The sequence below is a fragment of the Macaca mulatta genome, chromosome X (genome assembly GCF_049350105.2).
Source record: "Macaca mulatta isolate MMU2019108-1 chromosome X, T2T-MMU8v2.0, whole genome shotgun sequence".
In the NCBI taxonomy this organism is placed as follows: domain Eukaryota; kingdom Metazoa; phylum Chordata; class Mammalia; order Primates; family Cercopithecidae; genus Macaca; species Macaca mulatta.
Genome location: NC_133426.1, coordinates 144414778 through 144486866, shown reverse-complemented (window position 1 = coordinate 144486866; position 72089 = coordinate 144414778).

Sequence of the window (72089 nt, the reverse complement as noted above, 5' to 3'; positions counted from 1 at the left end):
AGACATGGCCAGGTGATCATATAACAAACCACAGGTTTGGCTGGGGTCTCTAAAGGCTGTTGGTTCCCATGGTGCTTCCAGACTATGTGTGGAGGTTCAATTAGGTGAAAATTGATTAAAGAACTCTGAAATGAAATTTCATCTTGGGAAGCTCAGAATAACTTTTTGCTATTTGTTTACTAGAAAATCAAGAAATAAAGTGGTGTCTGCAAGATGCATAGTCATATGAGCTAATTTTTGAAGTGGTCTTGGGAGCTCATGAGGGTTTGCCAGAGGGGATGCTTTCATCACTTAGAAGAATGCTTCCAGTTTTGACTTCAGTTCAGAGTGAACATAGAGAAACCACATAGAATGTATTCAGGATGACTATGTATTTCAATAGTTCCTTTTTTCATTTGTGTATTCATTCATTCAACAAATATCTATAACTTTTATTTAGTAATACAATAAAGGTGTATTGACTGAACAGCTACTACACCCCAGGCGTTGTGCTAAGCACTAAACAATCATTGGTAAACAAAAGTTCCCATGAAGGTTATAATCTTGTGGAGAAGACAGATTTTAATTTACAAATTAGGCCAGGCACTGTGGCTCATGCCTGTAATCCCAGCACTTTGATAGACCGAGGCAGGTGGATCACCTGAGGTCAAGAGTTGGAGACCAGCCTGACCAACATGGTGAAACCCCGTTTCTACTGAAAAAATACAAAACATTAGCCGGTGTGGTAGCGGGTGCCTGTAATCCCAGCTATTCTGGAGGCTGAGGCAGGAGAATCTCTTGAACCTGGGAAGTGGAGGTTGCAGTGAGCCGAGATAGCATCATTGCACTCCAGCCTGGGCAACAGATAGAGACTCCATTTCAAAACATAAAAATAAATATATAAACCAGTAATTACTAAATTATAATTGTTTTAAGTGCTACAAGTTCAAGATGCTAACAGAGAATATAACAGGGAGATTTGACATAGTACGTAAAGGAAATAGAAATTTCCCCTGAGGAAGTGACATTTGTAGTTAGATCTCAAAGGTAAATAGGAAATAACCCGGTAAAGAGAAAGAAGCTTTTATGAATACCTAGAAGAATGTTTAGGTTGCCAAGAGCTGGAGAGTGGAGCAACAATGGGAGTGGCTGTTAACACATAAAGAGGTTCTTTTTGGGTTAATGAAAATATTCTAAAAGTAGATTGTGGTGATGATTGCACAACTTTGTGAATATATTAATATACTTTATTATATCTCAATAAAACTGTTTCAAAACATCAATATTGCTCAATCACAGAAATGCAAAAGTAGGAGCAAAATGATTCTGCAGAGGTTCCCTGGGACAATCACCCAGGAATGGGTAGGTGAAGGATTTTGATCTTTACCTTAAAAATATTCTGGATTGTTGCTTAAAAGGTAGATTTTAGGTGATCTTACGACAAACAAAAAATGAGTAATTATGTGAGATGATGGATATGTTAATTTGTTTGACTATAGTAACCACTTCACTAAGTATATACTAAATATCATGTATGTATATACAAGAAAATATCATGTTGTACACCTTAAATATATAAAAAAAATAAAATTTAAAACAAAAGAGAATAATCGTCAATACAGACAAAGGTTATACAGAAATTCATCTTACCATTTTTGCAACTTGTCTGGGATTTTATGATATTTTTAAAAATTCTCCAAAATAAAATATTTAAAAAGTAAAGTAACTGGAAAAGCAATGAAAAATTTAAGCTGGGAAATTTATGATCCAATTTACATTTTCTTTTATCTTTATTTAATTTTTTTCAATATACATTTAGGGGATATAAGGGCAGATTTCTTACATGCATATATTATGTAGTGGCTAAGTTCACCAAAATGGTAAACACTGGTACCCAATGTACCCAACGGGTCATTTTTAAACCCCCACTCCCTCCCAGCCTCCAACCTTTTGTAATCTCCAATGCTTATCAGTCTACTCTGTATGCCTATGTGGACCCATTGTTTAGCTCCTACTTACAGGTGAGAATATGCAATATTTCACTTTCTGTTTCTATTATTTCACTGAGGATAATGGCCTCCAGTTCCATCCATGATGCTACAAAAGATATAGTTTCATTCATTTTTATTGCTGAGTAGCATTCTGTGGTGTACATATGCCACATTTTCCTTATCCATTCGTCCACTGATGGACATTTAGGTTGATTCCACATCTTTGCTATGGTGAATAGTGCTGCAATATACATGTTAGTGCAGGTCTCTTTAACATACTGATTTATTTTCCTTTGTATAAATACTCAGTAGTGGGACTGATGGGTTGAATGATAGTTCTCTTTGTAATTATTTGAGAAATCTCCATACTGTTTTCCGTAAAGGTTGTACTAATTTACATTCCCACAAACAGTGCATAACTGCCCCTCTTTTCTTTGCATCTTCACCAAAATCTCTTGTTTTTAGACATTTTTTTATCATGTAAAACTAATATTTTTTAAAACGCTAAATAGTGGCATTTTCATTCCCCTTAACTTTTTTTTTCTTTTTTATTATACTTTAAGTTCTAGGGTACATGTACACAATGGGCAGGTTTGTTACATATATATACATGTGCCATGTTGGTGTGCTGCACCCATTAACTTGTCATTTACCCTAGATATATCTCCTAATGCTATTCTTCCCCCATCCCCCCACCCCACCACAGGCCCTGGTGTGTGATGTTTCCTGCCCTGTGTCCGAGTGTTCTCATTGTTCAGTTCCCACCTATGAGTGAGAACACGCGGTGTTTGGTTTTCTGTCCTTGTGATAGTTTGCTCAGAATGATGGTTTCTAGCTTCATCCATGTCCCTACAAAGGACATGAACTCATCCTTTTTTATGGCTGCATAGTATTCCATGGTGTATATGTGCCACATTTTCTTAATCTGGTCTATCATTGATGGACATTTGGGTTGGTTCCAAGTCTTTGCTATTGTGAATAGTGCTGCAATAAACATATGTGTGCATGTGTCTTTATAGCAGCATGATTTATAGTCCTTTGGGTATATGTCCAGTAATGGGATGGCTGGGTCAAATGGTATTTCTAGTTCTAGATCCTTGAGGAATCGGCACACTGTCTTCCACAATGGTTGAACTAGTTTACACTCCCACCAACAGTGTAAAAGCGTTCCTTTGCTGCGCAGAACCTCTTAGTTTACTTAGATCTCATTTGTCAATTTTGGCTTTTGTTGCCATTGCTTTTGGTGTTTTAATCATGAAGTCCTTGCCCATGCCTATGGCCTGAATGGCATTGCCTAGGTTTTCTTCTGGGGTTTTTTATGGTTTTAGGTCTAACATTTAAGTCTTTAATCCATCTTGAATTAATTTTTGTAAAAGGTGTAAGGAAGGGATCCAGTTTCAGCTTTCTACATATGGCTAGCCAGTTTTCCTAGTACCATTTATTAAATAGGGAATACTTTCCCCATTTCTTGTTTTTGTCAGGTTTGTTAAAGATCAGATGGTTGTAGATGTGTGGTATTATTTCCAGGGGCTGTATTCTGTTCCATTGGTCTATATCTCTGTTTTGGTACCAGTACTGTGCTGTTTTGGTTACTGTAGCCTTGTAGTATAGATTGAAGTCAGGTAGCGTGATGCCTCCAGCTTTGATCTTTTAGCTTAGGATTGTTTTGGCAATGCGGGGTCTTTTTTGGTTCCATATGAACTTTAAAGCAGTTTTTTCCAAATCTGTGAAGAAAGTCATTGGTCACTTGATGGGGATGGCATTGAATCTATAAATTACCTTGGGCAATATGACCATTTTCACAATATTGATTCTTCCTATCCACGAGCATGGAATGTTCTTCCATTTGTTTGTGTCCTCTTTTATTTCGTTGAGCAGTGGTTTGTAGCTCTCCTTGAAGAGGTCCTTCACACCCCTTGTAAGCTGGATTCCTAGGTATTTTATTCTCTTTGAGGCAACTGTGAATGGGAGTTCACTCATGATTTGGCTGTTTCTCTGTTATTGGTGTATAGGAATGCTTGTGATTTTTGCGCATGGATTTTGTATCCTGAGACTTTGCTGAAGTTGCTTATCAGCTTAAGGAGATTTTGGGCTGAGACAATGGGGTTTTCTAAATATACAATCATGTCATCTGCAAACAGGGACAATTTAACTTCCTCTTTTCCTAATTGATTACCCTTTATTTCTTTCTCTTGCCTGATTGCCCTGGCCAGAACTTCCAACACTATGTTGAATAGGAGTGGTGAGAGAGGGCACCCCTGTCTTGTGCCAGTTTTCAAAGGGAATGCTTCCAGTTTTTGCCCATTCAGTATGGTATTGGCTGTGGGTTTGTCATAAATAGCTCTTAGTATTTTGAGATATGTCCCATCAATACCTAGTTTATTGAGAGTTTTTAGCATGAAGGGCTGTTGAATTGTTTTGAAGGCCTTTTCTGTATCTATTGAGATAATCATGTGGTTTTTGTCTTTGGTTCTATTTATATGATGGATTATGTTTATTGATTTGCGTATGCTGAACCAGTCTTGCAACCCAGGGATGAAGCCAACTTGATCATGGTGTATAAGCTTTTTGATGTGCTGCTGGATTCAGTTTGCCAGTATTTTATTGAGGATTTTTGCATCAATGCTCATCAGGGATATTGGTCTAAAATTCTCTGTTCTATGTTGTGTCTCTGCCAGGCTTTGGTATCAGGATGATGCTGGCCTCATAAAATGAATTAGGGAGGATTCCCTCTTTTTCTATTGATTGGAATAGTTTCAGAAGGAATGGAACCAGCTCCTCTTTTTACCTCCGGTAGAATTCAGCTGTGAGTCTGTTTGAACCTGGATTTTTTTTGATTGATAGGTTATTAATTACTGCCTCAATTTCAGAGCCTGTTATTGGTCTTTTCAGGGATGCACCTTCTTCCTGGTTTAGTCTTGGGTGGGTGTATGTGTCCAGAAATTTATCCATTTCTTCTAGATTTTCCAGTTTATTTGCATAGAGGTGTTTATAGTATTCTCTGATGGTAGTTTGTATTTCTGTGGGATTGGTGGTGATATCCCCTTTATCATTTTTGCGCCACCACCCCCAGCTAATTTTATACTTTTAGTAGAGACGGGGGTTTCTCCATGTTGGCCATGCTGGTCTCGAACTCCTGACCTCAGGTGATCCACCCGCCTCAGCCTCCCAAAGTGTTGGGATTACAGGCATGAGCCATCACGCATGGCCAATTTCTAGTTTTATTCCACTGTGGTCTGAGGAAATACTTGATATAATTTCAGTTTTTAAAAATTTGTTGAGACTTGTTTTGTAACCTAACATACAATCTATCCTGGAAAATGTTCCATGTGCTGATGAAAAGAATATATAATCCGCAATGTTGGATAAAATGTTTTATAAATGTTTGTTAGGTTCATTTGGTCTGAAGTCCAGCATAAACTAATGTCTCTTTGTTGATTTTCTGTCTAGATTATCTGTCTAATGCTGCATTTGGGGTGATGAAGTTCCCTACTATCATTGTATTAGAGTCTCTCTCTCTCTCTCTCTCTCTCTCTGTCTCTTTATATGTAGTAATATTTGCTTGATGAATCTGGGTGCTCCAGTTTTGGATGCAAATATATTCAGAAATGTTATATCCTCTCGCTGGATTGAGCTCATTATTATTATATAGTGATCTTTGTCTTTTTTTTTTTTTTTTACTAGTTTTGATTTAAAGTTTGTTTTATCTAAGTGTAGCTATTTATGTTCACTTTTGGTTTCATTTATGTGGAATATCTGTTTTCTATTCATATTCTTTCCATTTATACGTGTATTTACAGGTACAGTGCATATCTTGTACACAGCATATCATTGGATCATGTTTTTTTTCAATCCACTCAGCCAGTATATATCTTTTAAGTGGAGAACTTAATCAATTTACATTCAAGGTTATTATTGATATGCAAGATTTTGTGTCTGTCATTTTTTTGATTGTCTTTTTGGTTACTTTATATATTCCTTGTTCCTTTCTTTTTTTCTTATTGTTTGTCATTGCAATTTGGTGATCTTCTGTACTGGTACCATTTGAATCATTTTTCTTCCTCATTTGTGTGTCTGCTTTACCAGTGAGTTTTATAGTTTCATGTGTTTTCATGATGATAAATGTCCTTTTGCTTCCTTGTTTAACATCCTCTTGAGCATTTTTTTTGGAGGGTCAGTATAGTAGTAATGAATTTCCTCAACTTTTGCTTGTTTGGGAAAGACTTTATTTCTCCTTCATTTATGAAGAATAATTTCACTGGGTATAGTATCCTTGACTGGCAGAGTTCTTTTTCTTTCATCACTTAGAACATATTATCTCATTTTCTTCTAGTCTGTAAGGTTTCTGATGAAAAACCTGCTGTTAGTCTGATGGGGGTTCTCTATGAATACATGATTTTCTCTTGATATTTTTAGAACTCTCTCCTTGTGTTTGACTTTAGACAGTTTTACAATTATGTGCCATTGAGAACACCTTTTTGCATTGTATCTGTTAGGGAGTCTCAGAAACTCCTGCATCTGGATGTCTAAATCTCTTGCTCAACTTGGTAAGTTTTCATCTCTGACTTTGTTAAATAGGTTTTCTAATACTTTCATGCTCTCTTTGTATTCTGGGTCCTTGATAATACAAGCATTTGGTCACTTTACAGGGTTCTATAATTCAAAAAGGCTTTGCTCATTCTTTTTAATTTTTTTTTGTCTGACTGTATTATTTCCAAGACCTTTCTTCAAGTTCTGAGATTTTTCTACTTGTTCTAGACTATCGTTGAAGCTTTCAAATGTCTTTTGTATTTCAGTCAATGAATTATTTATTCCAGAATATATGTTTGATTCCTTTTATTATGTATATTATGTATTATATGTAATACTTATATATAATATATTTTATTATGAGAACAGCATGGAGGTAACTGTCCCCATGATTCAATTACTGGGTAATTATACATATATAAAAAATATTATATAATATATAATATATTATAATATATATTATAGATAAATATTATATATTAGATATAACATATCATGTATAACATATATCATATATTATATTATATATGATATATCATATATTATATTATATATAATGTATATAATATATATCTTTGGTACATTTGTGATTTATATTCTTGCTTTTTCTGATTTTTTGTTTTTTTTTCAGAATTTTCTTGTATCTCATTGAGTTAAGTAAGAATAAATAATAATTAAAATTCCTTTTTAAAGATTTCACAAATTTATTTTTGATTAGGATCTGTTGCTGATGCATTGTTGTATTCCTTGGGAGGTGGCATATTTCCTTGCTTTTTCATGTTTCTTGTGTCCTTACATTGATATATGTGCATTTAATATAATAGTCACTTAAATGGTAGCTTCTAAAAAATAAAAAATAAAAAAAATAGTCACTTGTTCCAATTTTTTGAACTTCCTTTTTTAGGGGAGAACTTTTTCCTGAAAATGTACCTATGGTGTTGGTTGGGTAGAGCGCTTTCACTGTAATCCTGAATGCATACAATAGTGTAGTCTACGTATGATTTCTTCAGCTGTAAACTGCATCAGTGGTATTTCTTATTTCCTCCATGGCTTAAGGTGTAGTTATTAGTAGAGGCTGGGATATGGTTTTCTGTGGCCCACCCAAATCTCATCTTGAATTGCAGCTCCCGTATCCCCACATGTTGTGGGAGGGACCCAGTAATTGAATCATGGGGGCAGTTACCTCCATGCTGTTCTCATAATAGTGAGTGCATTCTCATGAAATCTGATGGTTTTAAAAGGGGATTTTCCTGCCCTTCGCTCTGCACATCTCCTTGCTGCCGCCATGTGAAGAACGATGTGTTTGCTTCCCCTTTTACTTTCATTGTGTGTTTCCTGAGACCTCCCCAGCCATGCTGAACTGTGAGTACATTAAACCTTTTTTTTTTTTTAATAAATTACCCAGTCTCGGGTATGTCTTTATTAGCAGCATATGAACAGACTAATACAGGCTGTGATGAAGTTTTGCTGGAGACTGGGACGCCAAGTGAGCCAGTCTTCAAGCCTCAGTGGTAGTAGTGGTGGCTTGAATATGCCTGTCCCTAGGCCCCAGGACAGCATATGCTGGTATTGTTATTAGTGGGTCCAAGCAGGCCAATTATTGGGCCTCCAAGTGGCTTACTCAAATGCCGGTAGTGACAATGGTGGGCTAGGTAGATGGGTGGGTTAGTGGATCCCTTGACAGCTGATGTAATTTGGGCAATGGCAATGGCAGTGGGAGGTCAACCCTCTGGTTCCCAAGTGGTGCATGCTGGTGATGGTGGTGGCTGCAATTGGCTAAGCAGGCCAATCTCCAGGCCCATAGATGGTGTGTGCAAGTAGATGCCAACTGAAGTAGTAACAACTGAGTGAGTAGGCCCACCTTCAGATCCTGGAAGGAGTGTTCATGTGCCAATGATGATGGACTGGGTTGGACCATTCCCTGATTCTCAGACTGTGTGCTTGGACCCAGGGGTGGTGAAGCCAGCCCAGGAAGGCTTGTCCTTAGGCCCCTCAATGGTATTTGCAGGTACTAGCCATGGTGGGCAGGGGCAGGGTGATCCCCAGGCTAAACACTGGAATGCTTAGATGGGATCCAGCAGCCAACATGCTGCTGCCCTGCCACTGGGGAGGCCAGGGCTGCCAGTGGGTGGGGAATGTTAGCACAACTCATGCCTCAGTCCTGGCAATACTTGCACCTCAGCCCCTGCTGTGATAGCTGATGCCACATTCATGGTTCAGCCCTTATGGCAGTAGTCTGTGCCTCAGTCACACCTCAGCCCTAGGGACAACAATCTGTGTGTCTCTTATGCCTAAGCCCTAGTGCTGCTGAGCTCCAGGACAGAGCAGTCTGTTGGGGGTGGAGCTATAAAATGGCACCCTTCTCTACGTGCTTAGGTCTCAAGGAATATGTGAGCTCCTTTCTGGAGTAGTGCTGTTGCACAATCCACCAGCAGCTCTTTATGTTGGTTTCAGGGCCTGTGAGGGTCAATGTGCTGTCCCCTGGCTAGGTTTGCTGGAGTCCATGGTGGGAATGTGGACCACTGAGGTTCTCTCACTTACCCTTTCCCCATATTAAGGAGTCTTTCGCAGCTCCCAGCCAATCCTAACCAAGCAGGCTGCTTCAGTTCCTTCTTCTTTAGTTTAGGTATTTCCTGTCACTTTTCTGTTGAGTTCCAGTGTTCTCTCTTGGATGATCTATTCAAAGTGTGATTATCTAACCATTATTTTGTTTCTTACAGGAAGAAGTGGGTACAAAATACCTCTAGTCAGCCTCTTGAAGCCCCTCCATCTGATTTTCTTTTTCATAAAACTTGAGCAGTTTATGAGTTCCAGAGACCCAATTTAGTAGCTTCAGGGATTTTATAAACACTTAATCAGATTAAAATTTCTAGGAAATGCCACAGTTTTGCAAACTGAGTAAGGCAATATCAGTCTAATTCTGCTTTATCATGGAAACACCCTGGTGGAATCATGCTCAGAATCTTCTGGTAGAGCCTAGTTTCTGAGAATTATGACCAAACTCCTTAGCCTGCCAGAACGATCTTCATCATCAAAACTCAACATTCCTTTCTTCCTCCTAACAAGGCCTTCTCCTATTGCTATGTTCTAGCCCCATGGAACTTCTCATAACTTTCTTAAAACAATGCTCTTTCATGACTGAATGTCTTTGCATATACTATTTTCTACCCCTAAAATGGTCTTTACTTCCTTTGTCATGTAATAAACTCCTTATTTCTTCTCTGACAAAAAGTCACCCACTCTGGGAATATCTGCCTAACCCCCCATTCAGGAAGACTTGGTTGTGTGGACTCCACTGCTTTCTGTAAATCTCTCCAATAGAACACTGATCACAAAACTGTAATTGGTAATTCTCACTTTATGTGTCAATTTCTCATACACTGGATTCCTCAAGGAAACAAGTAGTCACATTTATAGCCATATTATCTAGAAGAAAACTTAACATTTTGAAATTAATTGTACAATACCTGTCTTCCTTTTTAAACCATAGATTCTATGAGAAGAATGTTGCTTGCCATCCTTTTCATTGTTGTATTCCTAGTGCCTAGCACAGAAAGTATGAGTTAATATCATTTTAGAAGGAAGAAGATAGTACCAGGAACGCATAATTAACAATAATTGGCAACCAATTCAAGGTGAGAGATGAGAGAGGAGAGGTCAAGAATAATATTTAGTTTTCTGATATAGGCTCTTGGGTACATGATGGCTTCATTCACTGAAATGGTGATCACTGGAGGAAGGCAAGAGTGAAGGGGAATGGAAGGGTGAAGATTTGTATTTTATTCATTTAATGCAGGTATTATTTACTAGGCATCAGCTACTGTTTCAAGTGCTTTACAAATATTAACCCATTTGACCATCCTAGAAATGGTAGGCTGTGGTAGGCACTTGTGTAATCCCCCTTTAACAGATATAGAACCATAGATACTTTCAGAAATATTCCCAAGGCCACTCAGATATTAAGTGATGAGGGTAAAATTAGAACTCAGTGAGTTCATTTCTAGAATTTATGTTCTTCACTACTATATATACCATTGAGTTTGTTTTTCCATATGTTAAATTTTGGACAAATTCAATTTTGAACACATTGTATCTGAGATGCCCATGGAGAAACTCATTGACTGTTAGATATCTGCATGTTTAATCACAATAGATCTTGATAAGGGAAGGCGTGTGGCTCAGCCTCTGCAGGAATTGGGATTTAAAGAATCATTATATAATAGCCAAAACTAATTTATTCGCATTTCTTGAAACATTTCAGAGGATATCCCAGTATGCAATCTACAGCAATCCTTATTTAAACCCTCTTTTCCCTCTAATCAATTATCTTTACCCCACAAGGCCCCTAAGGCTCTAATCTCTTGCAAACCTAAGGCAAAGGAACAGTTCGTCTTACCCCAGCTTTCTCAGCTTTCTGTCTCTTTTCTCTTCTCCAACCCCTAAATTTTATTACATATAAATAGCCTCTCTTCCAGTAATAAATGATTGCTTCTTTTCAGGATATGAGGAGGGAAAATAAATTAGATGGCAATTATAAGATTATTTTTGGAGGACTGATGAATGAGAGGAGTCTGTAAATACTATCACATTCAAACATTTTATTCTGCCATACATGGATCTGGAGCTCAAGAAAGAAGTCTGTACAATTGATGTTGGGAATCATTTGCATACATGTAAAAATGAAACTGCATGAATAAGATCAGTCAGAGAGAGTATGTACATGTAGAAGAAAAACGAGCTAAAGATTAACCTCAGACAAACCAGTATAACCAGACAGTAAAGACTCTATGAAGTAGGTATCAAATAAGCAGTCTGAAACTTTAAACCAGTGGAAGTGGGAGAGAGTGGTATTTTAGAAATCAAGGAAACACAGTTTTTAAAAAGGAGTAGTGTGGCCAGTAGCCTTGAACACTGCAGAAAGATCAAGTAAAATAAGGTCTCAAGAATGTCCTGTTGGTGTTTGCAATATAAAGTTCAGTTGGTTCTTGGCCACATTATGTTCAGTGTAGTGGTAAGCTCCAAAATTATAGTGGATTGATGAATATCTGAAAATGACAGAGGTAGAAAGAGTGAGTACAGGCTTACTTCATTTTATTGGGCTTCGCTTTATTGTGCTTTGCATAGTTTATCTTTTTTAAAAAATCTGAGATATAATCCACATACCATAAACTCACTATTTTAAGTATACAGTTCAAATGGTTGTTCTATTTTCAGTTATAAAGACTTGAAGAAATCTTTATACTGTTTCTGTACATCATTTGGATGACGGATACACTAAATCCCCAGACTTCTCCACTGCACAATATATCCATGTAACAAATTTACATTTACATCCCTTGCATTTATACAAATAACAAAATAAAATATATGGTTCAGTAGCTTTTAGCGTATTCACAAGGTTATATCAACATCAACACTATCTAATTGCAGAATATTTATTACCACAGAAAGAAACCCTATATATATTAGCAGTTTTTCACCATTTCCCATTCCCTTCTTCCCTTTGATTCTAGCAGCCACTAATATACTTTTTTCCTTTCCTTCATAACTGTTCCTATATAGGACAATTCATATGAGTGAAATAATATAAAATGTGGTTTTTTGTGTCTGACTTATTTCACTTAGCATAATGTTTTCAAAATTCATTCATGTTGTAGTACATATCAGCACTGCATTTCATTGTGGCTAAATAGGACTCCATTGAACAGATATAGCACACTTTATTTGATCATTCATCAGTTCATGAACATTTGTACTTTTTTCACTTTTTGTCTGTTATGAATAAAGGCTGCTACTGTAAAAGTTTTTGTGTAAACATATGTTTTCAAATTTCTTGTGTATATACCTAGGAGTGAAATGTTTGGGTTGTATAACTCTAACATTTTGAAGAAAAACAAGACTATTTGCCAAAGTGGCAGCACCATTTTATTTTATTTTATTTTATTTTATTACTTTATTTTCATAGGTTATTGAGGAACGGATGGTATTTGGTTACCTGAGCACGTTCTTTAGTGCTGATTTGTGAGATTTGGGTGCACACATCACCCGAGCAGTACACACTGCACCCAATCTGTGGTATTTTATCCCCCACCCCCTTCCCACCCTTTCACCCTGAGTCCCCAGAGTTCATTGTGTCATTCTTATGCCTTTGCATCCTCACAGCTTAGCTCCCAATTATGAGTAAGAACATACGAGATTTGCTTTTCCATTCCTGAGTTACTTCACTTAGAATAATAGTCTCCAATCTAATCCAGGTCTCTTGTGACCTGGATCTAATCCAATCCACTTGTTGATTGATGGGCATTTGGGTTGGTTCCATGATTTTGCAATTGTGAATTGTGTTGCTATAAACATGAGTGTGCAAGTATTTTTTTCTAATAATGACTTCTTTTCCTCTAGGTAGATATGCAGTAGTGAGATTGCTGGAAAAAAAAAAAAATGGTAGTTCTATTTTTAGTTTTTTAAAGAATCTCCACACTGTTTTCCATAGTGGCTGCACTAGTTTACATTCCCACTAACAGTGTGGAAGTGCTGCCTGTTCTCCACATCCATGCCAACTTTTATTAGTTTTTGATTTTTTTATTATAGCCATTCTAGCAGGAGTAAGGTGGTATTGCATTGTGGTTTTGATTTGCATTTCCCTAATAATTAGTGATGTTGAACATTTTGTCATATGTTTATTGGACATTTGTATATCTTGTTTTGAGAATTGTCTATTCATGTCCTAAGCCCAATTTTTGATGGGATTTTTTTTCTTGATAATTTGTTTGAGTTCATTGTAGATTCTAGATATTAGTCCTTTGTCATATGTATAGATTGTGAAGATTTTCTCCCACTTTGTGAGTTGTCTGTTTGCTCTGTTGACTGTTCCTTTCGCCATGCTAAAGCTCTTTAGTTTCATTAAGTCCCAGCTATTTATCTTTGTTTTTATTGCATTTGCTTTTGGCTTCTTGATCATGAAATCCTTGCCTAAGCCAATGTCTAGAAGGGTTTTTCCAATATTATCTTCCAGAATTTTTATAGTTTCAGGTCTTAGATTTAAGTCCTTGATCCATCTTGAGTTGATTTTCATATAAGATGAGAGACGAGGATCCAGTTTCATTTTCCTGCATGTGGCTTGCCAATTATCCCAACACCATTTGTTGAATAGGGTGTCCTTTCTCTATTTTATGTTTTTGTTTGCTTTGTCAAAGATAAGTTAGCTGTAAGTATTTGGGTTTATTTCTGGGTTCTCTATTTCATTCCATTGGTCTATGTGCCTATTTTTATACCAGTACCATGCTGTTTTGATGACTATGGCCTTATAGTCTAGTTTGAAATCAGGTAATGTGATGCCTCCAGATTTGTTCTTCTTAATCTTGCTTTGGCTATATAGGCTCTTTTTTGGATTGACTTTTAGGATCGTTATTTCTAATTCTGTGAAAAATGATGGTGGTATTTTGATGGGAATTGCATTGAATTTGTAGATTGCGGGCAGTATGGTCATTTTCACAATATTGATTGATTCTACCCATCCATGAGCACAGATGTGCTTCTATTCATTTGTGCCATCTGTGATTTCTTTCAGCTATGTTTTGTAGTTTTCCTTGTAGCGGTCTTTCAGATCCTTGGTTAGGTATATTCCTACATACTTAATTTTTTTGCAGCTATTGAAAAGGGGGTTGAGCTCTTGACTTGACTCTCAGCTTGATCACTGTTGTTTATAGCAGAGCTACTGATTTATGTATATTAATTTTGTATCCTGAAACTTTGCTGAATTCATGTACTAGTTCTAGGAGCTTTTTGGAAGAGTCATTAGGATTTAGTATATGATCATATCATCAGCCAATAGTGACAGTATGACTTCCTCTTTATCAATTTGGATGCCCTTCATTTCTTTCTCTTGTCTGATTGTTCTGCCTAGGGCTTCCAGTACTATGTTGAATAGAAGTGGTGAGATTGGGCATGCTTGTCTTGTTCCAGTTCTGAAGGTGGACTCTTTCAACTTTTCCCCATTCAGTATAATATTGGTCATGGGTTTGTCATAGACAGGTTTTATAACCTTAAGATATGTCCCTTGTATGCTGATTTTGTTGAGGGTTTTAATCATAAAGGGATGCTGGATTTTGTCAAATGCTTTTTCTGTGCATATTGAGATGATCATGTGATTTTTTAAAATTCTGTTTATGTGGTGTATCACATTTATTGACTTACCTATGTTAAACCATCCCTGCATCCCTGGTATGAAACCCACTTGATCATGGTGGATTATCTTTTTGATATGCTGTTGGATTTCGTTTACTAGTATTTTGTTAAGAATTTTAGCATCTATGTTCATCAGGGATATTGGTCTGTAGTTTTCCTTTTTTTAAATGTCCTTTCCTGGTTTGGGTATTAGGGTGATGCTGGCTTCATAGAACAATTTAGGGAGGGTTTCTTCTTTCTCTATCTTGTGGAATAGTGTCAACAGGATTGGAACCAAATCTTCTTTTAATGTCTGGTAGAATTCTGCTGTGAATCCGTCTGTCCTGCAATTTTTTTGTTGGTAATTTTTGATTACCATTTCAATCTCACTGCTTGTTATTGGTCTGTTCAGGGTATCTAATTCTTTCCGATTTAAGCTAGGAGGATTGTATCTTTTCAGGAATTTATCCATCTCCTCTAGGTTTTCTAGTTTATGCCCACAAAGGTGTTCATCGTAGCCTTGAATGATCCTTTGTGTTTCTGTGGTGTCAGTTGCAATATCTCCTGTTTCGTATCTAATTGAGCTTATTTGGATATCCTCTCTTCTTTTTTTGGTTAACCTTGCTAATGATCTATCAATTTTATTTATCTTTTCAAAGAACCAGATTTTTGTTTTATTTATCTTTTGTATCGTTTTTTGTTTGTTTCAATTTCACTTAGTTCTGCTCTGATCTTGGTTATTTCATTTCTTCTGCCGGGTTTGGGTTTGGTTTCTTTTTGTTTCTCTAGTTTTTTCAGGTGTGACCTTAGATTGTCTGTTTGTGCTCTTTCAGACTTTTTGATGTAGGCATTTAGGGTTATGAACTTTCCTCTTAGCAGCACCTTTGCTGTATCCCACAGGTTTTGTTAGGTTTTGTCACTGTTGTTGTTCATTTCAAAGAATTTTTTAATTTCCATCTTGAATGCATTTTTGACCCAATGATCATTCAGGAGCAAGTTGTTTAATTTCCATGTATTTGCATGGTTTTGAAGGTTCCTTTTGGAATGATTTCCAGTTTCATTTCACTGTGGTCTGAGGCAGTGCTTGATAAAATTTCAGTTTATTTTAAATTTATTGAGGCTTGTTTTGTGGCCTATTATATGGTCTATCTTGAAGAAAGTTACACGCGCTGTTGAATAGAATGTATATTCTGCAGTTGTTGGGTAGAATGTTCTGTATATATACGTTAAGCCCATTTGTTCCAGGATATAATTTAAATCCTTTTTTTGTTGTTGTTGTTGTTGACTTTCTGTCTTGATGACCTGTCTAGTGCTGTCAGCGGAGTATTGAAGTCCCCACTATTATTGAGTTGCCATCTATCTCATTTCTTAGGTCTATTAGTAATTTTTTTGTTAATTTGGGAGCTCCAGTGTTAGGTGCATATACATTTAGGATTGTGTTATTTTCCTGTTGGACTAGTCCTTTTATCATTATATAATGTCCCTCTTTGTCTTTTTAAACTGCTGTTGCTTTAAAGTTTGTTTTGTTTGATACAAGAATAGCTACTCCTGATTGCTTTTTTGTGTTCATTTGCATGGAATGTCTTTTTCCACCCCTTTACCTTAAGTTTATGTCAGTCCTTATGCATTAGGTGAGTCTCTTGTGGCAGCATATAGTTGGTTGGTGACTTCTTATTCATTCAGCAATTCTGTATCTTTTAAGTGGAGCATTTAGACCATTTATATCCAACGTTAGTATTGAGATGTAAGGTACCATACAATTCATCATGCTATTTGTTGCCTGTATATCTTGTTTTTGTGTGTGTGTGTTTTGTATTTTTGTTTTATAGATCTTTTGATATTTATCCTTTAAGGAGGTTCTGTTTTGATGTGTTTCCAGGATTTGTTTCAATATTTAGAGCTCCTTTTAGCAGTTCTTGTAGTGCTGACTTGGTAGTGGCAAATTCTCTCAGCATTCGTTTGTCTGAAAAAGACTGTATCTTTCCTTCATTTATGAAGCTTAGTTTCTCTGGATACAAAATTCTTGGCTGATAGTTGTTTTGTTTGAAGAGGCTGAAGATAGAGCCCCAATCCCTTCTAGCTTGTAGGGTTTCTGCTCAGAAATCTGCGTTAATCTGACAGGTTTTCCTTTATAGGTTACCTCGCGCTTTTGCCTCACAGCTCTTAAGATTCTTTCCTTCGTCTTAACTTTAAATAACCTGATGACAATGTTCCTAGGTAATGATCCTTTTGTGATGACTCTTCCAGGTGTTCTTTGAGCTTCCTGTACTTGGATGTCTAGGTCTCTAGCAAGGCCAAGGAAGTTTTCCTTGATTATTCCCCCAAATATATTTTCCAAACTTTTAAATTTCTCTTCTTCCTCAGGAATGCCAATTATTCTTAGGTTTGGCCTTTTAATGTAATCCCAGATTTCTTGGAGACATTGTTCATATTTTCTTATTTTTGTGTGTGTATGTGTGTGTTTGTTGGATTGGGTTAATTCAAAGACCTTGTCTTCAAGCTCTGAAGTTCTTTCTTCTGCTTGTTTGAGTCTATTGTTGACAGTTTCTAGAGCATTTTGCATTTCTATAAGGGCATCTGTTGTTTCTTGAACTTTTGATTATTTTTTTATTTATGCTATCTATGTCATTGAATATTTCTCCCTTCATTTATTGTATCTTTTTTTTTTTTTTTTAATTTCCTTAGATTGGGCTTCGCCTTTCTCTAGTATCTCCCTGATTAGCTTAATAACTAACCTTCCGAATTCTTTTTCAGGTAAATCAGGAATTTCTTCTTGGTTTGGATCCATTGCTGGTAAGCTAGTGTGATTTTTGAGGGGACGTTAAAGGACCTTGTTTTGTCATATTACCAGAGTTGGTTTTCTGGTTCCTTCTCATTTGAGTAGGCTCTGTCAGAGGGAAGGTCTAGGGCTCAAGGGTGTTGTTCAGATTTTTTTGTCCCATGGGGTATTCCCTTGATGTAGTACTCCCCCTGTTTTCCTAGGAATGTGGTGAGCTGTAGTGATTGTTACCTCTCTTCTGGATCTAGCCACCCAGCAAGTCCACCAGGCTCCAGGCTGGTACTGGGGGTTGTCTGCGCAGAATCCTGTGATGTGAACCATCTGTGGGTCTCTCAGTCATGGATACCAGCACAGTATTTGGGGTGTCTCCCAGGAGCAATCTGCTTCCTTCAGAGGGTCTGTGGGTTCTCTCGGCTTTCCTAATGTATTCCTGCAGTTTTTCTGGAGCAAAAGTTCATGATGCGAGCCTCCACATGCTGCTCTGTCTGTCCGAGGGGGAGCTGCAATCTAGTCCTGCATCCCATCTGCCATGATCCCCCTGACAGCAGCACCATTTTATATTCTGCCAGGAATGTATATTTCTCTACATCCTGTCCAACACTTGTTATTATCTATCTTTTTATTATGCCCATCCTAGTGTGGGAGAAGAGGTATCCAACTATGATTTTGATTTGCATTTACTTCATATGGCTAATGATGTTGAGCATTTTTGCTGTGCTTAGCTTCCATTTGTATATTTTCTTTGGAGAAATGTTTATTCAAATTGTTTGCCCATTTTTAAGCTGGGTTTTCTCTTATTGTGCAGTTATCAAGAGTTCTTTATATATTCCTGATGAGAGATACTTGTCAGATATATAATTTGGAAATAACTGCTAACATTCTGCAAGATATCTTATCACTTTGTTTATAGTAACCTTGGGTCCACAAAAAAATGTAATTTTGATGAAATTCAGTTGATCTATTTTTTCCTTTAGTTTCTTTTGCTTTAGGCATCATGTCTGTGAAACTGTTGCCTAATTCTAGGTCATAAATATTTACACTTATGTTTTATCCTAAGAGTTTTATAGCATTAGTTCTTGCATTTGAAACTTTGATATAATTTGTGTTGATTTTGGTAGAGGGTGTGAGGTAGAGGGCTAAGTTCATTCTTTTAAATATGCTTATGTAGTTGTCCCAGCACCTTTCCTTTTTTCTCTCCCTCCCTCCCTCCCTCCCTTCCTTCCTTCCTTTCTTTCTTTCTTTCTCTACATTCTTGGCCGGGCACAGTGGCTCATGCCTATAATCCCAGCGCTTTGGGATGCTGAAGTGGGTGGATCATGAGGTCAGGAGATCAAGAACATCCTGGTCAACATGGTGAAACCCCGTTTCTACTAAAAATACAAAAATTAGCAGGGCGTGGTGGCGCATGCATGTAATCCCAGCTACTCCGGAGGCTGAGGCAGGAGAATTTTTTGACGAGGGAGTCAGAGGTTGCAGTGGGCCGAGATGACACCACTGCACTCTAGCCTGGAAACAGAGCGAGACTCCATCTAAAAAAAATACTATATTCTCTCATTATTAAATTTTCTTGGTACCTTTGTCAAGAATGAATTGACCATAGGGTTTATGTCTGAACTATCTATTCTATTATATATATATATCCTTAGGCCAATACCACACTATTTTGATTTTTGGTTTTTGTAGTAAGTTTTGAAATTGGAAAGTGTAATCTTCAAATTCTTTTGAAGATTATTTTGTTATTCTAATTTCCTTGAATTTTCATATAAATTTTTTAATCAGCTCGCCCATTTCTGCAAGCTAACACTTTTCAAAGTCCCCTAAGGTCATCTAATTCCTCAGCTTTTCCTTTTTAAGTTTTTAATTAGCTTATTATTTACCCCAGCTGTATCCACCACCTCAAGTTGCTATGATGCTAAACAATTGCTGCTGATTATTTTTGACAAATACTTTTGGTAAAAGTCAATTTGCACTAGGCAAGTGCAGGCATGTAAAAACAAACAGTGTGAATTGGGTCTTCCAGAGAACCACTAAACAAATTGAATAAAGACAATTCTCTAAGAAAGGGTTGCAACTCCATTCTCCCTCCCACTGCCACAATCTCCCAGTTGCTGACAAGTTGTTGTTTACCTGCAGAGCTGGGAAAAGGGAAATGGAAAAAGGCAAATTAAAATGCCATGAAACTCACTGATCTTACTGTGTTTCAGCCATTTTTCTTGAATGTATACTTCCTGGATTGATGCAAATCTTTGGTTAACTTTCAGAGTTATGAAAAAGGAGATTCTGACAATTTTTTCCAGTATCTGCATTGTTTTTATAAAGGGGAGGATTTTCGCTGGTCCTTACTCTGCCATTCCCTGTATTTTACTAGATGCTGAGATTGCAATCTCTACACCCTGCTGCATCTTCACATCATTTCTTTGATGTCAATCCAGCATCAAACAAGGTTGACTTGCCTGATTAGTGTAGTTAATCAGCTTTTTAGCATCTTGGAGACAGTTTTAAGAAATAAAAGTCAAAGGAATGATGACAACCTTGGAATGATCTTAACTCTTGAATAAAGTTGGAAATAAGCTAAAAACTGCTGAAATTTATGTGTCCCAACTTTTAAGAAAGTTAAGAAGCCAAGGATAGATATTCTAAGCACAGAAAAAAAGTGGGTGCTTCAATATTTCATGAATTTAACAGAGAGCAGAAAAAAATGCCACAGATTTTCATATTCCACCAATATTTCTATCTTAAAGAAATTAAACTAACTGTAACAACCATCATCATACTTCATACTCTGCTTTCTACTACACTGTACTGAAATCGCAGTGCTGTCCCTCACTCAAAATTTATCAGATTAATACTGTTAGTTACATTCACTTATAATTTAATTACAAATAATTACCAATAATGAGTTTCTCATTGAAATTATTTTTATCAAAATGGAAAAACTTCATCACAAAGAGGCTTCTGGCCATGTCCAAGTCAAATATATGTGATCGTTCTGTTGTCTGTCATTATCATTAACCACTTTCTCTTTTCGGAGATTTCCTACTCCTTTGTCTTCTTTACAGTATCCTCTTTTAATTAACCATCTATCTCCCAAACCTTCCTTTCTCTACCTCATTGTGAAGCTTCTCTTCCTCCTTCTTAAACCTCAGTATTTCCCAGGGCTCCATTCTCAACCCTATTATTCTCACCCTATATGTTGTCATAATTGATGTTATCTTCTTCCACACTTCAGTTGCCATCTATGAAATTGTGAATCTCAGATCTGTATTTTCAGCTATAGTCTGTCTCCTAAACTATACATGCAGAATATCCAGCTATTCACTGGTTTGTTGTTTCTAATTTTTCTACAGGTACCTAAATTGCAACATGTCAAGAACTGAATTGATCATTTCCCTTACCCCAAACATTGGACACAATCTGATGGATTAATAGGTCCATACCATCAGAACATTCCATGGAATTAACCCCAAGTAAACAAATTCTAATGACCAAAAACAATAAGGGGAAAAAACTCTTTCAAAAGTCATATGCAGATGATCAACCAACATCCTAAGGCTGAAATAATGGTTAACACTACTGTGTGTTTGAGTAAGACCAAGCACATGGTTTGGAGTCTTTGGTGACAGAATAAATAAACCTTTTGGAAATTATGAAGACATAAATCCTCAGGCAGAAGACTTGAGAGAACAAGTTCTATGTGACCAGGTCAGCACAATGATAGTTTAAAGAAATTTTGGAATAGTTCTCAGGGACATGGCTCACTTGGGGTTTACTTCGGATTACTCTTAAGGAAAGAGTCATACTTTAAGCAAGGAATAAAAAAAAAATCTAGGATCCTGAATTCAAAGACTTTGCTTCTTCTGTGATAACAGGATTGGAAAAAAAAATTGAAAAGACTGGATGATTCAATAGGTTAAACTATGAGTGTTAGCTAATCTATAAGTGAAACAAAGAGGACTTGGGTGGGACCAGCAATGCTTTAAGGCAAGCTAAGCTCAATAGAAGAATGTGTGATTATGTACTTGCAATTTACCAGGATTGTAGTGAATACTATATTGTGGGAAAACTGTAAAGATCTCATAATAATATCATTTGAACATGAGACACAGAAAGGACAAGAAACACATTCAGAGTCACAGTTATGGAATGACAACGATAGACAAAGTTCATTGGTAGAAAAGCATCTCTAAGATTCCTAATTTTGGTGTGATGCTACTTCTACTACATCATATTTGTTTGCTCTGTGATAAAATTGTTATTTTATGCAATGACTGTGTATGAGTCACACTGCAGTGAACACTGAGGGGGCAGTATACCACAAGAAATGTAAAAGGGGCATTTACCTACTATCCCAAGGGTTCAGTCTTTGAAGAAAAAATTGCTCCAATCCTTTGGTAGGCAGAAGCAGAAAAATGTCTAAGCTAAGCAGAACCCAGCCAAGAAGTGCTGGGGTGGAGATGTTTACTTACTCATTTGGTTGTAAATATATTTTTATTGCAAGCTATTGCATAAAAATCTTTAAACTAATTTGGGCAGCAAATGGGTTAAAGCTCTTTAAAAACCTAGAAAAATATATGCCATTAAAAGTCAGCCTGTGCATCATTTGCCGTGTCAGCTGCTGTGTTTGTGCAGACACCAGCAACCTCAGGCTGCGTCGTCCCTGCAGAGAGAAGGAGCTGCTATGCAGAGAATTACTTGTTTTTAGCCAAGGCCATTTCATCATTTTGAGTTCTTCAGGGCAGAAAAATGCTTACAAAGCAAAAGGCAGTGAAATAATTAGGTGTAAGGTTATGGCTGAGCAGTTCATTTAATCTATTTATGTAATTCCTAATGTGTTGCACTTTGGGGTTTCCCTGAAATAAGACACAGCAACAATGTGTCCCAGAATTACTAGGGCTTGATGCACCCACCAGCTGACAGCATGCCAGGGGAGAGAGCAGCAAGCAAAGGGAGTCTATGGGGCTTAAACTTATCAATGCTGAATTCTCCCTGAAGCCATCTGCATACTGGGCCTGCTACTCATAGGGTGCAGCATTTTTCTAGGAGCTGCACACAAATCTAGGTGAAAAAGGAAATAGTGGGGATTCCCAAGATTCCTCTCTGAGATTCTGAAAAGGAAAGACCTCTTCAAAAACATCATTTCACCCCCTCATCTCCCCATCCCAACCCCTACACCTCCTGCAAAGAGTCTATTCCCACCACCTGCAGAGCAATGCACTGAGCAGAGGACGAAAGCTAAATTAGCAAAGAACAGCACATGTGCCTTTTTGAGTCAAGTACTTACAGGCATTTCTCATCTGATCCTCAAAACAACCCTAATAAGTAGGAAATTAATATCTCTATTTTGCAGAAGAGGAAAAGAAGGCTCCAAGAAATGCACTGACCTACCCATAGTCATGCAGCTGGATCAAGGAAAGGTAGGATTTTAACCCACGTAGTCTAGCTTCAATGCCCATGTTCTTTCTGTTAAACTATGTCAATCTGTTTCTCAAATAAGGTAGCTCCGATGTTACCTCTTCTATGCACCCCTTCCCATCACCATCTAGTGCTTTTTCTTATGCCCTCAAAGTTTTCTAATGGCATTGTTAATCTGCCTCATAATATATTAGAGGTGTGCGTGTGTGAATGTGTGTGCATCTCTGTGTGTGTGTGTTTGCGTGTGTTTCCTTGGGACCCCTTGGAAAGCAGGGTCTGTTTCCAATACAAATCATAGGTTCGCAGTTGTCTATCACAGGGCTCCTACAGAAAAGGTTCTTATTAATATTGATTGGACTGAGGTGAAATTTTACTTTTTAAAAATGTTTTATTAGAGTAAAATTCATGTAACATGAAACTATTTTAAACTGTACAATTCAGTGGCAGTTAGTATCTTCATAATATTGTGCAATCATCACCTCTGTCTAATTCAGAAGCATTTTTTGTCATACTAAAAGAAAACTTCCTGCCCATTAAGTAGTCACTCCCCCTTCCCCACTCACAGAGCCCTTGACAAGGAGCATTCTGCTGTCTATCTCTATGGGTTTACCTATTCTGGATATTTCATATAAATGGACTAATACAATATGTGACCTTTGGTGTCTGGCTTCTTTGACTTACGTTTTTGAGATTCATCCATGTTGTAGCATGTATCAGTACTTTGATCACTTTTATAACTAAACAATATTTCATTGTATGGATACAACCAATTTTGTTTATTCATTTATCATTTGATGGACACTTGGGTTGTTCCCATCTTTTGGCTTTTCCGAATAATGCTACTATGAACTTTTCTGTACAAGGATATATTTAAATTTCTGAGTGCTTTTAAGAAAAGGAGCTTCTGAGTTGTATGTTAGCTCTATCTTTAACATTTAATGAAGCATAAAACTGTTTTCCAAAGTGGCTGCACTATTTTACATCCATACCAGGAAAGTATAAGGGTTCTAATTTCTCTATGTGCTTGCCAACATGATATTTTCCTTTGTTAAAAAAAATCATAGTCATCCTATTGGGCATGAAGTGATATTTCATTGTGGTTTTGATTTTCATTTCCCTAATAAGTGATGATGTTGAGCATCTTTCATGTGTTTATCGGTCACTTATATATCTTCTTGGGAGAAATACATTCTATTTAAGTCATTTGCCCTTTTTTTTGTCTTTTTGTTATTATGTTGTAGGAGTTTTTCTATATTCTGGATGTTAAGCTTTTATCAAAATCATTATTTGCAAATATTTCCTCCCATTTTTTAAGTTGTCTTTTCACTTCATCGATAATGTCTTTTGAGGCCCAAAGTTTTAGTTTTGATAAAATACAACCTATTTTTCCTTTTGTTACTCATGCTTTTGATATCATATCTACACAATCTATTGCCAAATCCAAGAGCATGAAGATTTGTAAAATGCTCTTACCTTGTTGAGGAAGCTTCCTCTGTTTCTAATTTAAGTGTTTTTATATTGTAAGGGTGCTGGATTTGGTCCAATGTTTTTTTTTTCTGTGTCAACTGAGAAGATTGTGGTGCTTTTAAAGTTTTATTTACATGATTTATTGCATGACTTGATTATTTTTATGTTGAACCTTGAATTCCTAGGAGGAAACCCACTTGACCATGGTGTACAGTTCTTTTAATATGTTGCTAAATTCTTTTTCCAAGCATATTGTTGAGGATTTTTGCATTATTTTCATAAGGAATATTGGTCTGTACTCCTGTTGGTCCTTTATTGTGATGTGTTTGTCTGGTTTGGTTATCTTAGTAAATGTGAACTCATAGAATGAGTTAGAAAGTGGTTCTTCTGTATTTCTTGGAAGAACTTGAGAGGATTTGAGTTAATTATTCTTTAAATTATTGGTAGAATTAACTAGTGAAGCCATCTGATCCAAAACTTTTCTTTGGTGGGAGGTTTTCAGTTGACTGATTTAATCTCTTTACTTCCTATACATTTGTTGAGATTTTCTATTTCATCTTGAGTCAGCTTTGTTCATTTCAGTGTTTCTAGGGATTTGCCCATTTTATTTAGGTTATCTAGTTTGTTGGCAAACAATTGGTCATAGCATTCTTTTATAATACTTCTTAATTCTGTGAAGTCAGTAGGAATGCTCCTACTTTCATTTCTGATTTTAGTTATTTGCATTTCTTTATTCTTTATCAGTCTAGCTAAAGGTTTAGCAATTTTGTTGATTTTTTTAAACAACCAAACTTAGATTTTATTGATTCTCTCTGGTTATTTCTTCTCTATTTCATTTATCTCTGCTCTAATATTTATTATTTAATTCCTACCAAGGCTTTGTGCTTAATGTGTTCTTCTTTCTCTAATTTCAATTTTTTTATTATTATTTTACTTTAAGTTCTAAGGTACATGTGCACAACGTGCAGGTTTGTTACATATGTATACATGTGCCATGTTGGTGTGCTGCACCCGTTACCTAATGCGATCCCTCCTCCCTCCACCCACCCCACAACAGGCCCCGGTGTGTGATGTTCCCCTTCCTGTGTCCAAGGGTTCTCATCATTCAATTCCCACCTATGAGTGAGAACATGAGGTGTTTGGTTTTCTGTCCTTGCGATAATTTGCTCAGAATGATGGTTTCCAGCTTCATCCATGTCCCTAAAAAGGACATGAACTCAATCATTTTTATGGCTGCATAGTATTCCATGGTGTATATGTGCCACATTTTCTTAATCCAGTCTGTCATTGATAGACATTTGGGTTGATTCCAAGTCTTTGCTATTGTGAATAGTGCCGCAATAAACATACATGTGGGTGTCTCTTTATAGCAGCATGATTTATAATCCTTTGGATATATGCCCAGTAATGGGATGGCTGGGTCAAAAGGTATTTCTAGTTCTAGATCCTTAAGGAATCGCCACACTGTCTTCCACAATGGTTGAACTAGTTTACAGTCCCACCAACAGTGTAGAAGCGTTCCTATTTCTCCACATCCTCTCCAGCACCTGTTGTTTCCTGACTTTTTAATGATCACCATTCTAACTGGTGTGAGATGATATCTCATTGTAGTTTTGATTTGCATTTCTCTGATGACCAGTGATGATGAGCATTTTTTCATGTGTCTGTTGGCTGCATAAATGTCTTCTTTTGAGAAGTGTCTGTTCATATTCTTTGCCCACTTTTTGATGGGGTTGATTTTTTTCTTGTAAATTTGTTTAAGTTCTTTGTAATTTCTGAATATTAGCCCTTTGTCACATGAGTAGATTGCAAAAATTTTCTCCCATTCTGTAGGTTGCCTGTTCATGCTGATGGTAGTTTCTTTTGCTGTGCAGAAGCTCTTTAGTTTAATTAGATCCCATTTGTGAATTTTGGCTTTTGTTGCCATTGCTTTTGGTGTTTTAGTCATGAAGTCCTTGCCCATGCCTATGGCCTGAATGGTATTGTCTCGGTTTTCTTCTAGGGTTTTTGTGGCTTTAGGTCTAACATTTAAGTCTTTAATCCATCTTGAATTAATTTTTGTATAAGGTGTAAGAAAGCAATTTTCAGCTTTCTACATATGGCTAGCCAGTTTTCCCAGCACCATTTATTAAATAGGGAATCCTTTCCCCATTTCTTGTTTTTGTCAGGTTTGTCAAAGATCAGATGGTTGTAGATGTGTGGTATTATTTCCAGGGGCTGTATTCTGTTCCATTGGTCTATATCTCTGTTTTGGTACTAGTAACATACTGTTTTGGTTACTGTAGCCTTGTAGTATAGTTTGAACTCAGGTAGTGTGATGCCTCCAGCTTTGTTTCTTTGGCTTAGGATTGTCTTGGCAATGTGGGCTCTTTTTTGGTTCCATATGAGCTTTAAAGTAGTTTTTTCCAATTCTGTGAAGAAAGTCATTGGTAGCTTGATGGGGATGGCAATGAATCTATAAATTACCTTGGGCAATATGACCGTTTTCACAATATTGATTCTTCCTATCCATGAGCATGGAATGTTCTTCCTCTTTGTGTCCTCTTTTATTTTGTTGAGCAGTGGTTTGTAGTTCTCCTTGAAGAGATCCTTCACACCCCTTGTAAATTGGATTCCTAGGTATTTTATTCTCTTTGAAGAAATTGTGAATGGGAGTTCACTCACGATTTGGCTCTCTGTTTATCTCTTATTGGTGTATAGGAATGCTTGTGATTTTTGCACATTGATTTTGTATCCTGAGACTTTGCTGCAGTTGCTTATCAGCTTAAGGAGATTTTGGGCTGAGACAATGGGGTTTTCTAAATATACAATCATGTCATCTGCAAACAGGGACAATTTGACTTCCTCTTTTCCTAACTGAATACCCTTTATTTCTTTCTCTTGCCTGATTGCCCTGGCCAGAACTTCCAACACTATGTTGAATAGGAGTGGTGAGAGAGGGCACCCCTGTCTTGTGCCAGTTTTCAAAGTGAATGCTTCCAGTTTTTGTCCATTCAGTATGGTATTGGCTGTGGGTTTGTCATAAATAGATCTTAGTATTTTGAGATATGTCCCATTGATACCCAGTTTATTGAGAGTTTTTAGCATGAACCGCTGTTGAATTTTGTCGAAGGCCTTTTCTGCATCTATTGAGATAATCATGTGGTTTTTGTCTTTTGTTCTGTTTATACGATGGATTACATTTATTGATTTTTGTATGTTGAACCAGCCTTGTATCCCAGGGATGAAGGTATCTTGATTGTGGTGGATAAACTTTTTGATGTGCTGCTGGATTCGGTTTGCCAGTATTTCATTGAGGATTTTTGCATTGATGTTCATCAGGGATACTGGTCTAAAATTCTCTGTTCTTTGTTGTGTCTCTGCCAGGCTTTGGTATCAGTATGATTTTGGCCTCATAAAATGAATTAAGGAGGATTCCCTGTTTTTCTATTGATTGGAATAGTTTCAGAAGGAATGGTACCAGCTCCTCTTTGTACCTCTGGTAGAATTCAGCTATGAATCTGTCTGGTCCTGGATTTTTTTGACTGGTAGGTTATTAATTATTGCCTCAATTTCAGAACTTGTTATTGGTCTATTCAGGGATTCAACTTCTTCCTGGTTTAGTCTTGGGAGGGTGTATGTGTCCAGGAATTTATCCATTTCTTCTAGATTTTCTAGTTTATTTGCATAGAGATGTTTATGGTATTCTCTGATGGTAGTTTGTATTTCTGTGGGATCGGTGCTGCTATCCCCTTTATCATTTTTTATTGCATCTATTTGATTCTTCTCTATTTTCTTCCTTATTAGTCTTGTTAGTGGTCTCTCGATTTTGTTGATCTTTTCAAAAAACGAGCTCCTGAATTCATCAATTTTTTGAAGAGTTTTTTGTGTCTTTGTCTCCTTCAGTTCTGCTCTGACCTTAGTTATTTCTTGCCTTCTGCTAGCTTTGGAATGTGTTTGCTCTTACTTCTCTAGTTCTTTTAATTGTGAGGTTAGGGTGTCAATTTTATATCTTTCCTGCTTTCTCTAGTGGTCATTTAGTGCTATAAATTTCCCTCTACACTCTGCTTTAACTGTGTCCCAGAGATTCTGGGATGTTGTATCTTTGTTCTCATTGGTTTCAAAGAACATCTTTATTTCTGCCTTCATTTTGTTATGTACCCAGTAGTCATTCAGGAGCAGGTTGTTCAGTTTCCAGGTAGTTGAGCAGTTTTGAGTGAGGTTCTTAATCCTGAGTTCTAGTTTGATTGCACTGTGGTCTGAGAGTCAGTTTGTTAAAATTTCTGTTATTTTACACTCGCTGAGGAGTGCTTTACTTCCAACTATGTGATCAATTTTGGAATAAGTGTGATGTGGTGTTGAGAAGAATGTATATTCTGTTGATTTGGGGTGGAGAGTTCTATAGATGTCTGTTAGGTCTGCTTGGTGCAGAGCTGAGTTCAATTCCTGGATATCCTTGTTAACTGTCTGTCTCGTTGATCTGTCTAATGTTGACAGTGGGGTGTTAAAGTCTCCCATTATTATTGTGTGGGAGTCTAAGTCTCTTTGTAGGTCTTTAGGGACTTCCTTTATGAATCTAGGTGCTCCTGTATTGGGTTCATATATATTTAGTATAGTTAGCTCTTCTTGTTGAATTGATCCCTTTACCATTATGTAATGGCCTTCTTTGTCTCTTTTGATCTTTGTTTGTTTAAAGTCTGCTTTACCAGAGACTAGGATTGCAACCCCTGCTTTTTTTTGTTTTCCATTTGCTTGGTAGATCTTCCTCCATCCCCTTATTTTGAGCCTATGTGTGTCTCTGCACATGAGATGGGTCTCCTGAATACAGCACACCGATGGGTCTTGACTCTTTATCCAATTTGCCTGTCTGTGTCTTTCAACTGGAGATTTGAGCCCATTTACATTTAAGGTTAATATTGTTATGTGTGAAGTTGATCCTGTCATTATGATGATAGCTGGTTATTTTGCTTATTAGTTGATGCAGTTTCTTCCTAGCATTGATGGTCTTTACAATTTGGCATGTTTTTGCAGTGGCTGGTACCTGTTGTTCCTTTCCATGTTTGGTGCTTCTTTCAAGAGCTCTTGTAAGGCAGGCCTGATGGTGACAAAATCTCTCAGCATGTGTTTGTAAAGGAATTTATTTCTCCTACACTTATGAATATTAATTTGGTTGAATATAAAATTCTGGGTTGAAAATTCTTTTCTTTAAGAATGTTGAATATTGGCCCCCACTCTCTTCTGGCTTGTAGACTTTCTGCCGAGAGATCCGCTGTTAGTCTGATGGACTTCCCTTTGTGGGTAACCTGACCTTTCTCTCTGGCTGCCCTTAACATTTTTTTCCTTCATTTCAACTTTGGTGAATCTGACAAATATGTGTCTTGGAGTTGCTCTTATCGAAGAGTATCTTTGTGGCATCCTCCCTATATCCTGAATTTGAATGTTGGCCTGCCTTGCTAGGATGGGGAAGTTTTCCTGGATGATATCCTGCAGAGTGTTTTCCAGCTTGGTTCCATTCTGCCTATCACTTTCAGGTACACCAATCAGACATAGATTTGGTCTTTTCACATAGTCCCATATTTCTTGGAGGCTTTGTTCATTTCTTGTTACTCTTTTTTCTCTAAACTTTTCTTCTCACTTCATTTCATTCATTTGATCTTCTATCACTGATATCCTTTCTTCCACCTGATCAAATCTGCTACTGAAGCTTGTGCATGCATCACGTAGTTCTTATGCCATGGTTTTTGGCTCCATCAGGTCATTTAAGGACTTCTCTACACTGTTTATTCTAGTTAGCCACTTGTCTAGTCTTTTTTCAAAGTTTTTAGCTTCTTCATGATGGGTTCAAACATCCTCCTTTAGCTTGGAAAAGTTTGTTATTACCAATCGTCTGAAGCCTTCCTCTCTCAACTCATCAAAGTCATTCTCCGTCCAGCTTTGTTCCATTGCTGGCAAGGAGCTGCATTCCTTAGGAGGAGAAGAGGTGCTCTGATTTTAGAATTTTCAGCTTTTCTGCTCTGGTTTCTCCCCATCTTTGTGCTTTTATCTGCCTTTGCTCTTTGATGATGGTGACATACAGATGGGGTTTTGGTGTGGATGTCCCTTCTGTTTCTTAGTTTTCCTTCTAACAGTCAGGACCCTCAGCTGCAGGTCTGTTGGGGTTTTCTGGAGATCCACTCCAGACCCTGTTTACCTGGGTATCACCAGCAGAGGCTGCAGAACAGCAAATATTGCAGAACGGCAAATGTTGCTGTCTGATCGTTCTTCTGGAAGCTTCGTCTCAGAGGGGCACCTGGCTGTATGAGGTGTCAGTCGGCCCCTACTGGAAGGTGTCTTCAAGTTAGTCTACTCAGGGGTCAGGTACCCACTTGAGGAAGCAGTCTGTCTGTTCTCAGATCTCAAACTCCATGCTGGGAGAACCACTACTCTCTTCAAAGCTGTCAGACAGGGACGTTTAAGTCTGTGGAAGTTTCTGCTGCCTTTTGTTTAGCTATGCCCTGCCCCCAGAGGTCGAGTCTACAGAGGCAGGCAGGCCTCCTTGAGCTGTAGTTGGCTCCCCCTAGTTCGAGCTTCCTGGCCATTTTGTTTACCTCCTCAAGCCTCGGCAATGGCAGACGCCACTCCCCCAGCCTTGCTGCCATCTTGAAGTTCGATATCAGACTGCTGTGTTAGCAGTGAGTGAGGCTCCATGGGTGTGGGACCCTCCAACCCAGGCATGGGATATAATCTCCTGGTGTGCCATTTGCTAAGGCCATTGAAAAAGTGCAGTATTAGGGTGGCAGTTTCCCGATTTTGCAGGTACCGTCTGTCATGGCTTCCCTTTGCTGGGAAAGGGAATTCTGTGACCCCTTTCATTTCCCGGGTGAGGCGATGCCCCGCCCTGCTCTGTGGGCTGCACCCACTGTCTGACAAGCCCCAGTGAGATGAACCCGGTACCTCAGTTGGAAATGCAGAAAGCACCCATCTTCTGCATCACTCACACTGGTAGCTGCAGACTGGAGCTGTTCCTATTCAACCATCTTGGAACCTCCAGACTCTTTCTTTAATTTCTCGAAGTACAAATTTTGATTATTGATTTGAGACCTTTCTTCTCTTTCAATGTAGGTTTTTACAGTTTTTAACTGATCTTGGCAAAATCTGCCTGGGAAGCCACCCTATCCCTGGGAATGCTCCAAGTCAGATGAAATAAAGGCAAGGCCTTTCACAGGTCCATAAGGGAGCCACTGGACAAATCAAAATCCACAACAACAATTCTTTGAGAACAAAATCCGTGTTGCTCTTTCTTGCACTAGGAACCTGTACCAGGAATGCAATGTGTTGTCCTAGTAGCTGCCGTAGATCTGGGATCTGGGTGATGGCTGTTGGGCAGTTTAAAATGTCACAGCGTTTTCTTACTGTAGCAACTTGTTTCTTCGCCAAGCTTTCACCTGATTGCTGTGTTTTTAACTAGACTCCAGAGTTCTGTAAAAGTTTATTTTGACAGGTTTTACTAGCTTATTAGTTGTTTTGATGAAAGGAAAGCACCCTGGAATTTTCTTTTCTACTATTTTTAGTGACATCACCCTAAAATTTTATTCCTTTTTGTTTGTTTGTTTGTTTACCAACTCCATTTCTCTTCCTGATCAACAAAAGCCTTGATTTTGTTCAGGGAACTATCCATCCACCAGCACCAACCCTTCATAGTCTGCACATTCCAGGAAAGCTCCATGCTAAAATCCTTTCTCTTTCTTTCACTGAATACAACTTTTCTGTCCTCTATTTTATGTTCTCAGTACCTAGCTAGATGGCAGGGTCTATTCTAATGACCTCACTTGATTCTCTTTTTTCTTAAATTTGAATCATTTTCATCAATCTTTCTTTAAATTCACTATTTCTGTGTTATCGCTAATCCTTTCTTAATACCATTCAGTTAAATTTTTACTTCAGAAATTGAATTTTCTATTTGTAGAATTTCCAGTTGGTTATTCTAGTTTTAATTTTTCTGCCTGGGTTTCTTATTTATTTTTCATTATGAGGATATTTCCCTTTGGTGTATTTAGCATCATTAAAATAGCTGCTTTAACATTTTTCTCTTCTAATGCCAACATCTGGGTAAACTCAAGGTTACTGTGCATTGCCTGGCCTTTCTCCTGAGTAGTAATAAAATTATCTTGTTTATTCATATGTCTAATAATTTTATATTTTTCTATACATTATTAATGATATATTATAGATATTCTCAATTTTGCTCCTCTTAAAAATATTTTTATTTTAGCAGATAGTTAACTTGACTAGACTCAAACTAAAGACTCCTGGTTTCTTGCAAAGGAATGGGGCTAAAAACTCTTTTCAATTGCTTTAGCTTTATTGCGACTATTTGGAGTCTGCACTGCACGTATGTGTTTCAGATAGTCAGTTAGAGATTTGGGCAGGGTTTATACTCTGAGTTTATACTCAGATTCCTCTTTGCTGGCTTAATTGTTTTTGGGATTCCCTCCCCTCACCTTTCAGTTTCTCCAGATATTCCATACTCTAATCTCTAGTTCAGGGGTTGTCAAAATAAGATCCCTGGGCCAAATCCAATCCATTACCTATTTTTGTAAAGCTTATTCACTAAGAATGTTTTTATTTTTTGTGGGTTTTTTTTTTAAACATTTTAAAGGATTGTAAAACAAACAAAAAAACTATGCAACAGAGACAATATGTGGCTCAAAAGCCTAAAATATTTACTCTGTGGTCCTTTACCAAAAGAATATTAGGACCACAGTTTTAGGTCTTCAATATGGTAAGATGGTGTATTTCTATCTATATGAACTTTAGCTTCTTTGTGTGCCCAACTGGTTCTTGTCCTGAAGTGAAGGGACATAATACTGGGAAACCCATTTAGGGCCACTGCCTTTTTCTGAGGATATAACTCTCCATTCCAGCTACTGTCTATTTTTAGTCACTCTTCAGTGTTTTTAAGTAATATATGTTAGTATTTTCGTCTAGAATATATCATTGTTTTGTGGGAAGGTTGTTCTGCCAAAAGTTACTCCATCATTATCCATTTCAACCCATTCTAATCCATTAAATTCAAGTAAAATAATACTTCCTAGAGCCTTTTCTGGGCTATGTGCTATGCTAGTCTTCTGGAGGATGCAAAGGTGAATTACGAGACCACTACTTGTCATGTTACAGTGCAGTGAAATATGAAAAGTATAAAAATAACTCAGAAGGAAAGGACCTGGTGCCACAGACATAAGTGGGAAAAAAACAAAAGTGGATGAGTAGATAACAAAGGAAAAGCTAATGAATGAGATGTCCATAGGGGACTTTGAAAAATTCCAGAAAACTTTAAAATCTGGGAGGCTATGCACATGTCTAGGTTTGTATGTATTCTCAGGAATGATCTTAGATAGATGGCTGTAGGTTCTCATGCCAGGCAAACCTTGAAGTTCTATACAGTCAGAATGGTAAGAATAAGGCAGATTTGTAAACCCTCTGAATGCGTGTTCAAAACATGCTCCAGTACATACACAGAGCCTCTCAGCAAAGAAGGGGAGAATATTGGTTCCAGGCAGTTAAAGAAATCTCTGTAGAAGTATTAGATGACTGCTAGATTAAACATAGATTAAGTCAAACATGACAAAGAATACAGACTTCAAGGAACTAGACCAAGAATGTCACTAAACAGCAACAAACAGCAGCAAATCCCAGGAATGGGTAAAATTGAACATTCAAAGTTCCCTAATTTATTACTTAAAATGTACAGTTTTCAACAAAAGAATTAGGAGACATGCAAATAAATAAGGAGGTACACCTCATATACAGAAAAAAAAGCAAACAATAAAAACTGACCCTTAGAAAGCCCAGATGTTGAATTTAGTTGATGAAAAATTTAAATCAGTTATTTTAATATATTTTAAAAACTAAAGATCACATTGTTTAAAAACTAAAGAAAAATATGAAAATGATGCTTCACCAAATTCAGAATATTAATAAGACATAGAATTTATTTTAGAAAGAACTGAATAGAAATTCTTTAGTAGAACAGTATAAAGACTGAAATAAAAAATTCACCAACGAAGCTCAACAGCAGATTTGAACAGACAAAAGAAAGAATGAGTGACATTGAAGATAAGCCAACTGAGATTATGTAGTCTAAGAAACAGAAAAAAAAAAATTAAGAAAAAGAAACAGTTCCTTGGAGATCTGTACAAACTGTACCATTGTGTCCATACTGGAAGTTCCAGAATGAAAGGAAAGGGGGGAGAGAAGCAAAATAAAAAAGTGAAAAGGTAATGGTCAAAACCTTTCCACATTTGATAAAAAATAATAATAATCTACACATCCAAGAACCTCAAAAAACTCCAAGTGAGATCAACTCAAAGAGATCTGTATCCAGACACATCATAATCAAACTATCCATTCTCAAAGACAAAGTGAAAACCTTGGAAACAGCAAGAGAGAAGTGACTCACCACATACAAGTACTTTTCAGTAAAATTAAAAACTGATTGTCCAACATAAACCATGGAGACCAGAAGACAGTGGGATGACATATTTGAAGGACTGGGAAAAAAGCCTGCTATCCAAAAATTCTATATAGGGTAAAACTGTCCTTCAAAAATGAAGGATAAATTGAGAAATTCCCAGATAAACAAAAATAGAGAATTCACTTCTAGCAGATCTGCCCTATTAGAAGTACTAAAGAGAGTCTTCTGGTTAAAATGAAAGAGCCCTACACAGTAACTTGAATCTACATGAAAAATGAAAGAGCACCAGTTAAGGTAACTATGCAATTATAATAAAAGATAGTACACATGTATATTTTATTTGTAACTATTTCTCCTATATCATTGAGACAACAATTGCATAGGGCAATAATGAAAATTTTTTCTACTACAGTGAGATATCATCTCATCCTAGTTAAAATGACTTTTATCCAAAAAGCAGGCAATAATGAATTCTGGCAAGGACATGGCAAAAGGGGAACCCTCATACCCTGTTGGTGAGAATGTAAATTTGTACCATCACCACAGAGAACAAAGTTAAAGTTCCTCAAAAAACTAAAAATATAACCACGGTATGATTCAGCAATCCCACAGCTGGGTGTATATCCAAAAGAAAGGAAATCCATGTATCAAAGAGCTATGTGCACTCCCATGTTTTTTGCTGCATTATTCACAGTAGCCGAGATATGGAATCAACCTAAGTGTCCATCATCCATCAACAGATGAATGGATAAAGAAAATGTGGTGCATATGCACAAGGGAGTATTGTTCAGCCATAAAGAAAGAATGAGATCCTCTCATTTGCAACAACATGGATGGAACTGAAAGACAATATGTTAAGTGAAATAAACCAAGCATGGGAAGACAAACATTGTGTGTTCTCACTTATTCGTGTGATCTAAAAGACAAAATTGATCTCATGAAGATAGACAGTGGAATAATGGTTACCAGAAGCAGGGAAAGGTATTGAAGAAGGGGAGATAAAATGGAGTTGGTTAATGGGTACGAAAATGCACACTATGGGGTATTTTTGGATAGCAGGCTTTTTTTCCCCAGTACTCTAGTTGGGTAATTAGATAGAATAAATAAGATCTAGTATTTTGTAGCATAATAGAGTGACTACAGTTTAAAATAATTTATTATATATTTTTAAATAACTAAAAGTGTGAAATTGGCATGTTCTTAACATAAAGAAATGATAAATTCTTAAAATGATGGATACCTCAATTACCCTGTTTTGATCATTACCAATTGTATGCTTATATAAAACATAATATGTAACCCATAGATTCATACAACTATTATATACTCATAATAAAAAATGAAAATTTTTAAAAGTCGCGGCACACAATGTGTAAAGTCGTGATCTATATAACAATAACAGCAGAAAGAATGGGGGAGAGAATAGAGCTATATTAACAAAATTTTTATACGGTACTAAAATTAAGCGGTGGTAATCCAAACAAGATTGTTATAAATTAGCATGTTAATTATAGTACCAAGAATAACTCTTTAGAAAATAACTTTAAAATGTATAGTATAATTGCAAACAGGCCTTCAAACAGATACTCATACAACACTGTTTATAGCAGAATTCTTCACAATAGCCAAAAGGTGGAAACTACCACTTTAGCTTCAACTGGATCATCCCTGATGTGTCTATTTCATATAGTGCAGTTTGAGTTAAGATTTCGATTTAAAAACTAGAAGATGTACGATTTTTAAAAATTATCCCTTCCTGGTCACTTACACATGTTACTCTCTTGGCCTAGAGACCTCTTCCCAGTGTCTTGTCTGGCTGACACCTTCTTAGTGTCTCCACTGAATTACCACTTCCTCAAAGATACTCAGCCTAGTTCAGATTCTCTTGCATGCAATTGTCCTCTTTTCAGTTCTTTGCCTCTTGGAAATTGTGTAGTTATTTATCATAATCCCTTAGTCAATATCCACCTTTCCCACTAGATTGTAAGTACCCAAAGGGCAGCAATTATGCCTGTGTGGCTTGCTATGCTGTACATAGCACATTTCCTGGCCCAATATCTAGAGTAAAATACTCCAGAGCCTAGCAGTCTCAGACTAATTCAAAATCATGCACCAGGCAAAGCCAGCTGTGGGAACACAACATGATACTTTATTCCAGCAACTTCTAGGAGGCTATCCTTTGTGGCAGCAAGGAAAAAGGGAGGACTAGTCTACAGGATAATAGCCATGAGTGTGACTCTGTTAAGTACTCATTACAACGACCCTTTTGAAGATTCTTCTCCACCCTGCTCTTTTCATCTGTAACTGAGGGAGACACTAAGGGCACCCTGAGAAACCTGTCACTTGGTCCAAGCTCAGCCTGGAGCTTAAAGAAATCAGAGAGCTTTCCAAGAAAGTGACTAAGAGATTCCTGACATTTTCTTCCTTTCCTGACTTTGCTCAGCAATTCCTAAAGGGAGCCCGTAAGTAGGGATGAAGAAGAAGTGCAGTGCTGAGCGGAGAGCACTGATGTGGAGTCAGAGAGGCTTGGATTGCATTTGCAACTCTGCTCTTTACAGGGAAATGTTGGGTATGTCAACTCCATGCCCAACAACTCCAAAACTCCAAAATTAAAAGTGAGTTTTAATTTTCTCATCCACAACATGGAGTTGACTCTGTTTCTTAGCATTTTTGTGTGTATTTGAAGTGTCTAACAAGGTGCATGGGTACATACAAACTACTCAACAAATGTTTATTGCTATCCTGCTCCACAGATCCAGCTTTTTAAGCAAGTAAAGGCCTTAACAGAGATGAAGGCAGCACCTATAACTCCTTCCCTCACATGTAGTTGCTCAAACGCTGCAGCTATACTGGGGATTCATTTTACATTTCTGCCATTCTTTTTTACTTTCTCACCATCCCCTGCTTTCTCAATGCTCTGTCAAGCAACCACTTCCTTATGCATGTGCCCCAAAGGGCAAAATCCGGAAGAAAAAAAAAAAAGAAAAGAAAAGAAAACCACTGGAAGTGATTTTCACATTCTCTAAGTTGAATTTTACATCAAATATAGAAATCACCTCTTGCCTCTGCTTCAATGCCTCTGGTGATGGGCAGCTCACTTCCCATTGAAGCAGTTCTTCCCATCTTGGAGTAGCTTCAGCTTTGCACAGTCCTTCTAAATAAGAAACTCAGATATTAGCAGATTTGGTCTAACTGCTGACAATCGGCTGGCCTCACATGGACTGACAATGGAACTGAATCTTTGAAATTGGCATAGTCAGGGAAAATCCAGAAAATCCGGTTAACAAGGAATTGGAAGTTCCATGCAAAAGGGAGACACAATAGAGGACACAACCTCATATAAAAATGGAAAATGACAGAAAAACCTGCTAGAGCTCTGTGGACCTCAGCTGAAAGAGAATGGGAGTGGAAGAGAAGTATGTGTGTACACACATACACATTGTTACCCTATAACAGTGGTGTAGAAAAGGCAATAGAAGTTTCCCACAGATGGTTCAGAGTTTTACCTTTGAGCTGCCTTATTAGATCCTGTACTATGCCTGGCAGGCCTACTAGCTTCCCAGTACTGACCTTGCTCAAATGCTCTGCCTCCTGACCCCAAGGTCCATGTGATTTCTGCTCCAAACCCAGTGGCATGACTATGGCACTTGGAACACACCAAGATGATATGTGCTGGAAAGCTCAGCCATCTCCAGTCTTGTAGATTGCTTAAAGACCACATCTGTCCTATACATGATCTGAGGCTTTAGCTATCTCTACAATATACTTCATTCTGTCTGAAGGGGGAGCTGCCCAGAATGATGGAGCTGGGAATAGGAACTATTAGCATTGGTGTTCTTCAATCTGACCTTCTCTCTTCTCCTGGTTAATGTCCTTAGGAGCCATCCATAACCACTACTGCCCTAAAGATAACTGATTCCATCTTTATTTGGTGACAGCCTTGCCAATATTGGAATTTGGTTTCCCACACATTCTTTTGCTGTATCAAAACTATCCCCAAAGAAGTGTTTGTTGGAGCAGCCTGAACTTTTCTCTGGAAACACTGCGAGCATAAACACTATATGAACCACATGTGGTTTAAAAGTGCTTATGATAGCATTCTCCAGTTTTAAAAAAGTCAATAAACTTGCATTAAACATTGATTTCAAACTGTTTCCTGCTACTCTGCGTGTAACCAAGCTTCTGAAAAGACTATATATTATCTGCTGTTGTTGTTTAAAGTCAAGGTAACAACCGAACGCTATAAATATGCTCATATAAACACTTGAGTCTAATGCAGGTATGTTTGTGCTTTGTATACTTGCATAGGGTGAGCTCTCAACTGCTTCACCAAGATGGACATAATCTCCTGAAAAGCAATTACCACTTGGCTATGGGCATTGCTTTCTAAGGTTCAGAGCTTCAATGAACTGCATTGGAATTCTATCCCAATTATAACTCTTTATCACAAATTCTGAAACTTTAAGATCAGTTTTGTAAGTTCTGATAAAATAAAATACTGATTCGGTTGTCACTTTAAAAAAACAACACCCTTTTTCTTCTTTTAGGGTTATTATTCTAGCAGAAATCACATCTCTGTGGGTCATTTTCCATTCTCCTTTGTAAAAGAGTTTCTGTCCCAGGTATTAACACTTAAGTCCCAGCTCTGTTCTTATTAGCTGTCTGACACTAACAAAACCATTCCACCTTTCCGTGAGAACTCAGTTTCTTTTGTAAGAAATGTAAGAAATGGGGGAAACACCACCTATACTTTAGAGTCATCAAAAAAAAAAAAAAAAAACCAAAGCAAATGGGATGTAATTTGCAAAGAATCTAGCATAGAGCACCTGGAACACATAGTAGGTGATCAATACAGTAATATTAGTTATTTTTATTTCTATGCAGTTTACAAGTTGTGATTTATTAAATGTCAAGTCACAATTCAGTATGGCCACTGCCTTAAAGCACTGATATAAACTGAAACAGGTCATTGTGATTTCTATATATTTTGTCTTCTTGTTCTAAAGGATCTATTTTTAGTCGAATCATATCCACATGGACCCAGAAATTCCTTTGATTGAGAGTTGTTTGTTTTCTACTGATCTATATCTGATGCAGTTTGTTTTTGGAACTTACTCTTAAACATCATTATCATTCTATTTTGTTTCTTTTTGTTTTAGCTTTCAAGACAAAGGAATAAGATTCTTGTATATTTAAGGAGCTGGGTTTTTAAATGTTACTGAGATGTATTATGAGCCTTTTATATATTTTTGGTGAATTTAGAGCCTAATATTAAAGCTACAAAATAAACCTATGGACTCACATCTAACTTTTCCTTCACATGCACAGAAGAGAAGGGAACCAAGGCAAAGGTGAAGGTGATGGTAGCAGTGCTATTTAGATGACAAGGCGATCAAGGAGAGAGAACTGAACTACATCCCGCCAGGGAGGAGAAATTCAGTGTGGGTGAAGAGTGTGAGATGCCCTTCGGTAGAACCTGGAAGCCTAGAAAGGAAGGAGTTTGATAAAGTAGACCATTGTTAAGAAATTTCAGTCCCAGTATTCTTCTGGAAGTGTAATCAACACCATTTCCACCCGCATCACTGGAGGATGCTAAAAGGAAGCAGTGGACACTAGCTAGCCAAGGGCTTGGTTTTCATCCATGTGCTATATACAGACAACTCAAAGAGAACCCAAGATGAGAAGTCAGAAGGTCTGGGTTCTGTTCTTAATTCTGTCACTCACTAGCTTTGGGACATAAGCAAGTCCTTTGTCTTCTGTGGTTTCTGTTGGCTTAACCATAAAATGAGAAGTTTGAATGACATCATCTTTTGGGAGACTTCCAACTTTATCACCATCCTGTATTTTTCATATCAGAAGTTAAAAACACTAAGATGTGAAAGCAGACTTTTTGTTGTTATTATTTGTTTCTAACCACCTTTTCAGGGTAAACATCAAGTCCTTTCTATATAAGAAACTTGGTCAAACACTGTTCATGTAGAATTTAGTAAACAACTAAATTCAAATCTTTCCCACCACTACTTTGGTTTCTCTGTAAACTATGACCTTGATATGATATCATAGGCCTGAATAACTTTGGGTTCCTTAGGCTTGGCCAAAACAAGTTTAAGTCCTTGAGCTTGAAATGTTTTAGTCTTTACGTAACCCTAAAGAAAGAGAGGTGTTTTAACTGCACTTTGTTTTGAAAGAATTGTCTTGGGCAGTATTTTGTGCTGCACAACTGCAGCGCCTGAGCTTGGCCATGATTGCAATCACAGAGGTGCTAAAGACCCTCCCACTGATTTCAGCACTTCCCTGAAGAGCTGGGCAAATGTTCAAGTGTGAATGTTCCCATCGAATCCTGATCTTTTTAGCGACATCGTGTTTTCAAAGCAAGCTCAAGACCACAGGGGTTGCTGGGCTTAGTGTGAACAATCAAATTCTAAGTAAACAGCCTCATCTTCCACCCTTCATCTCTCCTCCTTCCTCTGAATTTTGCTATCCGTTTGGAAACTTCTTTTTCATTTGGCTTGGGGGACCCCCTTTTGAGCCAGAGCCCTTTGTTTTAGTCAGAGTGTGCTCTGGAGTTGTCAGAGCCTGCATTAACTTCACTGTTTGTCATTGTCAAGGTGTTGTTTGAAGTTGCTAACTTGCCCTTTGGTGGCTATGCTAAATGCAGATGGAATGAAAAGACTATCATTCCCTCCTAATTCTCCCACTAGGCCAACCCAAAGCTATAGACTTCCTTTGGAGTAACAGAAGGTGACAAGCAGCAGCTGCAGCAGCATTCATGTAACTAAACTCTTCTCTGGCCTTGGGCCTGGTCGTCCAGTTTATACCCTACCATGAAAATTCTGAAATTCTATCATTTACTGAGGGAAGACCATGAATCCTGGAAATTTTAGAAGAATCCTCTTTTCAAGTGTCTGCCCACTCATACTTGTGTGTTGATTTGGGATTTGAAAAAGTGGTTTCTGTATTCACTTTGTCAGAGGTGGGACTGAGGTTCTCAGTGAGAACACTGTTTAAACTTTGGACAATACGAAAAAATTGGGTCATAAATACTTTAAATTGAAATAATTATTTTTCCCCTTTGTGGTACACATTCGTAAACTTGGGTACAGATAAGTAGAAGGTCAGTAGATGAGTTTATTTCTCTGTAGCCAAATCACCTTTCTAGGCAGTCAAATGAAGATGGGAAAAATTTTCAGACTGTCTTCATACAGTATTGCCCTTTGACATTGAAGCTTGAGACATAGAATGTCAGAGGTACAAGGAGCCTTGGGCATCTTCCCACTGTCACCTTTTACATATAAAGACACTGAGGCCTAAAAGAGGAAGTAACTTGCCCAAGGTCAAAAACCAAGTCAGAGGTTGATCTGGGGCCCAAATGCACACCTCCTAAATATTAAATAGAACCTGTTAATATTTACTAGACAAAAGAGACAAAGTCAAAAAGATAAAGGAAACGTAGGAATATGAGCTAAGGAAAAACTTGAGGTTTAGAAATCATCTAAGGCAGAAAGACTGCCCTGTCTTAAAGAACTGTTACCATTAGTAGCAGCTAAAGAAAGCTAAGCACAGAGCTATGTGCCCAGAGAAGATGAGACAAATTCAGTACGTGGACAGCACAGTAATTCTGTTCCAGGAAACTGATGAGAAACCTGAGAAAGAGATTTGTTTTCCTAGACACTAACGATGCTAAAAGGAATTATTCTGCCTCTGGACTGAACCATGGCAAGAAAGCTCGACTGACCCTGAAGATGAGGTTAAAAGAGGGGTCAACCAGTCCAAAGGGAAAATGGGGAGGGCTTGGAGGAGCAAAAGTAAAGTTTAAGACTGAGTCACTAACGTGGAACATTTCTGTTTAGAAGACCTGAGAGTCTACTTAGGATATACGATCTCTTCAGGCAGCAGCTCCTAGACTGCCCACTGCATTACAAGAGGAGGTTATGTAGTATAGTGAATGGGTGGCAGGTCTGGAGTCCAACAGACTTGAATCTATATCCTGGCCCTGCTTTACCTCTTTTGTGACCATAGACTAGCTGTTTACCTTCTCTGGACCTAATGTTTCTTTAAATTCAAGAAACCCCAAAGGATTATTTGTAGGATTCAGTAAAATAATACTTATTAGAATGTTTGGAATATAGCATGCATTCATATATGCCAGATATTATTAATAACAACCAGCTGAAAGTGAAAAGATCCACAGAATTCAAACACAAAGTGACTGGCTCATTAATATGTTTGCTTTTCCTTGATGAATGTGTCAGAGCACTTCTGGTCTCTGAGCTACAATTTCCTAGTTTATCAAAATGAATATTGTATTTATAATAATGTCTTAGGGTTGTTATGACAGTTCATCGAGATATGGTGTGTACAGCATCTGTTCCGCTAGGGTGGTTATAATTATTGAATTGGGGTCAGATATTCCACGGATGAGGAGAAAAAGGGCCAAATCCAAGAGGTCTGATTGTCTAGAGATGGTGGTAGTGCAATGATACCAATGCAAGTAAGTACAGAAACAAGGCAAGGGCTTTCCCGTTGGGAGCTTATCTTAGCTGACTTATGCCAGAAACTTCAAAAAAATAAATGCAAATGCCCCCTCTCTCTTTGGTTCACTTAGAATTGACAGCATGTCAGCAGAATCACTGGCTTGTCTTGGATGCCTCCCTGGAAATCCAAGGCTTCTCATGACAAAGTCACATCTAGGGTGGTCCCAACAACACTTAGCCTGTGGTCCTATTCATCATGTTAATGGTGGTGACATTAATCACTTCCTGAGGTTTTGATTCAGAGAACCCACTTCCACTTCTAGGGATTGTGCTTTGAAAGTATACAAACATCAATAGGAGCCCCTACTGTGTGCAGGATGTTGTGCCTGGCTCAGAGTAGGCACTCAAATATTTGTTGATGGATTGATTGATTAGAGAGGTGACTGAGATTAGTAAAACATTCTCTACCTTTAAGACACTGGCATCCAGTGGGGAATATTGACTCATACAAAGCTAGTTTGCACCCAGAATAAACTGATTAAAGATAAGTAAAAAGTAAAAGACAGCAATTGGGAATCATTCCAACGGGAGGTGTCTACGGTGTCTAGGAGAGCTACTAGGAGAAGAAAGCACTTGATGTGTACCTTTGCGGCTAATTGAGATTTTTGACATTGAAGAGAAAGGGCCCTTCAATTACAGAGAGTAGAGTAACCATAGGAAGCAATAAAGAGCAGGCTTCTTATTAGAAAATAATAATAAACACATAATAAACAGTGATTTGTGTGTCGGCGTTCTCATGCAACCATGTGTGCATGTGTGCTGGGGTCAGAGCATGGAGAGTCATGATGCCACACACATAATTTGAATCTTCGTTTCTGTAGGTGATGGGTATCTGGGGGAGATTTTGAGCAAGGGGATGATGGAGTTAACTAGATAGCTTGGGTTGTATTACTAGACGTAGACACTTCAAAATTACTAAGAAACGACTTTTCCACCATCACTAAGGTTACTGGGGTCAGGAGAACAAAGAGAAAGCCGTAAAAGTTTATTCAGATGAACAACAAACTGATGAAAACAACTTTAAGGAGAACGGGACAACTTCAGTGAGCTGAGCTCTTGGGCTGGTGACCGACAGCTACCCTTGCAACATCACCATCATCCCTGCTTTAAAAAAAAAAAAGTATTTGACACCAGCTATCGACAGCAGGATCAATACTTGCTGTAGCAGAGGTCACTGCTGGCAGGTGTCCACCAAACATTGGGATTCCATTTTATTTCAACTGTGTTTGAAAGAAGGGACTGCACTCTAGAGTCCACCAGAGGGAATGCATTGCAGATGAAGAGAATAACATTAAAATGAATTTCACAAAACACAATCTTTGCAGGTCTTACTAGGTTGCAACATTTTAAAGAGTTCTAGGTTTAAATAAGTTTAGGAAATTATTAGCTAACAAGATTCAACTAGTATCTTTGCTGAAGGAATTCTCAGAGCCTTCCCTAGGTGAATGTGTGTTGTGACCCTTTAAGAAGGGGCTTAAATATACAGTGTTTTCCACACTTATTTGACCTCAGAACCCTCTGTTTATGTTTGGTTGGGTTTTTAAATATTTCTAGCTAACAAAATATCTATGTTGTATAATATGATGTTTTGATATATATGTTGTAAAATGATTAAATCAAGCTAATTAACATATCTATCACCTCATACTTAGCACCTTTTTGTGGTGAGACAGTCAAAATCTACTCACTGAGCGCCAGGCACGGTGGCTCATGCTGTAATACCAACACTTTCAGAGGCTGAGGCAGGAGGATCACTTGATCACTTGAGGACAGGAGCTTGAGACCAGCCTGGTAAACATAGAGAAACCTCTTCTTTTTCTGATTTTTTATCTGTATATTAAAAAGAAGTATATATACAGTGTATACATATGTATATACTCACTTAGCAATTTTCAAATATTTATTATTATTACCTCATCACTATGCTATCCAGTAGATGTCCAGAACTTATTCCTCCCATGTAACTGAAACTTTGTTTCAACATCTCCTCATCCTCCTCCCTCCATCCCAGCCCCTTGTAACCACCATTTTACTCTCTGCTTCCATGAGTTCTACTTTTTCATATTCCACATATATGTAAAATCATGCAATATTAGACTTTCCGTGCCTGACTTATTTCACTTAACATAATGACCTCCAGTTCCATCCATGTTGCTGCAAATGATAGGATTTCACTTTTTAAAAGGTTGAATAGTATTCCATTGTGTATATGTGCCACATTTTCTTTATCCCACCATCTACTGATGAGCACTTAGGTTGAGTCCATAACTGGCTGTTGTGAATAGTGCTGTAATGAATATGGCAGGTGTAAATATCTCTTCCATACACTGACTTTATTTCCTTTAGATATATAACCAGAAGTGGGGTTACCGAAACATACGGAAAAAAAAACTATTTGTTTTTGGAAGAGTATGTCGGATGAATCCACATTGGAAATGCTGTTGCAGAGAATAGGATTCAATGTAAAATAGTATTTTGGACTTGAGTCTTATAGATCACGGATAATGGTACTGTGTTACAAAGCAATTTCTATTTACTAAGCTGCTTTCTGCTGTATAATGCCCATCAATCAGAACAACTCTCATTTGTACTCATTTCAGTGCACATATCATGCAGGCTATTTATATCTTTTTCATGCATTTAATACATTGTCTTCCCTAATACCCTACTTCCAGTCCCCTTGTTTGAACTGTAGCAATGGCCTCTTAACAGGTTCTCATTCCTATCTATGTTGTCTTCTCTTTCGGATTCATCCTGTATGATTCCTAAAGCATAGATTCACTCATGTTACTGCACTGCTCAGAGTGACAATAGCTTTCTTTAAAATGTACCCTCAAAAAATAAATAAATAAATAAATAAAAATAAAAAAGGCCGGGCGCGGTGGCTCACGCCTGTAATCCCAGCACTTTGGGAGGCCGAGGCGGGCGGATCACAAGGTCAGGAGATCGAGACCACGGTGAAACCCCGTCTCTACTAAAAATACAAAAAATTAGCCGGGCGCGGTTGTGGGCGCCTGTAGTCCCAGCTACTCGGGAGGCTGAGGCAGGAGAATGGCGTGAACCCGGGAGGCGGAGCTTGCAGTGAGCCGAGATCGCGCCACTGCACTCCAGCCTGGGTGACAGAGCGAGACTCCGTCTCAAAAAAAATAAAATAAAATAAAATAAATAAAATGTACATAAAAAATTCTCACTATGGCATTCAATGCCCATCCCACTCAGGCCCTAACCTAATTTTCTTTTGAGTCTCTCCTTCCCCCAATTTACATGATTGTCATACTGGAATCAAATGAGTCCACTTGCTAATCTCCATTTTGCTTGAACCTTAGTGCCTCCATGGTTGTGCTAAATCTGTTCTTTGCTCAGGAAAACACAGCTGAAATACTTCGTCCTCCATGAAGCACTTGCCTAATAACACCTGATGAAAGGGATTACTTTCCCATTTGATCTGAAGCACATTGTAATACTACTAAGAAAACACTTACACTAGTACATCCTATTGTTTATATAAGTGTATGGGTGCCACTGGCTAGCTGTGTGAGCTTGGACAAGTCACTTAGCCTCTTTTAGCCTCAGTGTTCTCATTTGAAAAATGGGACAATCATAATATCTACCAACAGGATTGCTGTGAAGATTAAATGAAATAATACGTGTACGGCAGCTGCTAGCTTAATCGATGCCACTTTCTCACATAATATTGTAAACTTCCTGATGAAAGTTACTGAGCCTGATTCTCCTATGCATCCCACATACCCAGTTCAAATGCCTGGTCTTGGTAGGCACTTATATTTATTGAGTGAATTACACATGATTGGTCAGGCTTCCTCTCCTTTCCCACTCTGCCCTATTGTGAAGCCAGGGTGAAGTTACCCTGCAGGGTCAAGCACACAGTTCTTCTACCAATGGCTCACCATTATCCTACAGTTTTAAGCACAACTGCTTGGAAGTTCAAGAATAAATTTGGTTCTAATTTTTTAAATAACTCAGAAAAGGGAAAAAAACTCATTAAAACACAAATGAATCTCACTATAGTACTATGTTTCAATCCTGAATCATATCAAAATTAATCAAAATGTCTTCTATAATATTCAGCTATCTGCATTTTTTCCTACACTGTCACAATTTTATTTTCAAAGAGAAAATGTTATTCCCTTTGATAAATTGATGAAGACTGCCACCTATTCGCTATTTGACTGAAATGCCATGTATGTGGCATCCTACTCGTACCCACTGAAATCTAGCAAGTTACTTCTGAGAGGCTGCCATTCACCTCAGTTGATCCAGTGAGCTTATCTGGGAATGGGATGCGGATAGGGGTCAGAGATCATTTCTTCTGATACATAGAAAAATATAATTCCATTCTTGCTGAAATACACACAGAAGTGTTTAAAGTAATAAAGTCCTGGTCTAGTCACAAGCCCAAATAATAGAAACACCTCTGTGCTGATTATTCTCTAGCTGAGTTGCCAGATAAAATACAGCATACTGAATGAAATTTGGATATCACAGAAACAATGAAAACTGCTTAGTGTAAGCATGTTCCATGGAATACTTGATACACACTTATACTAAAAATTTATTCTTGTTTATCTGAAATTCAAACTCAACTGCATGCCCTGTATTTGTATTTGCTAAATCTGTCTACTCTACTTCAGTGCTCCCTTCCCTATATACTCTCCATTCTCAGGACATCCAGCTCTATGCCCTGGAGGCTGACCACAGTTGCAAATCTTGGGCTCCCTTTTCCCCTGGCTTGTGTTTTAGTTTGTTCAATGGGAAGTAGTAAAATAGGATCTAAGAGTGGAAGGAAAAAGAAGCCAGTCACTTATCCCTTACCCTCATGGTTCTGGCAGTGACTATATTCATCACTGGCCACAAATCCTGCCTGGTAGCCTCTCTTCTGTGGCTCCAAGTTCTCTCAAGATTCCCATAATTCCATTTCCTTCACCTTCACGCTTAGGGAAGGAAAGGTTTCTCACGGTTACAAATTCCTAGTGCTTTGGCATCCTGTGATGTTTCCTTAACCCTGACCATAAATTTGTAACTAGTCTCTTCAATGATTTGCAACTAAACTCTTTGATTGTGTCCTTTGTTTCCCAGATGATACAACATTTTTTAAAATTAATTTACTTTTTAAAACTTTTAGGTTCAGGGGTACATGTACAAGTTTGTTACATAGGTAAATTTGTGTCATGGGGTTTGTCATACAGATTATTTCATCATGCAGGTAATAAGCATAGTGCCCAATAGGCAGGGTTTTTTTTGTTTGTTTTTTGTTTTGTTTTTTTTTTGTTTTTATTTTTTTGCTGTTCTCACCCTCCTTCCACCTTCCACCCACAAGTAGGCTGTAGTATCTATTTTTCCCTTCTTTGTGTCCATGTGTACTCAATGTTTAACTCCCCCTTATGAGTGAGAACTTGTATTTGGTTTTCTGCTTCTGTGTTTGCTTGCTTAGGATAATGGCTTCCAGCTCCATCCATATTGCTACGAAGGACATGATCTAATTCTTTTTATGGCTGTGTAGTATTCCATTGAGTATATGTACCACATTATCTTAATGCAGTCTATCATTTGTGGGCATTTAGGTTGATTCCATGTCTTTCCTATTGTGAATAGTGCTGTGATGAACATACACATGCATGTGTCTTTGTGGTAGAACAATTTATATTCCTTTGAGTATATACCTAATAATGAAATTGCTGGTTAGAATGGTAGTTCTATTTCAAGTTCTTTGAGAAATTATCAAACTGCTTTAAACAGTGGCTGAACTAATTCATATTCATGCCAGCAGTGTACAAGCATTCCCTTTTCTCCACAACTTTGCCAGCTCTGTTATTTTTTGCCTGCTCAATGGTAGCCATTGTGACTGGTGTGAGGCAGTAAGTGTCTCATTGTGGTTTTGATTTGCATTTCTCTAATGTTGGGTGATGTGGAGCATATTTTCATATGCTTGTTGACCGACTGTATGTCTTCTTTCAAAAAGTGTCTGTTAATGTCCTTTGCCCACTCTGTTATGGTGTTATTTTTTGCTTGTTCATTCATTTGAATTCCTTATAGATGCTGCCTGCTAGACCTTTGTCAGATGGATAGTCTGCAAATATTTTCTCCCATTCTGTAGGTTATCTGTTTACTCTATTAATAGTTTCTTTTGCTGTGCAGAAGCTCTTTAGTTTAATTAGGTACCATTTGTAAATTTTTGGTTTGGTTGTAACTGCTTTTGGCATCTTTGTCATGAAATCTTTGCCAGGGGCTATGTTCAGAATGGTATTTCATAGGTTTTAGTCAAGGTTTTTATAGTTTTATGTTTTGCATTCAAGTCCTTATCTTGAGTTGATTTTTGTATATGGTGAAACGAAAGGGTTCAGTTTCAATTTTCTGCATATGGCTAACCAGTTATCCCAGCACCATTTATTAAACATGGAGTCCTTTTCCCATTGCCTGTTTTTGCCAACTTTGTTGAAGGTCAGATGATTGTAGGTGTGTAGTTTTATTTCTGAGTCCTCCATTCTGTTTCATTGATCTATGTGTCTGTTTTTGTAGCAGCGCCATGCTGTTTTGGATACTGTAGCCTTGTAGTATAAGTTTGAAGTCCAGTAATGTGAGATCTCCAGCTTTGATCTTTTTGCTTAGAATTGTTTTGGCTATTTGGGCTCTATTTTTGTTCCACATGAATTGTAGAAAGTTTTTTTCTAATTCTGTGTAAAACTTTGTTGCTAGTTTGGTAAGAATAGCATTGATTCTGTAAATTGCTTTGGGCAGAATGGACATTTTAACAGTATTGATTCTTCCTATCCATGAGCATGGAAATTTTTTTTTATTTGTTTGTGTCATCTCTGACTTATTTCAGCAGTGTTTTCTAATTCTGTTTGTAGATATTTTACATGTCTCTGGTTAGCTGTATTCCTAGGTATTTGATTTGTTTGTGGATATTGTGAATGGAATTGCATTTTTGATTTGGCTCTCAGCTTGGACATTGTTGGTGTATAGAAATATTACTAATTTTTGTACATAAACTTTGTTGAAGTTGTTTATCAGATCTAGAAACTTTTGGTCAGAGACCATACCATTCTCCAGGTATGGAATCATATCATCTGCAAACAGAGATGGTTTGACTTCGTCTCTTCCTTTTTGGATGCCTTTTATTTCTTTCTCTTGCCTGATTGCTCTGGCAAGGACTTCCAGTACTATGTTGAATAGGAGTGATGAGAGTGGGCATCCTTGTCTTTTTCCAGTTCTCAAGGGGAATGCTTTCAGCTTTTGTCCATCCAGTATGATGTTGGCTGTTAATTTGTCAGCGATGGCTCTTACTATTTTGAGGTGTATCCTTTCAATGCCTAATTTGTTGAAGTTTGTTAATATGAAGGGCTGTTAATATTTTTTCAAAAAGCTTCTGCATTTATTGAGATGGTCATGTGGTTTTTGTTTTTTCTTCTGTTTATGTGATGGATCACATATATTGATTTGCATATGTTGAACTAACCTTGCATCCTAGTGATAAAGCCTACTTGATCGTGGTGAATTAGGGTTTCTTTGGTTTTTTTGTTTTTTATTTTTGTTTGTTTGTTTGTTTGTTAGACAGAGTTTCACTCTTGTCACCCAGGCTGGAGTGCAATGGCATGATCTCGACTCACTGCAACCTCTGCCTCCTGGGTTCAGGAGATATTCCTGCCCCAGCCTACCAAGTAGCTGGGATTACAGGCGCCTGCCACCAAGCCCAGCTAATTTTTGTGTTTTTAGTAGAGACAGGGTTTCACCATATTGGCCAGGCTGGTCTTGAAGTCCTGACCTCAGGTGATCCACCTGCCTCAGCCTCCCAAAGTGCTGGGATTACAGGCATGAGCCACTAGGCCTGGCTGGTGGATTAGCTTTTTGTTGTGCTGCTGGATTTCGTTTTTAAAGAATTTTGTGAGGAATTTTGCATCTACATTCATCAAGATATTGGCCTGAAGTTTTCTTTTTTTGTTGTGTCTCTGCCAGGTTTTGGTATCAGAATGATGCTGGCCTCATAGAATGCATTAAGGAGGAATGTTTCCTCCTCAATTTTTTCGAATAGTTTCAGTAGAAATGGTACCCACTCTTCTTTATGTATCTGTCATTTGGCTGTGAATCCATCTGGTTCAGGAGTTTTTGTGGTTGGCAAGACTGTCATTACTGGATCTATTTTGGAACTCGTTATTGGTCTGTTCAAGATTTCAGTTTCTTCCTGGTTCAATCTTGGGAGTTTGTGTGTTTCCAGGAATGTATCCATTTCTTCTAGGTTTTCGAGTTTTTGTGCATAGAGGTGTTTCTAATAGTCTCTGAGAGTTTTTTGTATTACTGTGGAGACCGTGGTAAATCCTTTGTCATTTCTGATTGTGTTTATTTGGATCTTCTCTCTCTCTCTCTGTTTTTTTTTTTTTCTTTTGAGACAGAGTCTCGCTCTGTTGCTTAGGATGGAGTGCAGTGGCATGACCTCGGCTCACTGCAAACTTCATCTCCTGGGTTCAAGTGATTCTCCTGTCTCAGGCTTCTGAGTAGCTGGGATTACAGGCATGCGCCACCACACCCAGCTAATTTTTGTACTTTTAGTAGAGATGGGGTTTCACCATGTTGGCCAGACTGGTCTCAAACTCCTGACCTCAAGAGGTCCACCCACCTCAGCCTCCCAAAGTGTTGGGATTACAGGCATGAGCCACCACGCCTGGCCTCTTTTTTCTTTATTACTCTAGCTAGTGGTTTATCAATCTTATTTATTCTTTCAGTGAACCAAGTTATGGTTTCATTGATCTTTTGTATGGTTTTTCTCATCTCAGTTTCATTCCATTCAACTCTGATTTTGTTTATTTTTTATCTTCTGCTAGCTTTGGGGTTGGTTTGCTCTTGTTTTTCTAGTTCCTCTATGTGTGATGTTAGGTTGTTAACTTGAGATTTTTTTAACTTTTGATGTGGAGGTTTAGCGCTATAATATTTCCTCTTAACACTGCTTTAGTTGTGTCCCAGAGATTCTGGTAAGTTGTCTCTTTGTTTTCATTAGTTTCAAACACTTTCTTGATTGCTGCCTTAATGTCATTGTTTACCCAAAAGTCATTCAGGAGCAAATTGTTTAATTTCTGTGTAAATGTATGGTTTTGGGTGATCTTCTTAGTATTGATTTCTGTTTTTATTGCACTGTGGTCCAAGAGTATGGTTGGTATAATTTTTTTTTCTTTTCTTTGAATTTGCTGAGAATTGCTTTGTGGATGATTGTGTGGTTGATTTTAGAGTATGTTCCATGTGCAGATGGGAAGAATGTATATTCTGTTGTTTTTGAGTGGAGAGTTCTGTAGATGTCTATTAGGTCGATTTGGTCGTGTCAAGTTTAGGTCCCAAATATCTTTGTGTGTTTTTTGCCTTGATGATCTTTCTAATGCTTCAGTGGTGTGTTGAAGTCTCTCACTATTATTGTGTGGTTATCTAAATCTCTTCATAGGTCTCTAAGAACTTGTTTTATGAACCTGGGTGCTCCTTTGTTGGGTACATATATATTTAGGGTAGTTAGGTCTTCTCGTTGAACTCTTTGCCATTATGTAATGCCCTTCTTTGTCCTTAATTGTTATTTGTTTAAAGTCTGTTTTTTTCTGATATAAGAATAGTGAGTCGTGTTATTTTTTGTTTTCTTTTTGCTTGGCAGATTTTTCTCTATCCCTTTGCTTTGAGCATATGAGTGTCATTGCATGTGATATGGGTATCTTGAAGATAACAAACACTTGGGCCTTGCTTCTTTATTCAGCTTACCACTCTGTGCCTTTTAAGTGGGGGCATTTAGCCTGTTTATATTCAAGGTTAATGTTGATATGTGCAGATTTGATCCTGTCATTGTGCTGTTAGCTTGTTATTATGAAGACTTGATTGTGTCGTTGCTTTACAGTGTCAATTGTCTATGCACTTAAATGTGGTTTTTGTGTTAGCCAGTAATAGTCTTTCCTTTCCATATTTAGCACTCCCTTCAGGAGCTCTTGTAAGGCAGGTCTGGTGATAATGAAATCCCTTTGAATTTGCTTGTCTGAAAAGGATCTTATTCTTGGTTGGAATTTCTCTTACTTAAGAATGCTGAATATAAGCCCCCCAATCTCTTCTGGCTTGTAGAGTTTCTGCTGAAAGGACCACTGTTAGCCTGATGGGCTTCCCTTTGTAGGTGGTTTTAACATTTTTTCTTTCATTTCAACCTTGGAGAGTCTGGTGACTATTTAACTCAGGGATCGTCATCTTGTATGGTATCTCACAGGGTTTCTATGCATTTCCTGAATCTGAATGTTGTCCTCTCTAATGAGCTTGGAGAAATGTTTGGGTCAGTATCCTCAAATATGTTTTCCACGTTGCTTGCTTTCTCTCCCTGTCTTCAGGGACACCAATGAGTCATAGGTTTCATCTCTTCATATAATTTCACATTTCTTGGAGGTTTTTCATTCATTTTTATTATTTTTTCTTTATTTTTGTCTGACTGCGTTGATTTGAAAAACCTATCTTTGAGCTCTGAGATTCTTTCCTCAGCTCGGTCTATTCTGCTATTAATACTTGTGATTGTATTATTAAATTCTTGTAGTGAGTTTTTTTTTAACCTCTATCAGATCAATTTGGTTCTTCCTTAAAATGACTATCTCGTCTTTCAGCTCTTGTATTATCTAATTGGATTCCTTAGATTCCTGAATTGGGACTGGGTTTCATTTCTCTTGAATCTCAATTATCTTTGTTCCTATACAAATGCTGAATTCTATGTCTGTCATTTCAGCCCTTTCAGCCTGGTTCAGAACCATTGCATGGGAAACTAGCATGGTCATTAGGAGGTAAGAAGACACTCTAGACTTTTGAGTTGCCGGAGTTCTTTCCCTGGATCTTTTTCATCTGTGTGGAATGATGTTCCTCTCATCATTGAAGTTGCTGCCCTTTAGATAGAGTATTTTACTTTTATATTATTTGATGCCCTTGAGAGTTTTATTGTCGTATAACATGAGTTCAGTTCACTGGCTTTGTTTCTGTAAAATTTCAGGAAGCCAAGCTTGAGTTCATCACTGCTAGAATATGTGTTGTAACCTTAGGGGACTAGTAATGGGCCCTGGGCTTTGATCTCTGGCCCCTTGAGGTTAGGAACCTGCTGCACTGCAGGGACTGAGGTGTTCCCGATCCACTGGTAGCAACACTCTGATGGTGGTGATGGGGAGGTGCCAGCCAAAGCTCTTTGTAGGGTCAGTGACAGAAGGATCCATGCTCCTACGTGTGTGCCAATAGCAGTAATGGTGCAGCAGGGTGCACATGCATTGGCGGGGACGGGACAGCAGCAGGGGTGAGGCAGCAACATCCATGCATTCATGTTCACGCCAGTTATGGGACAGATGTGGTTGTGGGTGCCAGTAAAGCAGTGGGGAGGTGCACCATGGATGAGTGTGCACCAGCAAGTGGCAGGGGAAGGCTACAGTTGGGGGAAGATGTGGGTCAGTGGGTGTGCACCAATGGGGGCCATTCTGCTGGAGCTCTCCGACAATTATGTGCAGTCTGCTGCTGAAGCAGTTATAATGATGACCCCTAGGAAGTACTCTGGTTGGGCATCTGAGGCTACACTACAAGTGGGTATGGCTAGGCTGGGGCTCCGGGAGAGATTGGCAGAGAGGGGTTTGCTCAGAATGGACTGGCTCCATCCCATGGGCAAGACAACCATGTTCTGTCTAGTCTAGTCTAACAGTCACCAAAGGCCAAAGCCACCTAGAGGAGCATGGCAAGCCTTGGGGTAATGGGTGTCCATGACTATGCTCCAATGCAACCATTCCCATGCCAAACCCTCTGAGCTCTGCACAGGCTGGAACCCTTTCTCTGTCACCTCTCCAAACAGCTCTCCCTGCCAGCTCATCTGTCCATAGGGGTTGTGGGGTCTCCTGCAGCTAGGATTCTGGAGGTCTGTGATGAAAGCAGGCTACTCCTCATCTGTTTAACTCACCTTTTCCCTAGAAGCTGGTGGGGACCAGGAATGTGTCCCAGTGCTCAACAACCCTGTGTAGGATTCTCAGCTTCCTATCCATTTAGCCTAGGGTCTCTGTCTTCCCTCAATCCACTCTCAGGGCCTACCCTCAGAAGATCTGCTCAGTGTGTGCCAGTCTTCCAGATGGCCTAGTCTCTCGGTGGGAGATGTTCTTCCTGGCTGTGTCTAGGTGAACATCTTGGCTTGCAATCTAATACAATCTTCAAATGACACAGAATACAAATCTAACAATATGAATGTACCTGTCACTTTGGGTCCACCCATTAAGGAATAGGCTCAAATCATACTATTATCTAGTTTACATAAAATTTCATCTTGGTAAGGCAAGGAAATGGGTGAAATATAGATTGCCTCCCCAATGGGAGAGGTAGGGTTTTTCTAGCTTGTGTGACACAAATAGCAAAATCTGGTACTCCCCTTCTTCTTTCTGGATTGTTCCAGTATAGCTGTGGATCAGACTTTTCTCTTTGTTGTTACTTACTCCCTTTGATTGAATATTTTCTCCTGCATCCATGGCAGGATCCCCAGCCAGTGTGGAGACTTGGTTGGCATCTTTCTTATACTGCAGGGACTAAAAGTATTTGAGTGGGACACATGTGACTGATGTCATTCTTTCTGCATCCCACTGTTCCCCTCCAACTTATGTGTTATTTTCTACCGTACTTTCCAGTTCCAACTCTGCTATGTCCTATAGCTTTATAAAACCAGAGTGAGTGGTGCTGAGGTCAGGAGTATAAGTACCTGCCTTAGGCACTGTTCCTTATACAACAAAAGTGCTAAATATTTTTTCTTCTTCACTAAAAGGATGAAAAAAATTTTCACCTTGAATTTATTAAAAAGCTCATCCAAGAAAAGTACTGCCATTGAGCAAGGTTAGTGATGACAATAGCCCCATAATATTCAGTCACTTAATGCATCCCATGATGTCCAGGAATATTGGTGGCAGTCCGTGCGTTGGCAGCTGCTGTCTGCTGCATGTGGCACTCTGACAGTGAGATGAGATGCTTACAAGCCTGTCCAGGCACTACAAACTCTAGAAGCCTGAAGATCTCTCAGGTCCTCTAGGCATCATCAAGAAGGAGTCTGAGGAGCTCTCTCCTTATCTCAATAGAGGTAAGCCCTTTCTGCAGAAAAGAAAATCTTCCTGTGGAAGACCATGTCCACTAAGGTTCTCTATTAAAGGAATAGAGTTTTCATTCAGTCATCTCAGCACTGTCTTAGCCACATCCATGATATATACTCATTCCCTCATTCATTTATTCACTCATTCATTCATTTATTTAATACACATGCATTGAGTATCTAATATGTGCCAAGTACCATGCTAAGTACTGCAATGCAGAGACAAATTTTGACCTTGTTCCTAAATGACTCATATTTTAGTAAATAGATGGATATGTGCACAAAGACAGGCAAAAGAATGTCTTATGTATGTTGACAGCTGTCCATGCAGGGAATAGCAACACAAAAGAGCCAGCACATTTTAGATGAAATTTTAGAGACAGGACTTTTTGGAAGCAAGTTTTGGAAGTTGAGTAGAAGGTCACATGACAGACTCTGTTGGCAGAGGCAGCAGAGTGAGCAGAGGCAGGAGTCGTAAAGCAGCCAGGTGGGCACTAGCATCTGTATGTATCATAGTATGTATAGGGAGAGTGTGCATTTAGGAAAGGGTGTGAGCTGGGAAGGTAGGCAAGAGGACCTCATCTGGAAGTCCCTGTGTGTCATACTAAAGAATTTGAACTTGAAAATAATAATTAAAATAATAAGAGAAAACACTTTTGTGGTTCTTAATATATGATAGGCACTGTTCTAAGTGCTTTGCATGTAATAACCTCAAAATAACCCTGTGAGATAAATAATATTTTTATTCTCATATTACAGATGAGGAAACTGAAACACAGAAAAGTTAAATGACTTGTGCAAGTTCACACAGCTCTTAAGTGGCACAGCTGGAATTCCAGTCCCTTTGTTCCTGTTGACAGATTGTCAGCAGTCCCCTGCTTGTTGACAGTCCTGACAGCTTCCTCCTCTGTTTACAATTTGACACCTGCCACTTTGAACAGGAGAATTTATATCTGTTCTCTGGTGTGCCTGGCCAAGAGATACTCTTTGCATGTTTTTGCAGTGGTTATTACACCACTGACTTTCCCTGTTCCAGACCCTAATCAGGCTCTCAGGCTTTCATCTTGGCCCAAAACCACTGGCTGGTCAACTGGCCTTATCCTTTGTGAGAAAGAAATTTGGACATTTTTCTATGAATGAGATTCCCCAGGAATTCTTGTCATCATAGCAACAAGGATAAATTGGCAGCTGCCTTCTAATCCTTGGCCTGATGAACATGGCAGTGACCAAGAAAAACACAGACTCTGAAACTTGTGCTGACCCTCTTTCCTCAATTGAGGGAAGAGAGGTAAAGCTGTTTACCCTGTGCTGGCGGGGGCTGAAGCATTCTCAGTTCTGCCCTCCTACTTTTCTGTAGAAAGGAAAATAGGGGCAGCATAGTTAAACCGACTCTATTATTTTAAACAGCCTCAACTCATTATGGATACCTAGAAGACATGATTTGGTGTGGAGCAAGGAACTGGAAAGAAAGCAATTTGTGTGTTACTTAGGTCAAAAATGGACACTGTTAATAATAATGATTGCTAACAATTGCTCACCACGTACCAAGCACTATGCTAAGCACTTTACAGATATTATTATTTTTATTTAATCCCCACAAAAATTATGCAAGGTAGATATTATGATTATGTCCAACCTCAGTTTTCTCACTATATATTAATAATAATACAGCTCAGTAATCTGTCAGGAAGCAGAAGGCACAATTGGTACAAGTCAACTGTGAAGAGTAGAAGTGCTATGAAGGCCTATTCTTATGTGGTAGTAATTAGAGTAGGCAAGAAAGAGTGTGGGTAGGCCTCTTAAAACAAACGAGGTACACCAAGTGTAACAATAGCAATAGCTACTTTCTATATCTGCTGTTACTGGGGGTGGGGGAGGGAAGACCTTCACTGAGGAAAAAAATGTTGAACAAAATTTAGCTTAGACTTTCAAAATAGATATTTTCTTTTATTTTGGATTGATTGATTGAATATCATAAGAACATTTAACATTAGATCTTCTCTCTTAGCAAATTTTTAAAACTGGTACCTAAAAAGTAGTTTGAAAGGTTCTCAATTTCTATTCCCATCTATAGGTGGGAAGAGAAGGAGCTAACCCTTAGAGAAGCTTTAGGGAAGTTCTTATTTTTTTCATACAGGAAATAATAATTACTTGGATTTCTGTAACAATACAAGTCTTCATGTAGTAAGGCCTAATATTTCATGTGTTTCCTTCCTCCATATCTTCAAGCCTCACAGGACACCAATGTCCTAACCACGAATTCTACTGCTTTCACCAGTGACCCCCACCCAGTGGCAAAGGCTTACCATCTGGACGATTTTCCTAAAAGTCTCAAACTAATGGATTTCACCTCTCTTCCAGCATGGGAAATTATTCAAATAAATCAATCATATATTCCCAGGGGAGCCAGAAGTCATCCCATAGCTCCTGCTTGTTCATTCTATTCCCAAGTACAACCTGATGGGGCCAAGAATAACATACACTATCGTCCTTAGGCCTATCTGATTAATAAAGTTCTGCTTGAGTTCTTCTTTTTTAACATTTATTTTAGATTCTGGGGTACATGTGAAGGTTTGTTACGTAGATTAACTTGTGTCCTGTGGATTTGATGTACAGATTATTTCGTCACCCAGGTATTAAGCCCATTACCCAATAGTTATCTTATCTGACCCTCTCCTTTCTCCCACCCTCCATCCTCAAGTAGATCCCAGTGTTTGTTGTTTCCTTCTTTGTGTTCATAAGTTCTCATCATTAGGTCCAACTTATAAGTGAGAACAAGCAGTATTTGGTTTTATATTCCTGTTTAGTTTGCTAGGGATAAAAGCCTCCAGCTCCATTCATGTTCCTGCAAAAGACATAATCTTGTTCTTTTTTATGGCTGAATAGTATTCCGTGGTATATATGTACCACATTTTCTTCATCCAATCTGCTATTGATGGAAATGTAGGTGTATTTCATGTCTTTGCTATTGTGAATAGTGCTGCAATGAACATTTACATGCATATGTACTTATGGTAGGATGATTCATATTCTTCTTGGTATCATGTACAGTCATAGGATTGCTGGGCCAAATGATAGTTCTGCTTTTAGCTCTTTGAGGAATTGCCCTACTGCTTTCCACAATGGTTGAATTAATTTACATTCCCACCAACAGTGTATAAGTGCTCCTTTTTCTCCACAACTTTGCCAACATGTGTTATTTTTTAACATTTTAGTAGTAGCCATTTTGAGTGATGTGAGATGGTATCTTATTGTGGTTTTGCTTTGCATTTCTATTTTGTTTATTGATGTGGAGTATATTTTCATATCCTTTTGGTCACATGTATGTCTTCTTTTGAAAAAGTATCTGTTCATGTCTTTTGCCCACTTTTTAATAAGATTATTTTTTTCTTATAAAATTTTTAAGTTCCTTATAGATACTGGATATTAGACCTTTGTTAGATGAATAGTTTGCAAAAATTTTCTCCCATTCTGTAGGTTGTTTGTTGACTCTGTTGATAGTTTATTTTGCTGTGCAGAAGCTCTTAAGTTTAATTAGATCCCACTTGTCAATTTTTGCTTTTGTCATGATTCTTTTCATGTCTTTCCTCGTGAAATCTTTTCCTGTTTCTATGTCCAGGATGGTATTACCTAGGTTGTCTTCCAGTAATTTTATTGTTTTGGGTTTTATATTTCAGTCTTTAATCCATCTTGAGTTGATTTTTTTTATATGCTGTAAGGAAAGAGTCCAGTATCGATCTGCATATAGTCAGTTATCCCAGCACCATTTATTGAATATGGAGTCTTTTTCCTATTGCTTATTTTTGTCAGCTTTGCTGAAAATCAGATGGTCATAGGTGTGTGGCCTTATTTCTAGGCTCTCTAGTCTGTTCCATTGGTCTATGTGCTTGTTTTTTGTTTGTTTGTTTGTTGCTAGTACCATGCTGTTTTAGTTATTATAACCCTGTAGTATTGTTTGAAGTCAGGTAATGTGATGCCTTCAGTTTTGTTCTTTTGGCTTAGGATTGCCTTGGCTATTTGGGCTCTTTTTTGAATTTTTAAAAGCTTTGAGAAATAGTTCTGTGAAAAATGTCATTGGTAGTTTCATAGAAATAGCATTGAATCTGTAAATTACTTTGAGCAGTATGGCCATTTTCATGATATTGATTCTCCCAATCCATGAGCATGGAATGTTATTCATTTGCTTGTGTCTTCTGATTTATTTGGGCAGTGCTTGTAGTTCTCCTTGAAGGGGTCCTTCACTTCCCTTGTTAGCTGTCTTCCTAAGTATTTTGTTCTTTTTGTAGCAATTGTGAATGGGAGTTCATTCATGATTTGGCTTTCTGCTTGCCTATTTTTGGTATATAGGAATGCTTGTGATTTTTGCACATCGATTTTGTATCCTGAGATTTTGCTGAAGTTGCTTATCAGCTTAAGAAGCTTTTGGGCTGAGATGACAGGGTTTTCTAGCTATAGGATCATGTCATCTGCAAACAAAATTAATTTAACTTCCTCTCTTCATATTTAAATACCCTTTATTTCTTCACCTTGCCCAATTGCCCTGGCCAGGATTTCCAATATTGTGTTGAATAGGAATGGTGAGAGAGGTCATCATTGTCTTGTTCTGATTTTCAAAGGGAATGCTTCCAGCTTTTGCCCATTCAGTATGATATTGGCTGTGGGTTTGTCATATATGGCTCTTATTATTTTGAGGTAGATTTCTTCAATACCTAGTTTATTGAGAGTTTTTAACATAAAGTGACATTGAATTTCATCAAAGGCCTTTTCTGCATCTATTGAGATATGTCATTTTTGTCTTTGGTTTTGTTTATGTGATAAATCGTATTTATCAATTTCTATATGTTGAACCAGCCTTGCATCTCAGGGATAAAGCCTTGGATCAATCAATACTTGATTGTGGTGGATAAGCTTTTGGATGTGCTGCAGGATTCAGTTTGCCAGTATCCTGTTAAGGATTTTTGCATTGATGTTCTTCAAAGGTATTGGCCTGAAGTTTTCTTTTCTTTTCTGCTCTTTTCCTTCCTTCCTTCCTTCCTTCCTTCCTTCCTTCCTTCCTTCCTTCCTTCCTTCCTTCCTTCCTTCCTTCCTTCCTTCCTCCATTGCTCCTTCCCTCCCTCTCTCTCTCTTTCTCTCATTCTCTCTTTTTTTTCTCTCTCTCTCTCTTTCTCTCTTTCTCTCTTTCTTTCTTTCGTTCGTTTGTTCGTTTATTCGTTCGTGGTTTTTTTTTGGAGATTTACTCTTGTTGCCCAGGCTGGAGTGCAATGGCACAATCTCAGCTCACCACAACCTCTGCCTCCCGGGTTCAAGCGATTCTCCTGTCTCAGCCTCCCAAGTAGCTGGGATTACAGGCATGCACCACCACGCCCAGCTAATTTTGTATTTTTAGTAGAGATGGGGTTTCTCCATGTTGGTCATGCTGGTCTCAAACTCCTGACCTCAGGTGATCCACCTGCCACGGCCTCCAAAAGTGCTGGGATTACAGGCATAAGCCACCATGCCCAGCAGTTTTTTGTTGTTATTGTTGTATCTCTGCCAGGTTTTGATATTAGCATGATCTTGGCCTCATAGAACAAGTTAGGGAAGTGTCCCTCCTTTTTAATTTTTTGGAATAGTTTCAGTATAAATGGTACACCTTTTCTTTGTACCTCTGGTAGAATTCAGCTGTAAATCCATCTGGTCCTGAGCCTGTTCTGGTTAGTAGGCTATGTATTACTATCTCAATTTCAGAACTCATTATTGGTCTGTTCAGGGACTCAATTTATTCCTGGTTCAGTCTTGGGAGGGTGTGTGTGTCCAGGAATTTATCCATTTCTTCGAAATTTTCTAGTTAATGTGCATCGAGGTGTTTATAGTATTCTTTGATGGTTGTTTGTATTTCTGTGGGGACAATGGTGATATCCTTATTATTTCTGATTGTGTTTACTTGACTCTTTTCTCTTTTCTTTTTTATTGGTCTAGCCAGCAATCTGTCTATTTTATTAATTTTTTCGAAATGACAGCTCCAGGATTCATTGATTTTTTGAAGGGATTTTCGTGTCTCTATCTCCTTCAGTTCTCCTTTGATCTTGGTTATTTCTTGTCTTCTGCTAGCTTTGGGTTTTTTTTTTGACTCTCTAGTTCTTTTAGTTGTGATGGTAGGTTGCTAAGTTGAGATCTTTGTAGCTTTTTGATGTGGGCATTTAGTGCTATAAATTTCCCTCTTAACACTGCTTTAGCTGCATCCCAGATATTCTGCTACATCTGCTTGTTCTCATTGGTTTCAAAAAACTTTTTTATTTCTGCCCTAATTTCGTTATTTACCCAGGAGTCATTCAGGAGCAGATTGTTAAGTTTCCATGTAGTTATGTGGTTTTGAGTGAGTTTCTTAATCTTGATTTCTAATTTGATTGCTCTGTGGTCTGAAAAACTGTTTGTTATGGTTTCAGTTATTTTGCATTTGTGGAGGAGTGTTTTACTTCCAATTATGTGATCAATTTTAGAGTAAGTGCCATGCGGCAATAAGAAGAATGTATATTCTGTTGTTTTTATGTGGAGAGTTCTGTAGATATCTATCAAGTCCACTTGATCCAGAGCTGAATTCTGGTCCTGAATATCTTTGTTAATTTTCTGTCTCAGTGATATAATATTGTCAGTGGGGTGTTAGAGTCTCCCACTATTATTGTGTGTGAGTCTAAGTCTCTTTGTAGGTCTTTCAGAACTTGCATTATGAATCTGGGTGCTCCTGTATTGGGTGCACAGATTTAGAATTGTTAGCTCTTCTTGTTGAATTGAACCATTTACCATTATGTAATATCCTTCTTTGTCTTTTTGATCTTTGTTGGTTTAAAGTCTGTTTTGTCAGAAACTAGGATTGTGACCCCTGCTTTTTTTCTGCCTTCCATTTGCTTGGCAAATATTCCTCCATCCCTTTATTGAGCCTATGTGTGTCTCTGCACATGAGATGGGTCTCTTCAATACAGCACACCAATGGGTCTTGGCTCATTATCCAGCTTACCATTCTGTATACTTTAACTGGGGTATTTAGCCCATTCACATTTAAGGTTAATATTGTTATTTGTAAATTTGATCCTGTCATCATGATGCTGGATGGTTATTTTGCAGACTTGTTGATGTAGTTGCTTCATAGTGTCACTGGTCTCTGTACTTCAGTATGTTTTTGTTGTGATGTTTTTCAGGTGGTATGATTTAATGTCTTGCTTTTTATTTTTTTCTGTATCTGTTGTATGTTTTTTGATTTGAGGTTTCCATGAGGCTTGCACATACTATCTTATAACATACCATTTTAAGCTGAAAAAAAAGTAAGATTGTTTGCATAAACAAAAAGCAACCAAGCAAAAACAAAGCCAATAAAAACTCTATACCTTAATTTCATCTCCTCACTTTTTATCTTTTTCTTCCAATTATATCTTACTGTACTGTTACAGAAATTCTTTCTAGTTATGTTTTTTTTGTTCATCATTTAGTCTTTCTACTTAAGAGCAGTTTACACACCACAGTTACAATGTTATAATATTCTGTGTTTTACTGTGTACTTACTACTATTAGTGAGTTTTGTACCTTCAGACAATTACTTTTTGCTCATTAACGTCCTTGTTTTCTGAAGAACTCTCTTTAGCACTTCTTGAAAGACAGGGTCTGGAGTTTATGAAATTCCTCAGCTTTTGTTTGTCTCAGAAAATCTTTACTTCTCCTTTAGCTTTGAAGGATATTTTCACCAGATATACTTTTCTAGGGTAGAAGGTTTTTTTCTTCAAAACTCTAAATATGTCTTGCTACTCTCTCCTGACCTGTAAGGTTGTCACTAAAAAGTCTGCTGCCAACTGTATTGGAGCTTCCTTATATGTTATTTGTTTCTTTTCTCTTGTTGCTTTTAGAATACTTTCTTTATACTTGACCTTTGGGAGTTTGATTATCAAATGCCTTGAAGTAGTCTTCTTTCTTGAAGTAGTCTTTCTTCAAGTAGTCTACTTCTTTCTTGAAGTTGTCTTCTTTCTCAAGGTTTGGAAAGTACTCTGTTATTATCCCTTTTAATAAACTTTCTACTCCTATCTCTTTCTCTACCTCTTCTTTAAGGCCAATAACTCTTAGATTTGCCCTTTGGAGGCTATTTTAGCATGTGTGCTTCATTGTTTTTTTTATTTTTAATCTCTTCTGACTGCATATTTTCAAATAGCCTCTTTTCAAGAACACTAATTCTTTTGCTTGATCAATTCTACTATTGAAAAGACGGATACATTATTCAGTGTGTCAGTTGATTTCTCAACTCTAGAATTTCTGCTTCATTTTTCTTAATTATTTTGATCTTTTTGTTGAATCTATCTGATAGAATTCTGGATTACTTCTCTAACAATTTTGAATTTATTTTTAATTTCCTCAGCACAGCTATTTTGAATTCTCTGTCTGAAAAAAACACATATCTCTGTTTCTCCAGGATTGGCCTCTGATGCCTTATGTAGTTCATTTGGTGAGTTCATGTTTTCCTGGATGGTATTGAAGCTTGTGGATATTTGTCTGTGTTTAGGCATCGAAGAGTTAGGTATTCATTGTAGTCATTGCAGTCTGGGCTTGTTTGGACTTATCACTCCTGGGAAGGCTTTCCAAGTGTTGTAAAGAACTTTGGTAGTATGATACAACCTCTATCTGCATTAGAGGGCCCCTCAAGTCCATTAACACAATGGTTCTTGCAAATTTATAGGGGTACCATCTTGGTTGTCTTGAATTAGATCCAGATGAATTCTCTGGATTACCATGAAGAGATTCCTGTTCTCTTTCCCTACTTTCTCTCAAACTAACCAAGTCTTTCTCTCTCTCTCTCTCTCTCTCTCTCTCTCTCTCGCTCACTCGCTCGCTCTCGCTCTCTCTCTCATGAGCCATCTGAAACTGGAAGTGGAGTAACACAAGCATCCCTGTGCTTACCACCACTGCAACTTCACTGGCTTAAATATGAAGCCAGCACAGCACTAGTTCTCACCCAAGGGTCACTCTAACCACTACCTGGCTATCACCTATGTTTGCTCAAGGCCCTGGAGCTCTACAATCAGCAGGTCACCAAGTCACCCTGGTTTGTGTCATTACCTTCTGTGTGACAAGTTGCCCTAAGCCATGGGCAGGTCCAGAGGTACCATCTGGAAGCCAGGGACTCAGTAAAAAACCTTAGAAGTCTACCTGTTGTTCTATTGTACTGTGACTGAGCTGACACTGAAACTACAAGATGCAGTCCCTCCCACTCTTCCCTCTTCTTTCCATAGATGAAGGAGCTTCAGCTCATGGCCACTACCACCACAGTCCCACAGGCAGTACTGCCAGGCTATGACTGATGTTTCCTTAATTCTCAAGGGCTCTTCAGTCATGTTTTGGTAAATGCTGCCTGGCCTGAGACTCACCCTTTAGGGAAGTGGGCTTCCCTCTGGCCCAGGGAAAGTCCAGAAATGCCATCCAAGTGCCAAAGCCTAGAATCAGGGACCCCAAGAGCCCACTAGTTGCTCTACCTGACCCCATAGGCATGCTGGTACCTAAGGTTCAAGACAAAGTACCCTTTGCTTTTTCCTCTGCTTTTCTCAAGCAGAAGGAGTCTCTCCTCATAGCCACCACAACTTGGAATGTGCTGAGTGTCACGTGAAGCCAGCTAGCTTCACCCAAGACCTACGGCATACTACCTGGGTATCACTACTGGTTATTCAGGGGCCATTGGCTCCATAGTCATCAGGTGATAGATCCTGCTTGTATGGGGTCCTTGCCTTCATGGCAGTCAGTTTCCTTCTCGCCCAGGGTGTTACTATAAATGTCATCCAGGAGCTAGGTACTGGAAAGGAGGCCTCATGACTCTGACTGTTGGGTTATCCTGCTGTGGCTCAGCTGGTATCCAAGATGCAAGACGAAGTCCTCTTTACTCTTGCCTCTTCTCTCCTCAAAAAGAATGTAGGTGTCTCTTTTAGAGTTGTGAGCTGTGCAGGCTGGGGTTGGGGTGGGGGGTGGCACAAGCATTCCTCCCTTAGCATCCCTGGCTGGTATCTCAGTAGGTCACATGTCCTCCAAGACCACTAGCTCTGAGCCCAGTTTAACACTAGGACTCGCCTAGTATTTACCATCCTCGTGGCCCAGACAACCTTTCAAGTTTAGTTTGGGCCCCAAAGCACTTAGCCCGTGGTGCTGAGGCTTACTGGAACTCAAATTCTGACCACTGGGAAGGGTGATTCTTCTCTGACTAGGGCTGATTTAAATACTCCCTCCATGGTCAGCCTTTAGCTGAGTTCAGCCTGGTTTTGCTTTCTGCTGTAACAGGGCAGCACTGAGTTCAATGTAATGTCTCACAATTCCTATGTTCTCCCTCTCCTAAGTGCACAAATACTCTCTCCTCACCATGCAGCTTCTGCCAGGGGATAAGGGAGAGGTGGTGTTGGCTAACAATATTTAAATAGTGAAAAATCAAAAGGTTTAAGAATTTTTAAACTGTCTAATATTGTTACTTGAATTCTACATTGAATTAGGGTTTCTTCATTAAGCAAATGTGGAATGGAAAGTTTTTCCCCAAATCTTAATTTTTAATCTGTTATAAAATCTGGATATTACAGAGAAATGTTATTTTGATTTTATATATATATACTGTATGTATGTGTGTGTATATATAGTATGTATATATATTTATATATACAGTAGGTATATATTTTTTTATATATATATACACACATGCATACAGTAGTCTGGAGAAAGTCTCTACTTTTTTAATCTAATAGGTTTTCCTTTGTAATCACATAGTTATACTTTTGTTTGTCCACTAGTGGACACTGTTGAGCTTCCAAACTTAAAGCTATTCTGATGGGATGGTGAGGAGGCAAAAGAGGAGACATGAATGGAAATATAAAACCAAAATTAAGACAGCGACAATCTTTGTACAATCCTATTTGTTCACTATATAACAAGCTAATAAATGTTTATGTCAATCATATTTAGAATAACAAAGTTAGAAACAGCTAGACTTACATCGCTTAGGAAGAATATTTTTACAGCAGGGAAGCACTGCTTAATGGCTAATGGCATAACTAAACTACAAAACACTATTCTATTCCACAGGGAAATCAATGCTTTCATTTCAAGAAAAAAAATATTTTCCACTTTTCCAATTTCCTTTTCTTCAGACCTCTTTAATTTGAGAATATTGTTAACCTTTTCATCAAGATTCAACCAAAATACTGAAAAGTAGACAATAAAAAGCTATCATTTAAAGGTGAGCTTGTGACGAGAATTCGGGTCAAAAGACAATGAATAAATTTTACTAATGTATAATTTATTTCATTTTAATGAATAAAATTCTGAACTCATCATATAGACTATAAGAATTTCTATAAAGAGAATCCAACATTATTCCAACATTATTTAATTATCTGAACTATTGTGATGGTGTGCTAGCAATCATTTCATAACTTTGGAGGTAGCGGGTTTTTTTTTTTTTTTTTTTTTAATAGAGGTACTGTAAGAAGTACTGGAATGAAATCCAGAAATAAATTCCAATTCTGATTACTTGCTGCCTGACTTTGAGTAGGTTGCTAGACTTCTCTGATCCTCCATTTTCTCATCTATAAGAGTGGAAATAAATAATACTTTCCTAGTAAGTTTATTACAAGAAATAAATGAGATACTGTAGGCAAGAGGCCTAGTATAGTGCCTGGTACAAAGAAGCTGTCAGTAAATCTAGTTTTATATCCATCTCCTAAAAGAAGCCACAAACAGAGGGTTCCGCCAGAGTCTTATGCTTTCAAATGAGCATGGGCAGCAGCAATCAATGATTAGTTAATGATGCCTCTTTCTCTTTCTAGTACGTAAGTTTCACGAAGAAAACGTTGAGTGTGTGTTTTTTGCTCATCATTAGATTCCCAGCCCCTAACAAAGCACATGGTATATGTTAGGGGAAGAATAACTCTCATATGTTCTGAGTTGAAAGGCACCCTTGTAAGAAGACAAAGATTAACAGGAGAAAAAGAAACTTGAGTTTATTTACATGTATATTTCATGTATACATGTGAGACACCCAGGGAATGGGTAATTCTCAAAGATGTGGTTTTGAAATTCAGCTTATATTGCATTGTATTGGTCTGTTCTCACAATGCTATAAGGACATACCTGAGACTGGGTAATTTATAAAGAAAAAGGGGTTTAATGGACTCACAGTTCCACATGGCTAGGGAGGCCTGACAAGCATGGCAGAAGGCGAAAGAGGAGCAAAGGCATGTCTCACATGGTAACAGGCAAGAGAACCTGTGCAGGGGAACTGCCCTTTATAACCATCAGATCTCATGAGACTCACTCACTATCACGAGAACAGCATGGAGATAATCGACCCCCTGATTCAATTACCTCCCACTGGGTCCCTGGCATGACACATTGGGATTATGGGAACTATAAATCAAACTGAGATTTAGCTGGGGACACAGCCAAACCATATCAATCATTTTCAACAAAGAATAGTAAATGTTTTTGCAACTTTTGTTTTAGATTCAGGGGGTGCTTATGCAGGTTTGTTACACAGATATATTACGTGATGCTGAGGTTTGGGGTATGACTGAACCTGTCACCCAGGCACTGAGCATAGTACCTGGTAGGTAGTTTTTCAACTCTTGCCCCCCTCCCTGCATCCCACATGTAGTAGTCCTCAGTATCTATCATTCCTATCTTCATGTCTACATATACCCAATATTCAGCTCCCACTTATAAGTAAGAAAATATGGTATTTGGGTTTCTGTTTTTGTGTCAGTTCACTTACAATAATGGCCTCCAGCTGCATCCATGTTGATGCAAAGGATATAATGCCATTCCCTTTTTTGCCTGCGTAGTATTCCATAATATATATGTACCACATTTTCTTTATCTAATTCATCATTGATGGGAACCTAGATTGATTCCATGTCTTTGCCATTTTGAATAGTACTGCTGTGAATATATTGGTGCATATGTCTTTTTGGTAGAACAATTTGTTTTCCTTTCAGTATATAACCACTAATGAAATTGCTAGGTCAAATGTTATTTCCATTTTTAGTTGTTTGAGAAATCTCCAAAGTACTTTCCACAGTGGCTGAATGAATTTACATTCCCACCAACAGTATATAAGCATTCCCTTTTCTCCGCAGCCCCACCAACATCTATTACTTCTTTACTTTTCATTAATAGCCATTCTGACTGGTATGTAATGGTATCTCATTGTGGTTTTTATTTGCATTTATCTGATGATTCATCATGATGAGCATTTTTTGATATTTATTGGCTGCTCATATGTCTTCTTTTGAGAAGTTTCCATGTCCTTTGCCCATTTTTTAATGGAGTTATTTGATTTTTGATTATTGATTTGTTTAATTTTCTTATAGGTTCTGGATATTATACCTTTATCAGATGCATAGTTTGTAAATATTTCCTGCCATTCTGTAGGTTGTTTACTCCGTTGGGAGTTTCTTTTGATGTGCAGAAGCTCTTTAGTTTAATTAGGTCCAACTTGTCAATTTTTGTTTTTGTTGCAATTAATTTTGATATATATTATATATAATTATATTATATTATATATACAAAATAAATTCTTTGCCAAACCCAATGCCAAGAAGTGTATTTCTTAAGTTTTCTTCTAGGATTTTTATAGTTTGCAGTCTTTGATCTACATTGAGTTAATATTTGTATATGGTGAAAGGTAGGAGTCCAGTTTTATTCTTCTGCATATGGCTAGCCAGTTTATCCCAGCACCATTTATTGAATAGGGTGTCGTTTCCCCATTGCTTATTTTTGTCGACTTTGTCAAAGATCAAATGGTTGTAGTTGTGCAGCTTTATTTCTGGGTTCTCTGTTCTGTTCCATTGGTCTATGTGTCTGTTTTTGTGCTAGTACCATGTTGTTTTGGTTAACTTTGCCTTCTAGTATACTTTGAAGTCAGTGTCTCCAGCTTTATTTATTTATTTTTTTCCTTAGGATTGCCCTGGCTATGCTGGCTCTTTTTTGGTTCCATATAATTTTATAATAGCTTTTTCTAATTCTATCAAAAATGACCTTGGTAGTTTGATAGAAATAGCACTGAATCTGTAGATTGCTTTGGGCAGTATGGACATTTTAATAATATTGATTCTTCTAATCCATAAACATAGAATGTTTTTTCAGTTTTTGTGTCATCTATGATTTCTTTCAGCAGTGTTCTGTGGTTCTCCTTGTAAAGATCTTTTACCTCCTTGGTTAGAGGTATTCCTAGATATTTTATTACACATTTTTAGTGTATAAAAATGTTCATGATTTTTGTACATTGATTACGTATCCTGAAACTTTTCTGAAGTCGTTTACCAGTTCTCAGAGCCTTTTGTCAGAGTCTTCTACATATAGAATCTTACCATCAGTGAGTTTGACTTCTTTTCTTATTTGGATGCCTTTTATTTTCCTCTCTTGCCTATTGTTCTGGCTAGGCCTTCCAGTACTATGTTGAATAGGGGTGGTGAGAATGGGCACCCTTATCTTGTTCCAGCTCTCAAGAGGAATGCTTCCAACTTTTGTTCATTCAGTATGATGTTGGCTGTGGATTTGTTATAGATGGCTCTTACTATTTTGAGGTATTCTTTCAATAGCTAATTTATTGAGCATTTTCAATAAAGAAGGGATCTTGGATTTTATTGAAAGCTTTTTCTATGTCTATTCATATAGTCATATGTTTTTTGTTTATGTGATGAATCACATTTTTTGATTTGTGTATGTCGAACTGACTTTGCATCCCCAGAATAAAGCCTACTAGATTTTGGTAAATTAATTTTTAATGTGTTGATGATTTGGTTTACTAATATTTTGTTGAAATTTTTGTGTCTGTATTCATCAGGGATATTGTCCTGTAATTTTATTTTTCTGTTGTGTCTTTGCCAGATTTTGGTATCAGAATGATGTTGCTACAAAGAAAGAATTAAGGGGAGCCCCTCCTCTTCCATTTTTTGATTTTTTGGAATATTTCCAGTGGGATTGCTAACAGCTCTTCTTTTTACATCTGGCAAAATTCGCTTTTGAATCCATCTGGTCCAGGGTTTTGTTTGGTTTTGTTTTGTTTTTTTGTCAGTAGGGGTTTTATTACTGATTCAATTTTGGAACTCATTACTGGTGGCCTGTTCACGGTTTCAATTTCTTCTTGATTCAGTCTTGGGAGGCTGTGCGTTTCCAGTAATTTATCCATTTTCTCTAGATTTTCTAGTTTGTGTGTATAGAGGTGTTCATAATAGTCTCTGAGGATCTTTTGTATTTTGTGGAATTGGTTATAATGACACTTTTGTCATTTCTGATTTTTTATTCGGATCTTCTCTCTTATTTTTTGTTAATCTAGCTAGCTATTTATTATTCTTGTTTATCCTTTCAAATAACCAACTTTTGGTTTTGTTCATCCTTTTTATGGATTTTTGCATCTCAGTTTCATTCAGTTCTGCTCTGATTTCACTTACTTGTTTTCTTCTGATAGCTTTGAGGTTATTTTGTTCTTGTTTTTCTAGTTCCTCTAGGTGCAATGTTAGATGGTTAATTTGAGATCTTTCTTACTTCTTGATGTAGGCATTTAGCAATATAATTTTTCCTCTTAACACTACTTTAACTGCACCCCAGAGATTTTGGTATGTTGTGCCTCTGTTTTAATTTGTTTCAAATAATTTTTAAATTTCACCCTTAATGTTATTGTTTACCCCAATTTATTTCAGGAGGAAGC